The 72,089-nt window shown below is 37.1% G+C and overlaps 2 protein-coding genes across 2 annotated transcripts; one reads left to right on the top strand and one right to left on the bottom strand.

The window, feature by feature from the left end:
* The first annotated feature begins 25,607 nt into the window (after nucleotides 1-25,607).
* On the top strand, nucleotides 25,608-35,502 carry LOC110599954. The gene is made up of 10 exons (XM_021736598.2): nucleotides 25,608-26,053; nucleotides 26,217-26,728; nucleotides 27,091-27,290; nucleotides 28,002-28,172; nucleotides 30,053-30,367; nucleotides 32,764-32,922; nucleotides 33,000-33,149; nucleotides 33,275-33,481; nucleotides 33,604-33,645; nucleotides 33,791-35,502. The coding sequence occupies exons 1-10, from the start codon at nucleotides 25,657-25,659 to the stop codon at nucleotides 35,238-35,240; spliced, it is 3,603 nt and encodes a 1,200-aa protein (XP_021592290.1). The 5' UTR covers nucleotides 25,608-25,656; the 3' UTR covers nucleotides 35,241-35,502.
* A 5,758-nt stretch (nucleotides 35,503-41,260) lies between these two features.
* On the bottom strand, nucleotides 41,261-43,576 carry LOC110600016 (guanine nucleotide-binding protein subunit beta-like protein). The gene is made up of 2 exons (XM_021736685.2): nucleotides 42,567-43,576; nucleotides 41,261-41,548 (listed from the first exon to the last, which is right to left on the bottom strand). Exons 1-2 carry the CDS (start codon nucleotides 43,452-43,454, stop codon nucleotides 41,447-41,449), a joined length of 990 nt encoding a protein of 329 aa, XP_021592377.1. The 5' UTR covers nucleotides 43,455-43,576; the 3' UTR covers nucleotides 41,261-41,446.
* Between the last annotated feature and the right edge of the window lie 28,513 nt (nucleotides 43,577-72,089).

Genomic DNA, 72,089 nt, shown 5'->3' with positions numbered 1-72,089 from the left:
AAGCTTGTTTGTTAAACGAGCCAAACTTAAACTTATTAATACTCGGCTCGAATTCGAAATGAGTAAAGTTCGAGTTTAGTTCGAGCTCAAAAAAATTTTAATGAATAAACTTGAGCTCTTCAAAGCTCGGCTCGACTCGATTCGGTTTGTTTATACATAGAAGTAGATTTTGACTACCATTAGCATCAAGAATCCTTCACTATAGTGTTAGAGTCATCAATATCCTCCATCTATTTACCATCCAATATAATCAAACCAACCATTTCATCATCAAGAAGAGAAGGAATTAAGGCTAGAAAAATTAATTGCATCAATCTATTAGATCACTGCAGACTTCATAGCAGAAATCAGAAACATTATGGTAGAAACTAGAATTAACCTCTAAAATCAACAAGCCGTTATAAAGAATTTAGAGGTACAATTTGAGCTAATGTAGGTGAGTCGACAACAACGATTGTAAGAAAAGAAATATGTGCAATAAACAATATGGAGAAAGATTGTTTATCTGAAGAGGACTGTAAAGGATATCTCTTGTAACAAACCTTGTAACAATCCTTATGAGTAGGACTCCTTTAGAATAGTTCTGTTGTAACAAACCTTGCGAGTAGGACTCCTTTAGGATAGTTCTGTTATAACTATTTTTTATTTATTTTGTAGATAAATATCTAAGATCAGTAGTAGTCTAATATAGAAAAGAGGAGTCTGGCATTCAGCTCTGTTATTCAATTATGCTCTTATTTTACTTTTGCTGGTTTGTTTAAATCCTCAAGATGGTATCAGAGCCAGAATAGAGTTTTTTTTCTTCTGCAAAATTATTAGATACTGATTCGCATTCAGTTTCTCAACATGATGACTCCAGATGATTTAGCGAAGATTCTCGCTGCTATCACTACAAAGAATAATGCGGATGATCCGTATCATGTTAGCAACTCTGATGCACCTGGATTCAGTCTTGTTAACACCCCCTTGAAGGGACACAATTACCTCTCTTGGAGTCAATTTGTTCAGGTCGCTCTTCGGGCTAAGAAAAAATTAGGTTTCATTAACGGGAAAATTAAAGCGCCAGCACCAGATTCAGATGATTATGATAAATGGTGGACGGCAGATAGTATGGTGGTTTCTTGGTTGTTAAACGCCATATCTAAAGACATATCTGATGCTTTTGTATTCTGTAAAAATGCAAAAGTCCTTTGGGATGAATTAGAACAACGTTATGGAGAAAGCAATGGGCCGATGATTTATAAAATTGAACGAGATATTACAGGATACAGGCAAGGCAACAATTCTGTTACCAATTATTACACGAACCTGAAGCGAAAATGGGATGAATTAATCTGCTTAGCTCCGTTACCTGTTTGTTGTGAGGTTGGGACAGCAATTACAGACTACGACAATAATCGGCGGTTAATGCAGTTTTTGATGGGGTTAGGAGATGAATATGATAACGTGAAAAATCAGATACTCCTTCAAGATCCGTTACCTTTGATAAATAAAGCTTATTCGATGGTAATGAGCGTTGAAAAACAGCGAGAAGTGCAAACTGATAGTACTGCCTCTTCTAAAACAGCTGCGGTTATGCTTGCTCAAAGGGGATCCTCAGGTAGCCGAGGCAGTGGGCATGCCAGGAATTCTTTCTCATCACGAAAGGAAGATCGAAAGAAGTAGTTTTGTTCCAAGTGTAAAACTGCCGGACATACTATTGATGATTGCTTTCTTATCCATGGGTATCCAGACTGGTTTATTGAGATGCAACAGAAGAGAGGTGTGGACATCGGCAAATACCATAGAGCTAATAATGTCCTTCGCGTTGCAACAAAGGAATCACCATTGACGTCAGTAACACCACAGCAGAAAGGTGTTGATTCTTTGAGTACAGGGATGGCAGATTACTTGCAACAAGAATTTCAGAAGTTCCTCATGGCCAACAGCAGTACCAATGAAAACGATGAGGGTGATGTCAGAAACGTGAATTTCGCAGGTGATCAAGCATAATTTAGCCATGTTTTTAATATATTATTTACTGTTTATTTACATATTTTTCTAGCTTAAATTGTGTTTTTGTTATGTTTTTATAGAAAAGGAAGAAATTGAAGAGTTGGAGAAAAAGTGCAGAAAATGACAGCAAAAGTGATTTGCCCAAATCACTCGAAGAAAACTGGGCAAATCACCTTGACAGCAGAACTACAGAGACAGAAACTGGACTGAATCCCAGAGAGCGATTTGCCCGGTGATTTGCCCAAATCACTCACAGAAAACTGGGCAAATCACCTTGACAGCAGAACTTGACAGCAGAGGCGGGAAAACAGCTGGAAACCGAATTTCAAGTTTTCAGAAGTCCAAATCCAACTCAATCACTACCAAATCAATTCCAAGAGCCACGAAAGAGTTTCTCACTTAAGGAATTCCAGTTGCAATCAAATTCAACATCAAAAGAGGAATCACAAGCCAAACCAAAAAGGGATTTCAAAACCCTAAAAGGAGAGATTTCTTCAACTATAAAAGGGGCAACCTCCAAACCAGCGGATCATCTTCTGATCAGGAATTGAACTCGCCAGAAACTCTTCAGCTGTTCTTGTCCTTTTCTTTCTTTTCATCTTTTGTGTATTTTAGTCACCATGAGTGGCTAAACTCATTCTTTTCTAGTTGAAGTTGAGAATATTCAGATTTGTGATGAATTGGGAGGTTTAATACTCCATTGTTGAACTCTTGTTTGTTTCAATATTTATGCAATCTGATCTTTTCTATAAATATTACTTTGCTTTTAGAATCAATAAGGGCCCATTGCTTTTAAATTGCTTAGTAATATTGTTTGAATGGTTTAGGTCCGTAATTGCTTTGATTGTTCAAATTCACATTTAATCAGGTTGCATAATCTAAACTTGACCACGCGGTTGGCAAGGATAGAATTGGGTTTCTCTAAGTCTTAATGCAATCAACAGTTGTTCGATGCTACAATGCCCCAAGGACGTTCCTTGGCAACTTGTTGATTAGTGTTTGATTAGCGAACATTTCCTAATCAAACTAGAACTAAGGAGGAATTTGGATTGTGAGAAGCGTCTTCCACAACCAAAACTAATTTATTGAAATCAAATAGGAGTCTTTAATAATCAATGATCAATTCTGAACAAACTGAATTAGACTCACACTTCAGCTAGAATCTCTTTCTCGTTGGAATTCCTTTTCAATTATTGTTCTCCTTTGCTATTTAGTTTTAATCATCAATTCAAAAACCCCCCTCTTTTACTTATTTGTTATTTACTTATCTTGGTTATTATTAGGAAGATCTTTAGTGTCAATTCCCTGTGGTTCGACCCTATTGCCACTATCTACAAGTTTATTGTTGATTGTTTAATAGGTTTATTTTTTACGGATTCGACAACCGCCTATCAAAAATTGGCGCCGTTGCCGGGGAATTGATTTAAACTAACGTATTTTCCTTTTTATGACCAGGGCTGATTTACAAGCATGGCTACGGTAAGTATGTCTTTTCTCTCTTCTCAAATTTCTGAACTAACCTCTATTGTGAGAAATTATAGTCAAGCTCGACAAGTTCAACAACTTCAACAAGCACATGCATTTGAAGGATTCTATGGACAACCAAGACATAATCCCTACCTTGACACATACAATACAGGTTGGGGAGACAATCTGAGCTATGGCTATGCTAGGACAGACCACTACCATGACTACCAAAGAGATCTGCAATATAATCCATGTTGGGGGGACAATCCGAATTATGGCTATGCAAGGGCTTACTACTACCAAAACTATCAAGCCCAAGCAACACCTCAAAACTCCAATATGGAACTTGAAGAGATGGTGAGGAAATTGGAAATTTCTGGGAAAATTCTCCAACAGCAAGTGGATCAAGCGGTCAACTCAGTGGACGCATACATATTAAGAAGAGAGAAAGAGCTTCAAGATATATGGGACGATGACGAAGAGACAGACCGAGCTGTTGAGTCTGCTGCACAAATCACCACTACACTTGAATCTGAACCAGCTACTGCCCAAACAACACTTGTTGAAGCTTCTGCCATCCAAGAGACAGCAACTACTGTAAAAAATTCAGACTTTGCTGCTGTTCAACCTACTGCAAATAGAGACAGCAGTTGCTGTCCACCTGCTAAAAATTCCACAATTACATCAGCAATTGCTGAACCTGCTGTCCAAAAATCAGCAAGTACTGAATCTGCCACCATTACATCCCTTGTTGCTGTCCAAACACCAGCAACCTCAGAAATTGACACCACTGAACCAGAAGTTGTTGCACTCGCTGAACCAGCAACATACACCACTCAAACAGCTCATGAACAGCCAGCAAAGAAGCAACAAGTGGGACAAATGGCTTCATCCTTGAGTAAGCTTGAATCACAAGGAAAGCTACCTTCTCAAACTGAGATAAATCCAAGGCAAAATACTAGTGCCATCACATTGAGGAGTGGAAAAGAGCTGCAAGACAGCAAGGCTAAAAAATTGCAAAAACAGGCCATGGAAGACATTCTGCCAGAAAGTAATCAGGGCAGTGATTTGCCCAACGATTTGCCCAAATCACTGGGCAAATCACCCACAGACCAGGCAGAATCCAGTCAAGGGCAGAAACAGCTACCAGCTGAGAAATTCAAGGTACCTCCTCCCTTTCCCAAAAGATTTGCAAGATCTCAAAAAGAAAAAGAGGAAAAAGAGATACTTGAGACATTTCGCAAGGTGGAAATCAACATTCCCCTACTTGATGCTGTGAAGCAAATTCCAAGGTATGCAAAATTTCTCAAAGAGCTATGCACCAACCGAAGGAAACTTGCTGAACGTGAAAAGGTAAGTGTGGGAGAGTGTGTTTCAGCTGTCATCCAAAGGAAACTACCAGTCAAATGCAAAGATAGAGGAATGTTTGCGGTTTCATGCAAAATAGGCAATGTGGGAATAAAGAAGGCCATGTGTGACCTTGGAGCTTCAATAAATGTCATGCCTCTTTCTATTTTTAACTTGTTAAATGCAGGTACACTCAAGGGCACCAGCATTGTGATCCAACTGGCTGACCGATCCATTGTCCACCCCAAGGGAGTGCTTGAAGATGTGTTGGTGCAAGTGGACCAACTAGTCTTCCCAGCTGATTTTTATGTGATTGACATGGAGGAGGATAAGGGCAACATCACCTCTGATATCTTACTTGGGAGACCATTCTTGAACACAGCAAGAACAAAAATTGATGTGCATGATGGCACATTGACCATGGAGTTTGAAGGGGAAATTATAAAATTTAATGTTTATGATGCCATGAAATTCCCCAATGATGTTTCTCCTGTTTATGGCCTTGATGTTATTGATGATTTAAGTCAAGAAGTTTTTGATTTTGATCAAGAAAACTTACTTTATGAAGGTCTTTGCAGGAGAGAAGAAGAGGACAGCAACACCAAGACAGACCAGATGGAGTACTGTTCACAGCTGGTTACAGGTGATTTGATCAGTGATTTGCCCAGTAAATTGGGCAAATCACCCCAAATCAGTGAGCAGACAGACTTAACAGAAGGTGATTTGCCCAGAAATTTGCCCAAATCACTGGGCAAATCAGACAGCAAGCAGACAGGAAACCAGCAGACAGCAGATACACCAGATCTGAAACCCTTGCCTAGCCACCTCAAATATGCCTACTTGGGAGCTGGAAATACACTTCCAGTAAATATTTCCAACCAGCTCAGCCAAAAAGAAGAAGAAAAGCTCCTTGATGTGTTAAGGAAGCACAAAAAAGAAATTGGGTGGACCTTGGAGGACATAAAAGGCACCTCAAGACCATTCGGTGGAGGCTCAAGACAGGATGCAGCACATGGAAAGCATGTTGCAGCTGCTGGTTCAACATTTTTCTGCCCCAGCACCGTGACAGATAGCGATTTGCCCAGTGATTTGCCCAGTGCTTGCCCAAGTCACTGGTCAAATCACCCCCAGGCCAGGAAATATCTTTCCCTTTTCTCCTTCATTTTTCTATATGTTTATTCACACATTGAGGACAATATGTGGGATAGGTGTGGGGGTACTGGAGAGTATTTATTCACTGATCACACCATCTTTTGATTTCTTTTTTATTTCTTTTTGATTTCTTTTTGTTTCTTTTTGTTTCTTTTTGTTTCTTTTTTCTTTTTGCATTATTCTTACCCCTTTTTGCACACACCATAATTTTTTTCACACGTTTTGCACACACACACAGAATTTTGTCTTGGTTTTTGCTCTACTCAACATAGATAACAAGGTTAAAAGAGTTTCCTTATCTCATGACCCCATTGATCTACCACTCCTTTAAGCCTAAATTGAATCATTCACAGTATGTTACCTTCACTTAGGGAGTTTTTCTCTTGAATTGAATCCTTAAATTTGCTAAGGTCAAGGGAAATTAAAATACAAATACATGCAAACACAAAGTGAGTGTAACTCCCTATGAGCTGATTTGCCCAAATTATCATGAAAAACCAACACAAAGCACAAATCACAAACTTGTTCCAATGGTCTAAGACTATGAATTGAGCCTAATAGCCACTTGGAGAAGTAACTAACTGAGTAACCGGGGGTGTATCACCCATGTACACAATCGCGTAAAAAGGTCAGTAACTTTTTCAAGCGAATAAGTTTCGATGGTCTAGACTATGAACAGAGCTAGTAGCCACTTGAACAAGTGACTAACTGAGTAACCGGGGGTGTATCACCCATGTACACAATCGCGTAAAAAGGTTAGTGACTTTTTCAGGCAAGGATAAGAATAAATGCTGCTGAAAATAAAAATATAAATTAAATAAAAAGGAGAAAGAGAGAAGATGGCAGGTCACTCCTAGGGGTTGCATTAAAACTAACATAAAGGAATAAGCATGATTGATTCAAAAACCTTTCTCTTGACCATGGTAGGTGAAAGGAAATAAGGAAAGGAGAGGATGACCTTAGTGCATGTACTCTATACTGTGATAATTCAGATTAGGAGTCTAGGGGGGGCTGATTAAGTGGTACTTAGGCTCTAAGGAAAAAGGAACTTGATTGGCTAAGTTATTGTTTGCTTGAGGACAAGCAAAAAGCTAGGTGTGGGGGTATTTGATCAAGCATAATTTAGCCATGTTTTTAATATATTATTTACTGTTTATTTACATATTTTTCTAGCTTAAATTGTGTTTTTGTTATGTTTTTATAGAAAAGGAAGAAATTGAAGAGTTGGAGAAAAAGTGCAGAAAATGACAGCAAAAGTGATTTGCCCAGTAATTTGTCCAAATCACTCGAAGAAAACTGGGCAAATCACCTTGACAGCAGAACTACAGAGACAGAAACTGGACTGAATCCCAGAGAGCGATTTGCCCGGTGATTTGCCCAAATCACTCGCAGAAAACTGGGCAAATCACCTTGACAGCAGAACTTGACAGCAAAGGCGGGAAAACAGCTGGAAACCGAATTTCAAGTTTTCAGAAGTCCAAATCCAACTCAATCACTACCAAATCAATTCCAAGAGCCACGAAAGAGTTTCTCACTTAAGGAATTCCAGTTGCAATCAAATTCAACATCAAAAGAGGAATCACAAGCCAAACCAAAAAGGGATTTCAAAACCCTAAAAGGAGAGATTTCTTCAGCTATAAAAGGGGCAACCTCCAAACCAGCGGATCATCTTCTGATCAGGAATTGAACTCGCCAGAAACTCTTCAGCTGTTCTTGTCCTTTTCTTTCTTTTCATCTTTTGTGTATTTTAGTCACCATGAGTGGCTAAACTCATTCTTTTCTAGTTGAAGTTGAGAATATTCAGATTTGTGATGAATTGGGAGGTTTAATACTCCATTGTTGAACTCTTGTTTGTTTCAATATTTATGCAATCTGATCTTTTCTATAAATATTACTTTGCTTTTAGAATCAATAAGGGCCCATTGCTTTTAAATTGCTTAGTAATATTGTTTGAATGGTTTAGGTCCGTAATTGCTTTGATTGTTCAAATTCACATTTAATCAGGTTGCATAATCTAAACTTGACCACGCGGTTGGCAAGGATAGAATTGGGTTTCTCTAAGTCTTAATGCAATCAACAGTTGTTCGATGCTACAATGCCCCAAGGACGTTCCTTGGCAACTTGTTGATTAGTGTTTGATTAGCGAACGTTTCCTAATCAAACTAGAACTAAGGAGGAATTTGGATTGTGAGAAGCGTCTTCCACAACCAAAACTAATTTATTGAAATCAAATAGGAGTCTTTAATAATCAATGATCAATTCTGAACAAACTGAATTAGACTCACACTTCAGCTAGAATCTCTTTCTCGTTGGAATTCCTTTTCAATTATTGTTCTCCTTTGCTATTTAGTTTTAATCATCAATTCAAAAACCCCCCTCTTTTACTTATTTGTTATTTACTTATCTTGGTTATTATTAGGAAGATCTTTAGTGTCAATTCCCTGTGGTTCGACCCTATTGCCACTATCTACAAGTTTATTGTTGATTGTTTAATAGGTTTATTTTTTACGGATTCGACAACCGCCTATCAAAAATTGGCGCCGTTGCCGGGGAATTGATTTAAACTAACGTATTTTCCTTTTTATGACCAGGGCTGATTTACAAGCATGGCTACGGTAAGTATGTCTTTTCTCTCTTCTCAAATTTCTGAACTAACCTCTATTGTGAGAAATTATAGTCAAGCTCGACAAGTTCAACAACTTCAACAAGCACATGCATTTGAAGGATTCTATGGACAACCAAGACATAATCCCTACCTTGACACATACAATACAGGTTGGGGAGACAATCTGAGCTATGGCTATGCTAGGACAGACCACTACCATGACTACCAAAGAGATCTGCAATATAATCCATGTTGGGGGGACAATCCGAATTATGGCTATGCAAGGGCTTACTACTACCAAAACTATCAAGCCCAAGCAACACCTCAAAACTCCAATATGGAACTTGAAGAGATGGTGAGGAAATTGGAAATTTCTGGGAAAATTCTCCAACAGCAAGTGGATCAAGCGGTCAACTCAGTGGACGCATACATATTAAGAAGAGAGAAAGAGCTTCAAGATATATGGGACGATGACGAAGAGACAGACCGAGCTGTTGAGTCTGCTGCACAAATCACCACTACACTTGAATCTGAACCAGCTACTGCCCAAACAACACTTGTTGAAGCTTCTGCCATCCAAGAGACAGCAACTACTGTAAAAAATTCAGACTTTGCTGCTGTTCAACCTACTGCAAATAGAGACAGCAGTTGCTGTCCACCTGCTAAAAATTCCACAATTACATCAGCAATTGCTGAACCTGCTGTCCAAAAATCAGCAAGTACTGAATCTGCCACCATTACATCCCTTGTTGCTGTCCAAACACCAGCAACCTCAGAAATTGACACCACTGAACCAGAAGTTGTTGCACTCGCTGAACCAGCAACATACACCACTCAAACAGCTCATGAACAGCCAGCAAAGAAGCAACAAGTGGGACAAATGGCTTCATCCTTGAGTAAGCTTGAATCACAAGGAAAGCTACCTTCTCAAACTGAGATAAATCCAAGGCAAAATACTAGTGCCATCACATTGAGGAGTGGAAAAGAGCTGCAAGACAGCAAGGCTAAAAAATTGCAAAAACAGGCCATGGAAGACATTCTGCCAGAAAGTAATCAGGGCAGTGATTTGCCCAACGATTTGCCCAAATCACTGGGCAAATCACCCACAGACCAGGCAGAATCCAGTCAAGGGCAGAAACAGCTACCAGCTGAGAAATTCAAGGTACCTCCTCCCTTTCCCAAAAGATTTGCAAGATCTCAAAAAGAAAAAGAGGAAAAAGAGATACTTGAGACATTTCGCAAGGTGGAAATCAACATTCCCCTACTTGATGCTGTGAAGCAAATTCCAAGGTATGCAAAATTTCTCAAAGAGCTATGCACCAACCGAAGGAAACTTGCTGAACGTGAAAAGGTAAGTGTGGGAGAGTGTGTTTCAGCTGTCATCCAAAGGAAACTACCAGTCAAATGCAAAGATAGAGGAATGTTTGCGGTTTCATGCAAAATAGGCAATGTGGGAATAAAGAAGGCCATGTGTGACCTTGGAGCTTCAATAAATGTCATGCCTCTTTCTATTTTTAACTTGTTAAATGCAGGTACACTCAAGGGCACCAGCATTGTGATCCAACTGGCTGACCGATCCATTGTCCACCCCAAGGGAGTGCTTGAAGATGTGTTGGTGCAAGTGGACCAACTAGTCTTCCCAGCTGATTTTTATGTGATTGACATGGAGGAGGATAAGGGCAACATCACCTCTGATATCTTACTTGGGAGACCATTCTTGAACACAGCAAGAACAAAAATTGATGTGCATGATGGCACATTGACCATGGAGTTTGAAGGGGAAATTATAAAATTTAATGTTTATGATGCCATGAAATTCCCCAATGATGTTTCTCCTGTTTATGGCCTTGATGTTATTGATGATTTAAGTCAAGAAGTTTTTGATTTTGATCAAGAAAACTTACTTTATGAAGGTCTTTGCAGGAGAGAAGAAGAGGACAGCAACACCAAGACAGACCAGATGGAGTACTGTTCACAGCTGGTTACAGGTGATTTGATCAGTGATTTGCCCAGTAAATTGGGCAAATCACCCCAAATCAGTGAGCAGACAGACTTAACAGAAGGTGATTTGCCCAGAAATTTGCCCAAATCACTGGGCAAATCAGACAGCAAGCAGACAGGAAACCAGCAGACAGCAGATACACCAGATCTGAAACCCTTGCCTAGCCACCTCAAATATGCCTACTTGGGAGCTGGAAATACACTTCCAGTAAATATTTCCAACCAGCTCAGCCAAAAAGAAGAAGAAAAGCTCCTTGATGTGTTAAGGAAGCACAAAAAAGAAATTGGGTGGACCTTGGAGGACATAAAAGGCACCTCAAGACCATTCGGTGGAGGCTCAAGACAGGATGCAGCACATGGAAAGCATGTTGCAGCTGCTGGTTCAACATTTTTCTGCCCCAGCACCGTGACAGATAGCGATTTGCCCAGTGATTTGCCCAGTGCTTGCCCAAGTCACTGGTCAAATCACCCCCAGGCCAGGAAATATCTTTCCCTTTTCTCCTTCATTTTTCTATATGTTTATTCACACATTGAGGACAATATGTGGGATAGGTGTGGGGGTACTGGAGAGTATTTATTCACTGATCACACCATCTTTTGATTTCTTTTTTATTTCTTTTTGATTTCTTTTTGTTTCTTTTTGTTTCTTTTTGTTTCTTTTTTCTTTTTGCATTATTCTTACCCCTTTTTGCACACACCATAATTTTTTTCACACGTTTTGCACACACACACAGAATTTTGTCTTGGTTTTTGCTCTACTCAACATAGATAACAAGGTTAAAAGAGTTTCCTTATCTCATGACCCCATTGATCTACCACCCCTTTAAGCCTAAATTGAATCATTCACAGTATGTTACCTTCACTTAGGGAGTTTTTCTCTTGAATTGAATCCTTAAATTTGCTAAGGTCAAGGGAAATTAAAATACAAATACATGCAAACACAAAGTGAGTGTAACTCCCTATGAGCTGATTTGCCCAAATTATCATGAAAAACCAACACAAAGCACAAATCACAAACTTGTTCCAATGGTCTAAGACTATGAATTGAGCCTAATAGCCACTTGGAGAAGTAACTAACTGAGTAACCGGGGGTGTATCACCCATGTACACAATCGCGTAAAAAGGTCAGTAACTTTTTCAAGCGAATAAGTTTCGATGGTCTAGACTATGAACAGAGCTAGTAGCCACTTGAACAAGTGACTAACTGAGTAACCGGGGGTGTATCACCCATGTACACAATCGCGTAAAAAGGTTAGTGACTTTTTCAGGCAAGGATAAGAATAAATGCTGCTGAAAATAAAAATATAAATTAAATAAAAAGGAGAAAGAGAGAAGATGGCAGGTCACTCCTAGGGGTTGCATTAAAACTAACATAAAGGAATAAGCATGATTGATTCAAAAACCTTTCTCTTGACCATGGTAGGTGAAAGGAAACAAGGAAAGGAGAGGATGACCTTAGTGCATGTACTCTATACTGTGATAATTCAGATTAGGAGTCTAGGGGGGGCTGATTAAGTGGTACTTAGGCTCTAAGGAAAAAGGAACTTGATTGGCTAAGTTATTATTTGCTTGAGGACAAGCAAAAAGCTAGGTGTGGGGGTATTTGATCAAGCATAATTTAGCCATGTTTTTAATATATTATTTACTGTTTATTTACATATTTTTCTAGCTTAAATTGTGTTTTTGTTATGTTTTTATAGAAAAGGAAGAAATTGAAGAGTTGGAGAAAAAGTGCAGAAAATGACAGCAAAAGTGATTTGCCCAGTAATTTGTCCAAATCACTCGAAGAAAACTGGGCAAATCACCTTGACAGCAGAACTACAGAGACAGAAACTGGACTGAATCCCAGAGAGCGATTTGCCCGGTGATTTGCCCAAATCACTCGCAGAAAACTGGGCAAATCACCTTGACAGCAGAACTTGACAGCAAAGGCGGGAAAACAGCTGGAAACCGAATTTCAAGTTTTCAGAAGTCCAAATCCAACTCAATCACTACCAAATCAATTCCAAGAGCCACGAAAGAGTTTCTCACTTAAGGAATTCCAGTTGCAATCAAATTCAATATCAAAAGAGGAATCACAAGCCAAACCAAAAAGGGATTTCAAAACCCTAAAAGGAGAGATTTCTTCAGCTATAAAAGGGGCAACCTCCAAACCAGCGGATCATCTTCTGATCAGGAATTGAACTCGCCAGAAACTCTTCAGCTGTTCTTGTCCTTTTCTTTCTTTTCATCTTTTGTGTATTTTAGTCACCATGAGTGGCTAAACTCATTCTTTTCTAGTTGAAGTTGAGAATATTCAGATTTGTGATGAATTGGGAGGTTTAATACTCCATTGTTGAACTCTTGTTTGTTTCAATATTTATGCAATCTGATCTTTTCTATAAATATTACTTTGCTTTTAGAATCAATAAGGGCCCATTGCTTTTAAATTGCTTAGTAATATTGTTTGAATGGTTTAGGTCCGTAATTGCTTTGATTGTTCAAATTCACATTTAATCAGGTTGCGTAATCTAAACTTGACCACGCGGTTGGCAATGATAGAATTGGGTTTCTCTAAGTCTTAATGCAATCAACAGTTGTTCGATGCTACAATGCCCCAAGGACGTTCCTTGGCAACTTGTTGATTAGTGTTTGATTAGCGAACGTTTCCTAATCAAACTAGAACTAAGGAGGAATTTGGATTGTGAGAAGCGTCTTCCACAACCAAAACTAATTTATTGAAATCAAATAGGAGTCTTTAATAATCAATGATCAATTCTGAACAAACTGAATTAGACTCACACTTCAGCTAGAATCTCTTTCTCGTTGGAATTCCTTTTCAATTATTGTTCTCCTTTGCTATTTAGTTTTAATCATCAATTCAAAAACCCCCCTCTTTTACTTATTTGTTATTTACTTATCTTGGTTATTATTAGGAAGATCTTTAGTGTCAATTCCCTGTGGTTCGACCCTATTGCCACTATCTACAAGTTTATTGTTGATTGTTTAATAGGTTTATTTTTGACGGCTTCGACAACCGCCTATCAGCAGGTACTTTACTCAATTATGTTTTTACTAGCATTAATTTTAATTGCAAGGATAATTGGATAATAGATACTGGCGCAACGGATCATATAACACCTTATCTTCATTTTTATGATCATGTTATTAAACTAAACCCACCCACAACAATCAGATTGCCTGACAATTCCACCAGATTGGTCACTCACATTGGTAATATCAAATTGAATACTAGAATTGTGCTATACAATGTCCTGTATGTTCCTTCATTCAGCTGTAATTTACTATCCGTCAGTTTGCTCACCAGGACGTGTGGTGTAACGACCCGAAAATCGGACCGCTACCGGCGCTAGGATCCAGGTCGGCTTAAGGCCACCGGGACCCGTAGCAAGCCTGACATGCAACCTGTAAACCTGTTTAATCCCATACATGATCAACAATATACATAAAAATTAAAACTTTTCTTTCATACTTTCTCTCATACACCAAACTCAACCTGTGCATGCACTGAACATAGTCATCATCATAAGCATTAACCCCTCTGTGGGATCTCATCAATGCCCCAATGGGCGATGTAACATACGTTGAGTTGGTTTATATAAGCATCATAAAATATCTAAGATCATGTATTAAAGGGATAACAACATTCTATGGTCAAGCACATCTCTATCATCCATAAGCCTCATTACATTACATGTCTATACTGTACTTTTACATAACATCATAACCATTTATCATGTCCACTCTAGCTATTACAGAGACAATACTTCATTACTCTTGCCGACCTCCTGGTCTACCCTGTACCTGCAAGCCTGGGGGTTAAGGGAGAGGGGTGAGCTACTAGAGCCCAGTGAGCAGAATAATAGAAAAACATTTAAAACATATGATAACATGGAATGCATCACATCACAGCTAATCACATCAATGATGAATTTGTCACCAATAGCCCTTTACATGGTCCAACTGTGCCAGAACGTAGAATGGGTCCTGGTCTTTCCCCTACATAACATAACATAACAGTCCAACTGTGCCAGAACGTAGAATGGGTTCTGATCTTTCTCTTACATAGTGCCAGCGAACGTAGAATGGGTCCCACTGGTCTTACATTCCGTGCCGTACATATCACATCGTCACATCATAGATCGAAGGCTATGGATCATCCAACATTCATCCACAACAACAACAGTAGAGTATGCAATGCAACATATTCGTGAATTCTAATGCAACAACCTAATATATTTCATGGCATTCATGATGCGTGAATCATGCTAAAACTGGTTTATTTATTTTAAAGCAGAAGAGTTATTCCACTCACCTCTGGATAGCTCTGACCAGACACTGGGGCAACTGACTCACTGCTGGGGTCCTCGGTTCTTCGGGTCCGAACCTACACAGGTGGACTCAAATGAGGGACCAACCACACATGAACATAACTCTAAAAACATCCCCCAAAAACCCTCTAAACTCCTCAAAACATCCATGCAAAAACATGCAAAGGAAGGCTGGACAGGGCATTTTCGGCGGCAGGTTCGGCGGCCGAAAGTCCCTCCAGAGCCGAAAGTCAGGCAGGTTCAGCGGCACCTTCGGCGGCCGAAACTCCCAGACAGAGACGAAACTCATGCATGTTCGGCGGTACTTTCGGCGGCCGAAACTGCCCTCCAGAGACGAAAGTCCTCTTTCGGGGGCAGGCTTCGGCAGCCGAAAGGCTTGCCTCCCAGGCAGGTTCGGCGGCCGAAAGTCCTTCGGCTGCCGAACCTGGTTTCTGCCAAATGGCAGAAACTTGGTTCCTCATGCATTTTTGCCTCCCAAAACCATCCAACATGCATTCTTCTAATCTAAAACATACATACTCAAGCATACAAGCTCCTAGGGGCTTCAAACCATCATAAACCCCATCTACAACACATCAAGCATCCACATTGTCCAAAAACATAATATGAACCCATAAACCTAACCATAAGCTAAACATGCATTCTACCCCATAGATCTACTTAAAACTTACTTAAAACATACCATAAGCTCAAGATCGGCCCTTACCTCTTAAAGATCGAGAGGAGAACGACCCTAGCTCGGAAAATGGGAGAGAGAGAGTTCCTTGAACTTCCAAGCTCCAAAACTTGCTCAAAAGCTCAAAATCTTCAAAACAAGGGTAAAACTCATAAAAATCATGAAGAAAGGAAGGAAGAAACTCAAGATCGGGGAGGGACGGCGGAGAGCTCACCTTGGCCGAAAATGGGGAGAAAAGCTCGCCCGTTTTTGGCTAAGGGACCCCTTTATAGATGGCTGGCCAGGCCACGTTCGGGAGCCGAAAGTGCCTCCGCATGCATGCCATGTTCGGCGGCCGAACATAAGGTTCGGCAGCCGAACCTGGACTTCCCTCTCTTATGCTTTCGGGGACCTAAGGCACACCCGAAGCGCATGCATGTTCGGCGGCCGAACTTGAGGTTCGACGGCCGAACCTGAGTTTTCCTCCAAGGTTGTTTTCATGCAAAAACTCATTTTCTTTCATGCTTAAAACATAAAACACATTAAAAAATTTTATGAAAACATAGTTTTACCCTTCTAGAGGTCTCCGACACCCGAGATTTCCACCGGACGGTAGGAATCCCGATACCGGAGTCTAGCCGGGTATTACATGTGGATTATCCGTGCACTCATTTCCTGAATATTGTTTATTCCAGGATTTATAGACTAGTGACGTTTTGGCAAAGGGGAGTGTGGTTGGAGACCTTTATTATTTGACAAAAGAATCTTTCAACAAGCAAAACAGTTGTAATTCTGTTTCTCGTTGTTTTGAACATAATAAACACTTGGCCATGCTTTGGCATGCTAGGCTGGGACACGTTTCTTTTAAACGGTTGAGACATGTGGATGGAGTTGCCAAATGTGATTACATTGAATTAATGTGTCCAGTTTGCCCTGTTGCAAAACAAATAAGATTGTCTTTTCCTACTAGCACCATTACTTCTGAGCACGTGTTTGATTTGATTCATGTTGATTTGTGGGGACCGTATAAGTTGAAGTCCATTACAAATGCCGTTTATATGTTAACTATTGTCGATGACTATAGCCGGTTTTGTTGGACTTATATGTTAAAAACTAAAGATCAAGTGTTGCTTGCTTTGAAATCCTTTTTTAATTATGTACTTACACACTTTGGTAAACGGATTAAGGTTCTTCGTACAGATAACGGAACAAAATTTGTCAATTCTGTATGTAGTTCTTTTTTACAGGAACATGGCACCTTGCATCAACGTACTTGTGTTTATACTCCTCAGCAAAATGGAGTTGTTGAACGGAAGCATCGTACCCTTTTGAATATAGCTCGTACTTTGCTTTTCCAATCTAAACACCCTTCCAATTTTTGGTCTGAATTATTATTGGTTGCTACGCACATTACTAACCGTTTACCATCAGAAAATTTGGGTTGGAAAACTCCATATGAACGGCTGTATGGGAAACAGGTAAATTACACTTATTTTCGCACAATTGGGTGCCTTTGTTATGCTACTAATACTACACCACATAAACAAAAGTTTGACCCAAGAACCTTTCCTTGCGTTTTGTTAGGATATGCTCCAAATCAAAAGGCTTATAAACTTTATTGTTTAACAACTAAGACTCTTATCCATTCACGTGATGTTGTCTTTATGGAAAATATTTTTCCTTTTCATCACACACGGCCAGCTGATGTGACCACATTTGTTTTACCCAATTGTGCTGCTGATACTGATTATATACCTCACCAGATTTCTGAACCAGATTTTCCACCTGAATCGACTTCCCCAGACCTTGTTTTTCCTTCATCCTCTTTTAATTTACCTGTTTCCCCTACTGGTACTGATGCTGGGTTACTTGAGCCAAATGACACAGTGACATCAATTGTTCCCCTTTCTCCGGTTGTTCGTCGTAGTACAAGGGCAAGACGCACTCCTGCTTGGTTTAATGACTATGATATTGATGCTTCTTCCCCTTCACAAACCTATTTTACATCTTCTCATATGTCATTTATTGCACAGTTATCTAAAAATAAAGAACCTTGCAATTATAATGATGCTAAACAAAATATGAATTTGGTGAATGCCATGCATTTAGAGTTGTCTGCTTTAGAACGAAATAATACATGGATGTTGACTGATTTGCCTCCTAATACTAAACCTGTAACAGCCCGGAAACCGGTACCCCTCTTGTAACGGCCCCAAACTGCTCGGCACTAGGATCCAGATCGGCTTAAGGCCGCCGGGACCCGTAGTAAGCCTCTATACCTCCTGAACTTTAGGTATAATCCCGTGCATGATCAAGCTTTTTCATAAAACTTAAGCTTTGGTCTCATAAAAACCTTTAAACTTGTTTTCCTTACCTCAGCTTGACCTATGCATGAAAACATAGAACCTCATACTAGATGGGTCATCAAGCTTGACTTAAAACATATCCGCTTTGGGTCAAGGGATTGAAACCCTTTCTTCCCTCACGGGCCATTCAAAACTCATAACATTTAAAACATTTTCTCAAGATCATGCATAACAAAAAGGGATTTACCAACACTCTAGGCAAAGCACAATTCTATACATCTCATGCTACAACACATGGCATATCTATACTTAACTTGGCTCTATCTCTTTATAACATTACTCTTTCTATTCTTTCATATCCCTTACATACATGAGGACCATACATCAAGTCCATCTAACATGTCCATATATCATCATTATCATCATGTCCACCACTAAGCTAAACAACATACAAAACATACATAGCATTACATAACATATCATCTCTTTAGCAACTTCCTTACATATACATATAACATATCTTATACTTAACAGTACACAACTAAACTATTACAACCAAACATGGCAACCCATGCTTGAACCTCTTCTTTCCCCATAGCTTACTCTGACTGAACTCTGGCTTACTTACTCTGGCCCTGCAAAACTGGGGTTAAGGGAATGGGGTGAGCTACAAGAGCCCAGTGAGTAGAAACAGAGAAAAACATTTGATTTAGTTCCTCCATTTTTAGGTATATTATTATGCCTTTTATTGTTCCACCCTTTTTTATGTATTTTATTATAAAGACATTTTATAAATTCTATTATTCTTCTTATTCATGCATTCATGAAATGCGTCATATCACAATTATAACACAACAAACATCTCACCCCCGCTTGAGTTCACGCTAGCAAATCTCTTCCTCTTGCGGGTGATTTTAGAGGGTTCACGTAACGTCCTTCCCCTCAGGGTTAGACATGACCCCAACATTCCCTCTGTCAAAACTTGGCCCCGAAGGAGCTCTCATGGGGCTTTCCTACATGTACTCGCCCGATTGACAAAGACTCATTGACAGACTTGCGGGCTATTGAGGTCGCCTTGGTCCACCCATCACATCATATACATACATAGCACATTATGCAATGCGTCACCTTCGTGAAACTAGTGCAATCATCCTATAACATACAAACATGGTGCATGGGCATGGTGAACTAGTGCAAACATCCTATTACATAACATGATGTATGAGTATGCTTTAAGCATTAGATTTTCTTAAAGTAAAAGATTAAGTTAGTTCTACTCACCTGAAGCCACTGCTCAACAAACTCAGGGTCAACTAGCACTGAAGCTAGACACCTCTCCTCAGGTCCAATCCTACACAGATGGACTCACATGAGGTACTAAACACATACTGACAACTCATAAACATACCCCCAAAAACCCCTCTAAACATCACTGAAACATGCATAGAAAACAGCCATGAAAAGGCTGGACAGGCACTTTCGGCGGCACCTTCGGCGGCCGAAAGTCTCCTCCAGAGACGAAACTCGGGTAGGTTCGGCGGCACCTTCGGCGGCCGAACTCTCTCTCCAGAGACGAAAGTCAGGCACTTTCGGCGGCCGAACATTACCTTCGGCGGCCGAAAGTCTGCTTTCAAGCCACAACTCAACTTTCGGGGGTAAGGTTAGGCGGCCAAACCTATGCATCCTCAGGCACGTTCGGCGGCCGAAACCACCTTCGGCGGCCGAACCTGAGTTCATCCAGAACTCAGCCTTCGTGCACATCAGCCTCCAAAAACCTTCCAAAACACCCCAAACCTCACGTACTCTCTCCCAAGCATGCATACACACTCCCACAAGCAAAGAGAGCAAAGAAACTAACTTAAAACTCCTCAACACAAACATCACATAACATACATTGGGTATAAAACCCACATAAACCTAAACATGCATATCTACCCATACTCAACCATAAAACCTCCACAAAACTTACTTAAAACTTTATTAAAACTCAAGGAAAACAAGGATCTACACTTACCTCTTCAAGATTGAGGATTGGTGCGACCCAAAGCTTGAGGTGTGGAGAATCCAAGCTCCAAAAGCTCCAAGCTCTCCAAACCTCCGATCTAAGCTTTAAAACTACAAACCAAGGGTAGAACCCATGAAAAACTTGAGGAATTTGAAGGAAAGACATACAAACAACCAAGGGAGGGCATACACTCACCTGAGCTCGGGAATGGGGAGAAAACTCGCCCATTTCCGATCTGAGGGCTCTTTATAGGTGGCCTGGTCAACAACCTTCGGCAGCCTAACGTGCCCCCTAAACTCATGCATGTTCGGCGGCCGAACCTCACTTTCGGCGGCCGAACCTTGGCTCGTTCAAACAAGACTTTCGGAGGCCAAAGGCACTCCCGAAGTCTTTCCACGTTCGGCGGCCGAACTTACCTTCGGCGGCCGAACCTCTGATTGTCCCTCCTTGGTCTTTTCTCTTCAAAAACCCAAAACTTTTTCCATTTAAGACCATAAAACACTTAAAAACATTTTTGAAAACCTTTTAGAAAACCCTTACTATACCCCTCAGAAGGATCCGACACCCGAGATTCCACCGGACGGTAGGAATTCCGATGTCTGAACGAGCGGGGTCTTACAAAACCGGTTGGTTGTAAGTGGGTGTATAGGATAAAATATAATGCAGATGGAAGTATCGATCGCTATAAGGCGCGACTCGTTGCCAAGGGGTACAACCAGTTGCTTGGCTTGGATTATCATCATACTTTTTCCCCGGTTGCAAAATTGGTTACTGTTCGTGTTTTTCTAACTATAGCAGCTGCTTATTCTTGGGATGTTCAACAACTGGACATCAATAACGCTTATTTATATGGTGCTATTGATGAAGATATCTATATGGAGGTTCCTTCAGGTTATGACAAAGCCATAAAAGGACAGGTTTGCAAGTTGCAGAGGTCACTTTATGGGTTAAAGCAAGCCGGCAGACAGTGGAATAAGGAATTGACTGCTACTTTAATGAGCCAGGGGTTTTCTCAGTGTTCTTTTGATCATTGTTTGTTTACTAAAGGCCATGGTGACTCTTTTATTGCACTTTTGGTTTATGTTGATGATTGCTTGATTTCTAGTCCTTCTGCAGATTTGATTTCAGACTTAAAAGGTTTTTTAGACAAGAAGTTTACAATCAAAGATCTTGGCGATGTCAAGTATTTTTTGGGAATCGAAGTGGCACGTACTGCAGCTGGAATTTTCCTTACTCAACATAAATTTATCATGGATATTATTCATGATACTGGTTTATACGATGCCAAGCCCGCAGACAGTCCTTATATTCAAGGCATGAAACTCCGCACCGATATGGGACACCCATTGCAGGATGCAGGAAGTTACAGGCGTCTTATCGGACGTTTACTTTATTTATCCATGACTCGGCCTGACATCAGTTATGCAGTTCAACAACTTAGTCAGTTTATGCAGCATCCTCATCAATCTCATCTCAAGGCTGCTCTTACTATTGTCAAATACTTGAAGGGCACTAGTTATACTGGTTTGTTTTTACCATCCACGAATGACTTGAAAATTCGGGCATTTTCCGACGCCGATTGGGCGTCTTGTGTTGATACTAGACAGTCCATTACTGGTTTTTGTATTTTTTTGGGGACTTCGTTAATTTCATGGAAGACTAAAAAGCAATCGACAGTTAGTCGGTCCTCGGCGGAATCCGAATATCGGGCCATGGCTTCCACCGTGTGTGAACTTCAGTGGTTAGTTTCTCTATTAACTGATTTTCAGCTTCGCATTGCTAAGCCTATTCCTCTTCATTGTGACAATAAGGCAGCCATACATATTGCTGCCAATCCTGTTTTTCACGAGCGCACTAAACACATTGACATAGATTGTCATGTGGTTCGGAATCAATTGCAAGCTGGCCTTATTTGCACTCCATATCTTCCCTCTTCTATGCAGCTTGCTGACATGTTTACTAAATCCTTGCCTTCCTATTCTTATCGACAGTTTGTTTCCAAGCTTGGTCTGGTCGATTTCTCTCCGCCACCAGCTTGAGGGGGGGGGTGTAAAGGATATCTCTTGTAACAAACCTTGTAACAATCCTTGCGAGTAGGACTTCTTTAGAATAGTTCTGTTGTAACAAACCTTGCGAGTAGGACTCCTTTAGGATAGTTCTGTTATAACTATTTTTTATTTATTTTACAGATAAATATCTAAGATCAGTAGTAGTCTAATATAGAAAAGAGGAGTCTAGCATTCAGCTCCGTTATTCAATTATGCTCTTATTTTACTTTTGCTGGTTTGTTTAAATCCTCAAGAAGGACGTAACAGTAGCATATATGAAGAATTAAAAGAACATTTTGACCAACTCCCCAATGTAATGATCAATATGGAAAAATAGTACTTATTTGAAGAGGATGTGACAATACTATTGATGGATAAAGAAATATTGAGACCACCAATTTGAGCTTATTGATGGTAGTACCATATGTACCACATGAAAATCTTTATTTTCTAGTAGCATCATACTCATCTTATAATATTCTCCATAAAACAGAAATTGAAGTTATTTTCCCAAGCTCATTGTTTAAAAGCCAAGTGTTATTGTGCTATATGCAAAATTATTGCAAATCTTGTTAATCTTGAGGACATCATAAATCAAGATCTATATATAGTGTCGTTTGACACTTTTTATGAACAGAGGTTACTATTTGATGAGCATTTGTATATAAAGTCTAGCTAAAGACTATAAATTAAGCTCTCTTTGGGAGGCAATCCGAGTTTTAATTTTGTTTTATTTGTTATGTTGTTCTTATTTCTTTATTTTTTTTATTTTTGTTTAATCTCCTAAGCTTATTTTGGCAATTATTATTATTTTTTATAAGATTCAAGATCAATGGAGATGAATAAAAAGTAACATGCTTCAAATCCCTAACTCTTCTACTTTACCTTCATTACTTACATATTTATTTATTTTATCTTGATGACATTGAGGACAATATCAAAAATAAATTTGGGATATAGTTTTGCATCTTGTTTTCTTATTTTTTCTTTTTTTTTATGATATAATTTTTTTTTCTTAGTATTATAATAAACTTTATGCATTTGATTAAGGTTAATGTTTGTATTAGAAATTTTTTTTTCTAAATCATTATAGTTGTGCATTTTTATTTAGCTTAATTTATTCATTACTTTTAAATATGTATGCATAAGTAAATTATATATCGTTTGTCATGTACTAATTAATATACATATATAAGTTTGAAATATATACGGGTTTTTCAGTCATAAGACAGATTCAATGAATTTAAAATAATCAGTGCCTATATTAGGAAAATAATATAGGCATTCTTTGTGTTTTAACCATTAGACTTTAGCCACCCAAGTAGCGTTATTTTTTACTCACCATCTTGAACCTTTATCAGTTAACCACTCAATTAGCGTTTTTCTTTCACTTTAGGACCTACCGTACCAAAAAAATAATAATAATAAAAAAATCATACTCTTTGAATGGAAGTTGAACATGTAAATAAAATAAATAAATAAAAGATCATGACCTTCTATTCCAATATTTTGAGTGGCTTAGTATAAGGAGTAGGCATGAGCACCATGTGTATTTTTACGTCAAACATAACTTGAAATAAAAATATATAAAGCACCTTGAGTAGTTTGATCTGTTGAATAACCGACTACCAGCATCACAAAAGACATAGGTCAACTCAAGAAAGATATTACAAAATAAAAAATTGTTTGTTTGATTTTCATTCAATGTTTTGTCTATTGCTTTCTTTCTAAGCTTAGTTTATCATATATCTAACTTTTACCTATTGATGTCTTTATTCGTAAATACGATAATAATGAAAGAGTGATAAATTTGCTATACTATGCATACTATGTGATTTAATTATGTATATCTAATTACAAGTAAAGATTTATATTTTGCTAAACATTAATGCATGATTAAAATTATAAGTTTTAATGAGCTGTTATTTGAAATTATATTTTTTTACTGAATTTGACACAAATATTGAGAAAAATTTAATTGCACTCTATTTACCATACTGCTGATAAATTCATACCCCTATTTGTTATTCTCTATTTCTTTTGTTTGAGGAAAAGTAAAACTCTAGGTTTGAGAGTATTTGATAGAGTGAAATTTTACACATTTATATAAATAATTTTGAAACCACATCCAACTATTTTGGATAGATTTTTATTAGCTTTATTAAATTTTATATTTAATTTTAAAATTTTCCGTTTTAGTCTATACTTAATGTTTTCACTTAATTTGTAGTGTTTTTACAGGCCAAAATAAGTTAAAGAAATGCAGACACTTTGAAGAGAAATCTAGAAGCAATTAGAGAGATTTTTAAAGAAACAGACATAGGTAGCCTCGTGTTTTGACCTTCTACAAAAATTTAGAGCTGAATCATACAGTATAAAATATGGGGTAGACTCGTATTTTCATAGTTTTCCTGTGTTTTACTCTTTTCTACATGCATTTCCTCATGTTTTTACTATAAATCCTACCCCTCTAAGTTTTTTCCTATAACCATGGGTTAGGAGTCTATATAAATACATCATAATTGAGAGATAAAAGAACTTAATCCATTTTTTAACATGTGGAAATCACAAGAAAGTCAAGGAGAAATATTTGGAAGATCTAAAAGGAGAAATTCATAAATTTAGAGTTTCTCTTTCTTCTTTTTATAGACTTTTGATTTGTTATTCACAATTATTTTACGATGAATTTGGATAATTTCTCAATAGAGTTTATTTTTGAATATTTTAACATAAATAACTAAATATTTTTGTTAGAAAATTTGATATAACTTGCTTATTAATTATCCTTAATGTATTTGAGTTGATTTTTTTTTTTACTAATATATTATTTGATTATTGAGATTAATGCTTTTGAGTATATACAGAATACTTGAATGATTTTATCTTAAGATTAATAGTGAACGTTGTAAAGATCCAATTATAAATTGAATATCATATGATATTAATTGGATTGTGAATGAAAATTTAACATATGGAGTTTAGACAAAATAATCAGATGAGAAAATAATTAAATTATTATTTTAGATTATAGGTGGTAATTTTTAGTTAATTAATTTAGTTTTATTGGAGAGGAATCAATTATTTTAGGAGATTTAATAATTAAAATTAAACTGTTAACTAAATAAATTAATTAAATTAAGTCTAAATGAAATAAAAATACCCTAATACTTAACATTAATTATTTTATAATTTCTATTTTATTAAAGTCGTTCACTTTAATATTTTATTTTATTTCAATTCTTATGATAATTATTGATAATTTAGATAATAATTAAATTTATAAATATTTTAATATTTAATTTTTAATTTCTATAGATATGATACTCTAGTCACTTTTTATTATTTAATACAATAATTTATTTGTAATTTTTCTAAAACTTTAGACACCTGATTGCAATTCTCATTTTTTAAATTATCGAAATATATTAATACAGAAAGGTAACCGTTCTTCTGCTTCTTTTTTTTTTTTTTTTTTTTTTAGATTAGGGTTATCATAAAATGGGCTCAGGCTTGGTAGCATCCAACCGAAGGCCGATAAGTGAAAACCTTCAAAAGGTCAATCAATGTCCCTGTGGGCCTAGGCCCAAATAATGTCCAATCACAATTCTCCATGGCTGCAGCCCATCGTTTCGCCGCTTTGTATCCTTCTTTTCGTACCGTTTTCTGACAAGTATAAATCAACTACAGCAGAAACATTTGAATTATTCCGCCATAAACCCTAACACCAAGAGAACACTCTTCACAATGCCTTCTCTGCTGCAAAACGATGACGCTTACAAAGATCTTAGCTCTGACGATGACGACGACGATGGTTTCGACGATGATATCGAAGCCCTTAGGCGCGCATGCACTCTCGCTGGCACCAATCTCAGCGACCTCAACATTGAAAACGGCGAGAATAATACTCGCTATCCCTCTGCAGAAGTTGATAGGGAGTCATCTGGTGGCGAGGGCGACGAGGATGAAGATGATTTCAAATTGTTCAGAAACATAAAGAATCGTTTCTTGATGGGGACTGATTTGGGGGAGCCTTTCTATTTAAAGCCTATTTGTGCTATTCCATTTGATTTGGACGATGAGGAGGATGACTTCGAGACTCTTTGCGCTGTTAGGAAGCGTTTTGTCGCTTATGATAACAGTGGTAAGCTTCGTAAATATGGCTAGAAAAAGTTTTGGGTTTTGATTGGAATTTTTCTTTGTTGGTATAAGTAAGGAATAGAATATTACCGTTGTTTTTTGCTTGTAATTGTATCTGTTGACAATTACATTGATTGGGAATTTTTTTTTAAAAATTTTTGCTTTAGATATTTCGGAAAGAAGATTGGAGAACGTGGCTGATAAATCAGAGGGTGTTGATGCATCTAGTGCTGTCTCGGAGTTGGTAACTTCTGATGATTCAATAATTGGTAGGAGGGCCTGTAAAGTGTTTCCGGATACTGAAGAAAGCTTAAATAGCACCTTAATAAGTGATAGTATGGAGATACAGCCATCTGGCTATATTGAGCAGCAGACTCTGTTGGATGCTTGTAAGTTTTCATCTTTGGGGCTAAAAGATTCTTCTAACTTCCCGAAGTCAGCACAAGTATTTGTTGATGCAATTAAGAAGAATAGGTCCTGTCAGAAGTTCCTGCGAAGTAAGTTGGCTCAAATTGAAGCGAGAATAGAGGAGAATAAGAAATTGAAAGAGCGTGTTAAAATTCTAAGAGACTTTCAGGCTTCATGCAAAAAAATTACCGGACGAGCTCTTGCACAACGGAAGGATCCTCGTATCCAGTTAATATCAACACCAAGGATATCAAATTCTAGAGATTCTAAGGTAATATTCTTAATCATTTTCCATATATTTACTTGTTGAATTATTTATATTTTATATTCATTTATTTGTCCATGAACAAGTTAAATTTCTGTCACCATGACCTTTAAAGTTAATAAGTATAAAATGTATCAACGTTTTTCTTTGGGAAAAATATATAATATATCAACTAACGATGATGCCACTAGCCTTGTAGTAGATCTGTGGTCTCTTTTCTTTAATTGACAGATGTTGGCAATTGATGACAAGCTCGTTGGTGGCTTGAGTTCTGCATAGCTGTCTAAATAGAATTATTTGTGTGTGGTTGTTACCATTTTGAAGTTCAATGGCCTGCTTTTCACAAACGATGCATTTTATTGATTCAGGTCAATGATAAAAAGGTCTCTGCTATGCATACTGGTCCACTGGAGAATTCTCATGTTGCTAATTATCGAATGGCTTTGACAAATTTTCCTCTTCATTTAAGTCGAAAAAAATGGACAGAGGCAGAAAGGGAAAATCTTAGGAAGGGGATTAGGCAACAATTTCAAGAAATGGTGCTACAATTTTCAGTGGATGAATTCAGGTACTTTCAGTGCTTCAGTTACATTTGTACTTATTAGTTATAGGGCATAAATAGTGTTAGAAGGTGTTGCATATTTTCGTCTGTGCATCAAGTTGTGACATGGGCTCATCAATGGAATGTCACCATTTTTTTATTTCCACAGAAAATATTTTCTTATTGTGTATTTTAATTGTAGGCAATATTAGCTCTTCTTGCTAGCTCCATCAACTTCCTTGTTAGGGTTCCAGTATTTCCAAGTTGTGTCTGATGTGTTGCAAGAACCATCACCTATATTTTGTTGGCATTAAAGCAGTAACCTAAGTTGGGAACTGTGGAACCCACCTCCCCTCCACCCAAATTTTCTTTTGTTGCTCTCAATGAAAACAGAAAACCACATCAGTTTTCAGGAACACATGCTTCTCCTATGGAGTGTCTCCAAGTCTGCCTAGAAACATTTTTAAGAAGTTGTTTACGTTTCAGTAGTCTGGAAATATGTGTTATTTTAAATCAACACTGTTTATTTTCCATTCTATTGGAGAAAATAAATGTAGAAATTAGATTTGTGAATTCTTTGATGAGAAAGGCACTGGTCTTCATTTTAAGTATGCCTTAGTCACTATAGGAGCCTGTTAGCATAAGGAATGTACAGTTTTTTAGGCACAGCTAAGGAGGCTTTTTCTTTTACTTTTGCTTCTCAATAACATTTTTTTCCTGACTCACTTTATTTTGAAGTGGTTTAGAAGGATCTCCTGGAAATGTGAATGATTTAGATGCAATTCTCGCATCAATTAGAGAGATGGAAATTACCCCAGAAAGGATTAGAGAATTTCTTCCTAAGGTTAATTGGGATCAATTGGCTTCCTTGTACGTTGTTGGTCGCACTGGTGCAGAATGTGAAGCACAGTAAGTTCTCTTTTAACAGCTTACTTCTATTATGCTGTTCAAGCATTTTATGAAACTTCTACTTGTAAGCCTGTATAGAGAGCTTTTTTTTTTTGGCATTCCCATTTGATACTTTCCCATGCATGACTAAGAGGGGAATTCCCCTCCTGATTTGGGTTTGGCTCGTGTACTTATTTGTGAGGGGAAGGGGAATGGGGGTTGCTTTCTCCTCAACTCCCCTTTGTTAAGGTTAAATTCATTAAACCCCTAACTTTTAAGGTAAAGATTAAACTTCTAAATGGAAAAGGGAAATTTGTTTGCATGTTTTAGCCTTACGACAATATCAACTGGAATATGACATGGATAAGTAAAAGGGAAGAATTGTATTTTATGATTGTGTTTTACTTCCCTTTGAATATTGGAAAGGGAACACTTCTCCTCTCCTCTCATCTGTATTTTATGATTGTGTTTTACTTTCCAGGAACACTTCTCCTCTCATCTGCTTTCTAAGTTTTTCAAATCAAATAATTAAGGAAATATTGGAAAAATCTTGGCATTGTTTCAATAAATCACCCATGTAGCACAAACTTCACTTTGAATGCTTTTCTCCCATTGTTTTTCTTCCTACTTGCATTGATATTGTTTGGAACAATGATATATGGATTTATTTATTTATTTATTTTTATGCTTGCTGTATAAATTCCTGGAAATAATCTCTGCATTTATGGTAGAGTCAACCCCTTTCTGTTTTGGTACTTGTTTTCAAGTGTCACCTTGTTGATTTGCCATTTGTAGGAGTTAGCTTGCAGCTGAAGAGCTGTTACTGTTAGGGATGAGGCTTGATGTGGTTTTGTTATATGGTTAATGCAATAGAGCCATTTCTGATGCATTATAAATTAGATCTATAATGTAATTTGGTACTGTCTCAATTTTGTCATTTTGTTGCTTACTGTTGAACCTGTAATATTACTATTACCCGTATAGTGCAAGGGAAGGCCATTGTTTAGAAGACTTAATAATTATTTAAATGATTTAATGACCTACGACTATCATAAATCCGCCAAAATATTCTCAACCCATGATTAGAATTGAATGTTTCTTCTTTACTACTTATTATATGGTCATTTTTTCCTTTATATTATTTGAATAATAGGCAACATTCTTTAGTGCCAACTGTCATATTGTTTCGATATTTGTAAGTAGTATTGATCATAAAGTGCAATGTTGAAAATTATAATCTCCAAGATGCTCAAATATGACTTCTGTAATAATCCTTTTTTTTTTGGCTTGAAGCACTCTGTGCAACCTCTAAAGACTAATTGTTGAGACTCTTTCCTGGATTTTAGATCTGATAATGGAGTGTAGAGAGAGAGAGTACTATAGTGGTACTGTATATAGCTTTCTTGATCCAAGAGGGTAAAAATATTATTTGGTTTGCGATGGTCCCAATTTGTTTCTGGTTTAATTTTTGCTATCTTTGTTTAAATTGCTAGGCTCTTATTTGATTTGCAATGGTCCCAAGTTGTGCTGTTCTTGACAAGTTTTTTTCGTGTTTATTGATTTTCTATGAAGCAAGTGCTCTTCAAATCAAGCTAGCCTCGCAGACGTCTATGACGATCACCATCACGTACATCTTTACTATTGTTGGATTTGAGTAAAAAAGTGCAAGGCTAACACATTTCATACAGGTGGGACCCATAGATAACATTTTCTTTACTCAAAACAGTGGTGTTGATTGCGTCTGGTGATGATTGTCATCAGATGTCTGTGACGTTCTCAATTTCTTTTCATCAAACCATTCCTTGTGCAATTCTGAATTGTTTTCATCAAACCATTCATTGTGCAATCCTGAATTGATTTGCTTTGCAAATTTTATCTGATGTAAGCCATGATTTATACAGGTGGTTGAATAGTGAAGATCCATTAATCAATCACAATAAATGGACTGCTGAAGAGGATAAAAAGCTATTGTTTATTGTCCAGGAAAAAGGGATGACAAATTGGTTTAATATAGCAGTTTCATTGGGGACGAATAGGACTCCATTTCAGTGCTTGGCACGTTTCCAAAGGAGTTTAAATGCTCACATAATAAGGAAGGAGTGGACGGAGGAAGAGGACGCTCAACTTCACAATGCTGTAGGAATCTATGGTGAACACGATTGGCAGTCTGTGGCTTCCACTTTGGAAGGACGGACTGGTACTCAATGCTCGAATAGGTCAGTTTGCACTTCATAGTATTATTTATTTTGATAATTAGTTAACTTGATGCCTTTTAGGTGATGAATTTCTTAATGCTGTTTGGGTTACAATGAACATCTCTGACAAAAGAAAAAGAAGTGTCTATGGCTTGGGACTTGCCTGGATTGACGGGAAATAGAATGTAATTATATTTAGGGTAATTTATAATATAGTTCTTTGTCATTTTTCCAGGGCAATCCTGGCCTACCTGCTCAAGAAATAGAATGTAATTATATTTAGGGTAATTATAATATAGTCCCTAAAGTTCAACAAATCTACAACTTAGTCCTTGCAAAATAGTTAAAGTTCTCTGTTGATCTTTTCAATTTACAGTTGACTAACAATAACAAAAGAACTATTTTGTTAATAAAATAAAAACTCAGGGACTAAATTGTTTACTATTAGAACAATAGGGACTAAGTTGTGGGTTTTGCTAAATTTCAAGAACTATACTATAAATTACCCTTGTATATAAATTTGATTCAAATGGATTTACATAAGCAAAATACTAGGTACAAACATCCAGCAGGCTGGCTGGCGCCAGTCTAGATAATAAAATCTCATCCTGTGTTGGGCCCACTCCAGCCCAGCCCAGCTAGTGATCAGGTCTAAATGAAAATTTGAAAATAACCCCTGACACTGGACTGGACTGTTTGCAAACAATTTTAACTAATTAGGACCAGTTTTGGGTGATTTATGCTAGGGAACATAGGCTTTTTGAGGCTGTTTCGGTCCATATCTGGTAATGTGATGTCGCCTAATGCATGAAATATCATTGGTAACAATTTTTTGTTGATTTCAAAGCTGCGAAAGTAGCCACTTGCATAGGGAACTAGAGCTAGTAATCAGGCCTAAACCTGAGCATGGCTGGGTCTGCTTCTACGCATTGAAAGTATTAGGGCTTAAACAAATTAACAACTATTTCTATTCATTACTCATTATTATGATACTTGACTTCATTAGCTCATGAACTTAATTGGGTTTTCAAATATTTTTTTCATATTATGCATCATATTAAATTAATATTTTAAATATTTTACATGTAAAAATTAACACACCAATTTTAGCTCAATTTCAAGCTCACTTGTATATGTTTTGAGATCTAATTTATTAGCTCAGTGTAATGATGAATTGATGATTGAATTGAATATCAACCTTGAGCGTCTCTACTATCATTCTGGTTCCAGCGTGCGGATCAAAAACTATGATGGAAAAAGCGTATGCAAACTTGATTCATTTTAAACCTCAGAAGCTTTGCTTACCATACCATATAGAGTGAAGGTTTAATTTTTGGTCACATGTTAGTAGTTTCATGAAGGCTCTGTTTCATTATATGTGTAGGATGGAAGGGTATTTATTAGCATCATCCAGTTCAATTAAATAATGGATTTCTCTTCCTAATATTAATGAGGGAATGTTTTCTTTGTGAGGGATTTGGGGTGAATGAACTGAAAAAATGTATGAATTTAGAAATTCAGTTGTTGGTATGACTAAATGAGGATAGAATCCATGAATTTGGCCAAATCCTTTCACTACAATCCCCAAAAAAATAAACAATTTGAAATCCCATCTAGGAGGTCAGGTGTGAAATTTGTCAGTTTAATGAGATGAGGATCTTACCTTTTTTTTGTATTTCAAAGTTGGCTTTAAATCAGTGGTAAATGAGTACAAACCTTTTGAGTTAAAGATTCAATCCATGGATTAGGACATATCTTTGAATTTCAGAAATCCTAATATTTTGGTGATGTCCATGGCTAAATTTTATTTTCACATTTTGTCTCATTTTTTACCCTGTAATTTTCAATGAGTTCTACTCGTACATAACTTTTGAAATCTTCAGGAGTAGGCCTAGTGGCCCAACTTGCATCCAAGACAAGTTACTCATGTCTACATAGTGATTTTATATTTATTTTTCTAAATCATTTTGTTATAATCTAAAAAATTCCATCATGCATTTTATGATTTCAAGACTATTAGACTATTTCCTTTTTTCCTAAAAAAGAAGTGTGGAGGGGGGAAATAAAAGGAAACTATTGATATGATATATGCTATTCCCCCAGTAGTGCTCCTCCTTAAAAAGCCTCTCTAGTTTCATTTATATTGCTTATTGTAAAAGTCTTTTTTCATGGCTCAAGTGGCTTTCGGTAAACCTTTCTTGTTCTTCTATGGCTTCATTGTTCTTACATGAGAAGTGTCTTTGTCATAAACATAGTCCTTGAATTGCTTCATCTCCAAAATTGCTTTGTACTGCTATCTTTTAATCATTTAGCAAGTATGCCTGCTTTGATGAATTTCTTTTGTACCTGATTCTTTTGTAGCTTTTAAGTTCAATCAGTGAAATGACCTGTGTCCACATGATATCTCATATATGTAGATGGAAGAAATCCATACATCCAGACAAGGGCAGGAAAGGGAGATGGACCTTGGATGAAAGAAAGCGCCTGAAAGTAGCTGTCATGCTTTTTGGTCCAAAGAACTGGAACAAAATAGCTCGATTTGTGCCAGAGCGAACTGCTACACAATGTAGGGAAAGGTATTGTAGAACAAGTTCAAAGTTGTTGTAGATTCCTTTACTATGGCCATTTATATTGACTTGTATTCCCGTGGCAGATGGGTTAATAGTGAAGATCCTTCTTTGAATATGGACCAATGGACTGAAGAAGAGGATACAAGGCTAAAAGCAGCAATTGAAGAATATGGATATTGCTGGGCCAAGATTGCTAAATGTCTCCCACCACGTACAGATAGCCAATGTAGGAGGTATTAAGTTTGGATTCTAACAGGCAGATTTAAGGCCCCAAAAATATTATGTTTAAATAATGTGTATCATTTCTGTGCCAATTTTTGTCTGAGCTTCATTTTGACTGGCTTTTCTGTGTGATCAGGAGATGGAAGGTGTTACTTCCTCATGAGGTCCCTTTGCTACAAGCAGCAAGAAAAACACAGAAAGTTGCAATTATAGGTAACTTTGTGGACCGTGAATCAGAACGCCCTGCACTTGGTCCTCATGATTTTGTTCCATCATCAATGATAACCTCAGTATCTGGATCTGAAAAAACAAGTCAATCCAGGAAGCGAAAAAGGAAAACCAGGTATTTGAATCTATTCTCTCCCCCCCTCTATTTTTTTTTCTTTTAAAAAAAGAAAAGTCACCGCACTCTGCTCTCAACTGCATATGCTATTTAATTTGATATTGATGTTCCCCTTCTTGCAGAGAAGGGGGAGTTTCTGGAAAGGAAACAAATGCTGCAGCCAGGTATGCTTTCATTGATGCTAGTTGCTTCTTGTTGTTATGTGGGAATTTCAAGATTTTTTTTTTTGTGTTATGTGCTTTAATGTTGAGGATTAAATATCTACTCCAATTTTTACATTTCCTTTTTTTTTTCCCTTGTGGAATGCAGCAATATGCAGGACCCTGGGGTGACTAATGGCATTGAAGTTGAGAAATGGATAAAATCTTCTTCAGAAAAGAATTGTCTTATGAAACCATCACAAGATGTAATTGGTGACGAAGGTGGTGATATTAGAAAGAAGAGAAAACTTCCTAAATTACATCTGAAAAGAAATATGCTTTTTGAAACCTACGGCAATAGACACCCTGAATGCTTGGAATTAGGGATGACAAATGTAGATGGTTTGAAGACCTCTGGTCGGGAAAGTGGAACACCAAGTGAGGAAATACGAGATCAAGAACAGCATTCTGATTCAAACGTGTGTACTAGCACGGGTGAAGAAGAGAGATCCATTGCTATAACTAATGTCACTGAATTGGATCATGATCATCAGGTTTCAAATGTCTTGGTAATAAACGATGATCATGGTGAAACAGTTGGTCAGCCTGATGTTTCCAGCAAGGATGTCACCAATCTGTCCTTGAAAGGGAAGGCACTGATGGAAATTGAATCGAGGGTAGATAATGGTGAAGGTGTTGGTAAGTCTTCTTTGGATGGCATCTCGTTGATTAAGGCCAGAAAGACTCCGCATTGCATGAGCAAAAGCCGCACTGAACTATCAGGGCAATGCAATTACGTTGAGTCAATTCCTTGTCAGCATGATGGGCATAGAAAGCCAAAACTGAGCAAATCTCGTTCTAAGCATGTTTTAGAAATGAATGATGAGGATGATGGTATGCTTGCTTCCTTTTGTCAAAATACAGCAAAGAAGAGAAGGCTTCAAGTTGTTAAAAATGCAGATAAGAAATCTTGTAATAAGCAGGTTTTAGAGACAAATGATGAGGATGATGTTACACTTGCTTCCTTTTGCCAAAGTATATCAAAGAAGAAAAGGCTTCAGGTTGTTAAAAATCTAGATCAGACTTCCCCTCCTTTGTACATGGGGTCTGATTCGGTGTCCAAAAGAGTAGATCAACATAATGATCACAATAAAAGGTCATCCCTCGTGAAAGATGGTGAAGTTCAGACACACTGCAGTGGTGGATTGGCAGAAAATGTTTTGTCAGATGAACCCAATATGGTAGACATGGCCAATTGTTGGACAGATGCTCCACAGGAGCCAATGAGACAACCGATCGATCATGATGATGATCTTGAGACTAGTGACATTACCCTTGCTAGCTTATTGCACGACAAACAGCAAAAGAGGGGTCAAGTTTTCACTAGAAGTGGTGGACAGCCTAACAATCTTCCCCGTGTGAAAAAGAGATCAAGGTCGCTGGCCAAGGGAGTAAAGCAATGCTGCAACGGTAGATCATCAAAAACTCTATCATGTTGTGAAATACAGTCAAGTGGTACAAGTAGTATGCCAACCAATCCTTGTCACCTGGTTATGGAATCTGTCAGTACAAGTGTTGGAGTTCATGAGGACACTGAGGTCCTCCCACCAGGGCTTTGAGGAACCTATGTATAGAGATATTCATGCAGCTCAAAGAGGGCTGAAGTCTGAATTTTGGGAGGTATGATTTTTTTCAATAGATGCCGAGGCTTGTGAATTTTTTGCAAATAGAGTTAAATAGGCTTCCTTATTGAGAGAGAGAGAGAGAGAGTGTGTTGGGAAATATAGAGGAAAGAAGTCAGATTTATCACCTGAAATGAGGGATTTTGCTGAAATTGTATGTACATTTTTGCCCTTCATAAGATTCTTACTTCTTTCCTCCTTTTTGTTAGCATATGGCTCATAAAGGAGTAACATATTGAATTAAAACATAGCAAACTTTAAGACAAGCATAGCATATGGCTATCTCAGACATGAGATGAGCAGCTATATTAGCTTGCTTTAGAACCCACTACTTTCCGTAAACCTTCCCATCTATCAATATATGATTCAAGTCCTGCTTGAGACTAAACTCAAAGTGAGCAAAAATGTCATCATTTTTTTTTATCTATGATTGTATTAAGCTCCTTATGGATGGTTTTGATTTCCTTTCTCAAATTACCAGTAGGGGTATAAACGAACCGAGTCGAGCCGAGCTTTGAAGAGTTTAAACTTGGTTCGTTAAAATTTTTTCGAGCTCGAGCCGAATTTGAGTTTTACTCATATCGAACTCGAGCCGAGTATTAAGAAGCTCAAGCTTGGCTCGTTTAGCAAACGAGCTTAGACGAGTCGAGCTTTTATCGAGCTGAGTCTCGAATAGTTCACGAGTAATTTAATTTATTTATATGTATAATGAGTTTTAGTTTAAAACTAAAATAATTTTAGTTAAATAAGTATATCTACAAATTAGCATGTAAACTTATAAAGATGAGTTTTTAAATCTTAATGATTCAAATATATGCAAGTTTAAGAGTGTAACTAAACTATATAGAGCTGAATTTTAAAAAATTTAAATTTGGTTCATGAAAGTATATGCAGGGTTTGAGTTTATTTCTCTTATGATAGTAATTTCAGTTTACTTAACGAGACTGTTCACGAGCCTATTCGCGAGCCTGCTCATGAACTCAGAAACAAGCCGAGCTCACAAGCCTTAACGAGCCGAATACTATGGAGCTTAAGCTTATCTCGTTTACCAAACGAGCCTAAAAATTAAGCTCGAACTTGGCTCGTTTAGAAATCGAGTCAAGCTCGGTCGAGCTTTTATCGAATCGAACCTCGAATAGCTCACGAACGGTTTGGTTCATTTACACCCCTAATTACCAGGAAGGGATAACTCTGCAAGTGTTGCATACGAAATTTAAGCCTAAACAGAATATCATCCCCTTGATAATCCTCTCAAACCTCGCTTATCACCTTAAAAACATTAGGATAAGATAATAAAAAATTCTCAAATCTAACCCTTCTAACCTTTTCATACCAGGTGAGGTTGAAGCCATAAGATTGAAGAGCAAAGCTTACAATTACCATAAAGATCCAATCAAGATTAGGTTGTCTGTCCATATGACATTGAGCCTCTACTCCGTTCCTACATAAAGGAATTTCCACCTGAAGAGAGATCTAACAACAATCATCTATAGTTTCTCTGAAATCCCTCAAAACATACTCGAGATGAGAAGCTCCCCTTCTTTATCTTCAATACTAAACATGTCATCAATGCTAAGCATGTCATTAAATCTCCAATGATAACACATGGGAAAAAAGACCTTTTGGATAATTGGATTATAATATTCGAGGATTCCTGCCTTCTGAATCTTTCAAAACTCCCATAAAATCCAAGACAATGCTGGGATCGTGTAGCATAGTAACATCATCCTCCAATTCAAAATTTTTTCAAAGTAGAATCATCACCGCGAACCACAGCAGCTCTAAGCCTGTCACGAAGCCACCTGTTACACATGGAAGAAGTCTGCCTCACATCAACTCATAACCATGGTCCTCAACCTCTTTGAGCCAACCCCAAAGCACCATCAATAACCTTTCATAATACTGCTCTTCATGTCTGCTGAGTATAACCTGAACCTCTTCTTCAACCTCTTTAAGGGCTTTCGGATTCACAGTCTCAACACTTAATCAAAGATAAGATTGTCATCCTCTAGTGGCAGCAGCCAAATCATAGGCAATAAACCTCCATACAAAGCTTCCAAGCAACATAGTTGATGCTTCATTACAATAATCCACAAGAAGATTAATGATGGAGAACCAACCAAGCATTATTGAAAGTCCACAAGCATCCATTCATATACGCTTAAAATCGACCTCATGGGAGAATTGGATGAGGTAATGATGTTGACCAACCTCCCGCATGAAGACGCCTCTTCTAAAGCTAAGTTCAGGTTTTGATAACATATAAAAAAATAGGGCTCATTAGATCGTGATACGTATATACAAGATATGAAAAGGTTCTATAAACGGCCCATTCAAGTCTGACCGGACAGTAGAAAAATCCGACTAATAGAATACGAATATCAGACTTCCGGCTCTCCAGACTTTACCAATGCCCTGAACGACCTGTCCGACCACTTCAAAACTCATGCCACCAACAAGACAATTGAATACAGGAATAATCAATTTCAATAACCGAAAGGAATCTACCTTTATATAGGTCAGATGAATTGGGCTTAACTTGATAAAACCAAAGTAAGACGCCAACCTCCAATGTGATGGTCAATCCTCTAGCTCTCTCCGAAATAATAAATGCACGTGCGGAAAGACTGTTCAGCCGCCTGACACACCTGCCAAAGAGTATAAACTAAACAGCTCTACATTAATTAGTCGATTACCAGCCGCCTGACATACATGCCATAACACTAGGGTGAGCAGTATTCGGTTCAAACCGAAAAAACCAACCGAACCGAATCAAATTGAATCAGATCGGTTCGATTTGATTCAGTTTCTGATCAAAATCGGTTCGGTTCAGTTTTCATAAACACTAAAATTTCGGTTTTCTATTTTCGATTTATTCGGTTCGATTTTGAACCGAACCGACCGAATGCTCACCCCTACATAACACGCTACCATATAATCTGATGGGACGTAAGGCAAGAAATTGAAAGTATAAATATTCTGAACCAATCTCTCTCAGAGGGTTCTCTCTCAAGGACTAGCTCTCCGAAAGTTAATCTCTCTCTCGTATATTCACATCCTTAAAATACAGTCCTTCTGTAAATTCCTTTTGAATGCTTTATTATTTATTTTATCTTTATATGAACGAATCTCGTATAATTCTTTATTTAACTTGAGCGTCGGAGGGTTTTCACCGGAGATATCTCCAGTGGATCGAATCCCTGACGTCTTTTTTTATTTTACAAGTTCTCTTCCACAAAATCAAGCATGAAAGGATCTAACAAAACTAATTATGGATCAATGGTCGTCCCATTAAATCAAATCTCTATCTAGGTGTCCACATTTGGCCTTTCTCTTGAATCTCAATTCATCAAGATTCATTATCTCTTATAGACCTTTCAAAAGTGGAATGCTAGACTTCCAATTGCAAATCCTCGAAAGCCCGTTCACACCACCAAATCTTCAACAACTTGTTGTGAAGAGATGAAGCGTCTACCTTCCTTTTGACTAGGCCAAATCTTCCTTTAAAGATAGTGGAAATATCTTCTCAATACTTGGTGGATTAAAAAGCATTAAAAAGCAATTTTTCCTCTCAACGGTATATTTCTTTGAGAGCTTTAATGGTGGAAGAAAGAGATTTTTCATACTACTATGCTATCGTCCAACTTAAAGAGAAGAAGAAGATTGCTTTTTCTTTTGGTCTCTTCTTCATAAACTAGGGAAAATATATTCATTTAGGGATTAGAAACTCATAAATCTGTATTTGGGACATTTAGAATAAATGAATTGGATTTCTTGGTTATGTAATTAACATGCAACAATTATATATTATTAATCATTGATTAAATCAATTTAATCATCACTAAATTAATTAATCAATTAATTCATTAATTACATTTATGAGACATAAATAAAATATAAAATTATATAATTCATATTGAATTTAGTTTAAATAAAGGACTTTTTTACAATTATATTATAAATTAAATTTATTAATTTAATTAATTAGTCTTTTTAATTTAGTTTGTGAAGGTTGATGTTATATGTGTAATCCATTGGCTTCATAGCTAATCACAATAGAAAAAAAAATTTCTTATTAATTCAAAATAACATTTCAAATATCTCTCAAATTTTTATAAATCATAATTAGGTTGGTTACGGCTATCCAATTAATAAAAATTTTATTTATACCATTTTTAACCTTAATCACAAATTATTATGCACTCAAATTCTTTCTTTATAAAATCTCAATTCAAGCTAGGGATATGGTAATATCAAATCTTAATATATCGAATTATATGATCAACAATTAATTTCAATTTTTGATAAGTTTGACGTATAATAAAAAATTCTCTTTTTTTTATTAAATCACGTCATCCTGATCAGAAACTTTAAGAATCAAGAATAATTAATTCAATCATAAAATTTTGCCTATTTATCCAGAGTGAAAAATCTCATCTTGTTTAATACCTTATAACTACATATGACTAAGTTAAGACAATACTCACTGTATATCCATACATAATATAAATATTTAGGTGGTATTAAACTCAAAATACCTATATATGAAATAAGTGTTATTTCATGTCTAAAAATTATATACATTATTATAATTTAGATAAATAAACAATGACAAAAGTAAACTCTGTATATTCCTCATTTAAATATCACTAGTTTAGATTACTTATCAATATAAATATCTATATGTCTTTCTAGACATTTCATATTATATGGTATGTAACTCGTCATTCTACTAGTTAGCAACTCTATACTAATCAGTAAAGATAAATATAAGTAACAGTATAAACTGGACGAACCATTACTAATGAGACATTCGATGACGGTAAGATAATTTTATTCTAAAGTGTATATCTCTAACCCTCTCATCCTCCATTGCACTCGCTACCCTTCATAGACCTACCCTACAGGGTTGTCTACACTGCCACTACCTTAATCGACTGAGTATGGCTTTGTTGCTGAGGTTGGGAAGATTGTGTATTTGTGAAAAAATATGAAAAAGAGGAAATGGAATGGAAGAGTTGATTTTTAAAACCAAATCGATTTACTTCAATTTGATTCAGTTCAATCATATTAGTATTTCAATTCAGTTTAAAATTTTAAGGTTAAGAATCGCACTTAAAGATTTATTTAGGAAAATTTCTTTATTCCTAAATTATGCTAAATTTAATGTATATGTCATGAGTCTTTAGTTTTTTCAGTCAAATAAGGAAAATATATTATATTTTAAAACTCTAAAAAAATGCTTCCATTCTCTTGGATAATTTTTTTTTAACTTTTAATTTTTAATTTATGTCAAAATTAACATGTCTCTTAATTTTTAAAATCAATTGACTTTCATCTTTGAATAGTTAATTCAAGTTACTAGTGCATTAAAACATTACTGTTTTATTTGAATTGAGAGAAATAGAGAATAAAATAAAAAGCTTTCAGATTTTTTCAAACACAATAAAGTACATTAAATTTATATTCTATTTTTCTTTTCATTTTTCCTTTTTGATTATTCTTCATTTTCCTCTTACAATTAAATATCTAAACAAAGGGCAAGGGAATACACTTAGTATAAAATCAAGATAGACTTGCGTATACTTTTGTGCCATTGCTTTATTCTTTAATGTCATTCAGTACAAAATTCAAAAGAAATTGGTCTTCTAATTCGAAAATGCTTGGTTGAATGTCATCTCCCCTCTTAACAATGTACTCCCGTGAGGAGTGACTCCAAATGGCAAGCCAATGAAAATTAACTTATAAACATATTCAACAGCCAATGAAAGTCGTTTGATGGTTTTTTTTCCACGTTTATAGAATCTACAATCACAAAAATTCATGTATCTTGATTGACTTGCCATAGAATTACCTCCATGAAATCACCATTGTAGTTATAAATTTTTGTGATTACACGTTAAGTCTCAATTATGAATCCAATATATCATCTAATATGAAATCCAGAAGATCTGATATGTGATCCAAAATCAAAACAGAGGCCTCAACTCAAAGCCATACATAGTATCCAACTTAAAGAGACAACCAAAGATCCAACACTTCCAACAAAATTTTAAATAGGTTTTCAACTGCTACAAAGAAAATCATTTGTTTAGCGTTCAAAAAAGAAAAAATGGAATCTGCACTGCTAAAATCAAAGCTTCCTAAAAGCGTCCAATCCCCCACACTCTGATAACTCCATCTGTATAACCACTGAACAAAGTGCTTCCATCTGCACTCCAGCTCAAGCTTGTGCAATAGATGTTCTGGAAAAAAAAATAAAAAACAATATAGTAAACAATTGCTTGATAATTATCATTGTAGAAATCCTTAAAGCTTGAAAGAACTTAAGCTTATGGTTCCCCATAAACAAAATTTACGGTTTGTTAATAATAGGTCTGGTAAATTTTCCACCTTAATTCAAAATAACAAAATAAAAAACTTTACTACAGATGAATCTGACAGCAGCAAGAACACATGGTGGCCCTCCACTAAATCCAGTGACAAACCAATGGAATTGACAGTACATTATGCATAATCACATCCTTCAACAGTTGGTAGGAGTTCATATAATACAAAGGGGTTTTCATAATTATACATGCAATAGATTTAAGCAAAAAATATATAAAAAAATTCATGTAAGGATATTGTTCATACAGCAGCAGGGATTGGTAAAGCTTGAATATGAGAGAAAGTGAACTTGCAAATTAATCCAAGAAATGGGAACTATAAATAAAAAAGCCGAATCTGGATGAACATCCACTACAAATACAATAACATTAACCACAAGTGCACATCATTCTTGATTAGTGAATTCACAAATGCTAAGAATTTTTTTCTCAAGTATCATAGATTGCTGTCTAAACTAAGAAGAAAAATTTTCAAAAACCTCAAAATAGATGAGCTACATCTGAAAAATTCAGAGCCATAATACATGCAGATATTTCAAGTAAGAAGATAAGCAACAAGTACATCATAAATATTACAAAAATAGATCTCATGCAAACATTGTCCGTGCATTTCTCGCTAAGCAAAATACATTATCCCTATGTGATCAATGAAAAAACAGCAAAACATAAAGCGGACAGAGCATGCACCCAAATAACATCACCACCTAACCAAACATATCCAATATACCACATAATAATCAATACATAAACAAAGCATCCAATATATATATATATATATAATTAACCAAAAAGCCATCTTGCATAAAGTAAAGAAAACTGACAAAACCAGCAAATTGAAGTAAAATACATCAATAAATAAGCAAAGGGAATATACCTTCTTTTTGGCGCTGGTAGCAGTAGCGGTACTGCCCTCAGATTTCTCAGCCTCGGCCTTGAGATCGACCTTCAAGTCCTCTACAATGCTCTTGCTCTCCAGATCCCAGATCTTGATACTATGTTCAGTGGCTGCACAGAGCCAATACCTGTTGGGACTGAAACACAAAGCATTAATAACTGCACCTGCATCCAAGCTGTAAAGCCTCTTCCCCTCTGCCAAATCCCACAGCAGAATCACACCATCTTTCCCTCCACTCGCGCACAATGACCCGTCAGGTGACACAGCAACAGTGTTCACATAACCACCATGACCAGCCAAAGTGCACCTTAGCTTGCAGTTGGTCAAATTCCACACCTTCACAGTGCGGTCCCAAGAAGCAGAAACAATAGTGGGCTGAAGAGTATTGGGGCTGAAGCGGACGCAGCTCACCCAATCAGAATGAGCATCACCATCTTGGATTGTGTACTTGCACTCCCCAAGAGTATTCCATAGCTTAATAGTACGGTCACGGGAAGCCGACACAATCTGACGGTTATCAATGGAGAAAGCCACAGAAAGCACATCCTTAGTATGTCCAACAAATCTGCGAGCAGAGACACCAGTAGCGAGATCCCAAAGGCGGAGCTCACCGTCCCATGAGCCGGAAAGGGCAAACTGACCATCGGAAGAGAGGACGACATCCTGGACAAAGTGGGAATGGCCAGTGAGGCGGCGGCGGGGAACCCCGTAAGTCTTCTCCTCCTTGGTGAGTTGCCAGAGGATAATGGATTTGTCGCGGGAGGAGGTGACAATCATGTCGGGGTTGTCAATCGGGGTGGCGATGGCAGTGACCTGGTCAGTATGGGCCCTCATGGTGCCGCGAAGTACCAAACCCTCGACAGCCATTGTTGCTCTGGTTAGGGTACGAGTGAGGTACTTGGAGAGGCAAACGCGAAGGAAGAGGCAGAGAGAGGGTTTAGAGGGTAAACGGAGTCAAAAGTGTAGAATTTATAGCATGGAGAGAGGCAAATTAGGGTTTTATTTTGGTTTTTCCTCCTTTTTTAGGGTTTATAAATTATAAATTTTGGGTATGGACTTCAAATTTTGGGCTCAATTTGGGCCTTCGCTTGGGCTTCGTCTTTCAAGCTTTCTTTTTTTTTTTTCAGAGAATAATAAACTTTATATTGATTTTTTAATTTATCCTCAATAAAAATTATGTGATTTAATTTACTATTATTTTTAATTTTTGCATATTATTTGATAAATTTTCAGTAAAATAGATTTAAATTCTTATAAAAAATTATGATTTACTATATGTTACATTCCTTTCTTTCAAGCATGTGTCTCACATAGTCACTACACCCAAGCTAATGAGTCTATAGTTGGTATGCTTTATTTTTTTTTATTGTAATATATTTATTTTATACTATAGTTTGCAGCCATATAATATAATATTTTTATTATAAGTAAAAAAACTACGAAACTAAAGCGAGTATAAATCAAAATTATGAAAATATCTATAGTACATTTATTACATTATAGTTTATTGATTTTTATTTAAATATAAATTAGTATATTAAGGAATGTAATTTTATTAACAAATAATTCAATTAAAATTATTATTACTAATTTTATGTTATACTGATTACTAATACTCGAATTCATCAATCTCTTTTATCTAGTAAACATTTTTCTGTTAAATTTTTTATTTTATTTTAATAAGTGAAAAAATAATTCAATATTTCAAAGAAAAACATTATATTAATACATATATTTTTTTTATTCCTAAATTTAGAATAATTTCAATTGAATTAATAATTATATATAGTTGTAGAAAGAAAATATTTTTTTCCAAGTTCCAAAATAACAATATTCTTTTTAGAGTCTAACTTGTATTTTTTTTTATAAAGTACTACATTCTTTAGTTTTTATTATTTATTTATTTCATTATTCAAATATCTTTTCTACATTTGTATTAATTAATAATAAGAGAAAAATGTAAAAACGTATTACATAATTTTATTAATTTTTCACTTCAGCATTTGTGATTTATTTTTTATCACAGTGGTATTTTGTGGTTTGTTTTTGTTAGCAAATGATAGTAAAATTCTGATATTTGAAGTGGGAAACATACTTATTATTATTTTTAATTAATAATTTTTTTAAAAAAAAATCAAAAATTATATGTAAATTACTACATCAGCAATATTTAATGATATTAAGAAGTTAATAATTTAATTCTTTTAATTAAAATATTAAGAAAAATAATAATTAAAAGTTATATATAAATTGTTATATTAAATATATTTTGATAGTGTTAAAATACGAGATATCATTTTGATACAAAATAAACTATAAATTCTGAAGTAAGTGAAATCACGTGATATTTTTTTTATATTTTTTTCTAATAATAATGAATAATATACAACAAGTTAATTTAGACTCCTTTGATTACTTAGGTCTATCGGATATTATAGTTAAATTAAAATCCCTTTATAGTTTTGTTGTGTACTTAGTGAGGTAAACTTTTTTAATAAGTACGGTTTAATTTAGAATTCAGAAATATTAAAATTTACTATAGATTTTGAAGTCTTATTTTGGTTCATGTCTTAACGTTAATCCAGTCTCCAACATTATATCGAGATATTTTATATTATATTGATATACTATATAATATAAGTATATTTGATACATAGATAACTTTTTAAAAAAGAAAATTTGCTTATAAATTATAAAAGATAACACTTATAGACTTAATCTAGTGGTAAATATATCTGAGTAAATCTGAGAGATTTCAGGTTCTATTTCTCCATCCCCAAATTCCCATTTCAAAAAAAATTATAAAAGATAAATAATACCTTCATTATAATTTAAAATGCAAAAAAAAAAAGATAAATTGTAAATTGTATTGCACTTAACTAGAAAAATGCTACTCAATAAATCTATTTTATTTAAGTCACATTTATTTTCTAAAAAAAATATTTTATTCTCTCTTTCTCATTATTTTTATCCTTTTTTTTTAATTGTTCCAAAATTATTGTTTATTTTTCTTTTTTAAATTGTAATAATATATAAATTGACTAATATAAATCTATTTAATTTTATCTTATTTTCAAGAAATCTCCCTAAACATCTCTTAATATTTAATAAAATATAATATATTTAAAATGAGTATGTGTAATATCCGGCTAGACTCCGGTATCGGAATTCCTACCGTCCGGTGGAATCTCGGATGTCGGAGACCTCTAGAAGGGTAAAACCATGTTTTCATAAAATGTTTTAATGTATTTTACGGTTTTAAGCAAGATGGAAATGAGTTTTTTTGCATGAAAATAACCTTGGAGGAAAACCCAGGTTCGGCCGCCGAGCATGCAGGCATTTCGGGTGTGCCTTAGGCCCCCGAAGGCATAAGTGAGGGAAGTCCAGGTTCGGCCGCCGAACCTCAAGTTCGGCCGCCGAACATGGCATGCATGCGGAGGCACGTTCGACCCCCGAACGTGGCCTGGCCAGCCACTATAAAAGGGTCCCTTAGCCGAAAACGGGCGAGTTTTTCTCCCCATTGTCGGCCAAGGTGAGCTCTCCGCCGTCCCTCACCAATCTTTGAGTTCTTCCTTCAAATCTTTCACGATTTTCACAAGTTTTCATCTTGTTTTGAAAATTTTCAAGTTTTGAGCAAGTTTTGAGCTTGGAGACCCAAGGAAGTTAAAAATCTCCCATCTCCAAGATTAGGTCGTCTCTCTCTCGATCTTCAAGAGGTAAGAGCCGATCTTAAGCCCATTGCATGTTTTAAGTCAGTTTTATGAAGATCTATGGGGTAGAATGCATGTTTAGCTCATAGTTAGGTTTTTGAGTTATGTTGTGTTTTTGATTAATGTGGCTTACCAATGCATGTTTGATGTGTTGTAGATGGGGTTTAGGATGGTTTGAAGCCCCTAGGAGCTGGTATGATTATGTATGTGTGTTGTAGAATAGGTTTATGCATGTTTGGGTCATTTTGGAGGCGTATATGCATGGGAGAGCTGAGTTTCTGCCACTAAGGGAGAAACCAGGTTCGGCAGCCGAAGGAACTTTCGGCCGCCGAACATGCTTGTGGAAGCAGCCTTCGGCTGCCGAAGCTTGCCCCCGAAAGGAGACTTTCATCTCTGTCTGGGAGTTTCGGCCGCCGAAAGTGCCGCCGAACATGCATGAGTTTCGCCTCTGTCTGGGAGTTTCGGCCGCCGAACCTGCCGCCGAAAGTGCCCTGTCCAGCCCTCTTTTGCATATTTTTCTATGGTTGTTTCATGATGTTCTAGGGGGTTTTTGGGGAATAGTTTAGAGTTATGTTCTTGTATGTTTGGTCCCTCATTTGAGTCCACCTGTGTAGGTTCGGACCCGAGGAACCGAGGACCCCAGCAGTGAGTTCAGCTGCTTCTGAGTCAGTAGAGCTTCAGCCAGAGGTGAGTGGAATAACTCTTATGCTTTTAAATAAATAAACCAGTTTTAGCATGATTCACGCATCATGAATGCCATGAGATATAATAGGGTGCTTGCATTAGAACTCACGAATATGTTGCATTGCATAATATGTTGATGATGCGGATGAATGTTGAATGATCCTTTAGTCCTCATATGTTATGATATGATGATGATACGGTACGGAAGACCAGTGAGGCCCATTCTACGCCCCTGGCACCATGTAAGAGAAAGACCAGTGAGGCCCATTCTACGCCCCTGGCACAGTTGGAATGTTATGCTATGCTATGTTATGATTATGTAAGAGAAAGACCAGTGAGACCCATTCTACGCCCCTGGCACAGTTGGACCATGTAGAGGACTATTGGTGACAAATTCATCCTTGATGTGATTAGCTGTGATGTGATGCATTTCATGTTATCATATGTTTCAAATGTTTTATTATTCTGCTCACTGGGCTCTTGTAGCTCACCCCTCTCCCTTAACCCCCAGGCTTGCAGGTACAGGGTAGACCAGGAGGTCAGCAAGAGTAATGAAGTCTTGTGTATGTAATAGTTAGAATGTGGACATGACAATTTGTATAATGATGTATAGATATGTAATGTAACGATATTGAGGTTTAGAAGTGTGCTTGACCATAGTATATTGTAATCCCTTTTCGATACATGATCTTAATGTTTATTGATGATTATGTTTAGCCAACTCAACCCATGTTATGCCACCTGTAATACCCGGCTAGACTCCGGTATCGGAATTCCTACCGTCCGGTGGAATCTCGGATGTCGGAAGCCTCTAGTAGGGTATAAACATGTTTTCATAAAATGTTTTAAGGTATTTCACGGTTTTAAGTATGAAAATTTAATGAGTTTTTGCATGAAAAGTCTTTGGAGGAAAACCCAGGTTCGGCCGCCGAAAGTCAAGTTCGGCCGCCGAACATGCATGCGTTTTGGAGGCACGTTAGGCCCCCGAAAGCATGAGTGAGGGCAGTCCAGGTTCGGCCGCCGAACCTCAAGTTCGGCCGCCGAACATGGCATGCATGCGGAGGCACATTCGGCCCCCGAACGTGGCCTGGCCAGCCACCTATAAAAGGGTCCCTTAGGTCCGCACGGGCGAGCTTTTTCTTCCCCGTTGTCGGCCAAGGTGAGTCTCCGCCACCCCTCCCTCGATCTTGAGTGTTTTCCTTAGATCTTCCATGTTTTTCACGGGTTTTAACTTCTGTTTTGAAGATCTGTGAGTAAAGAGCAAGTTTTGGGTACTTGGAGGTTCAAAGAGCTCAATCTCTCCATCTCCAAGCTAGGATCGCCTTTCCTCTCGTTTCTTCAAGAGGTAAGCTCGGATCCACCCTTGTTATGAGTTTTAAACAAGCATTAAGTTGTTTTATGGGTAGAGATGCATGTTTAGGCTTGTTGATGAGTTTATGGGTTTTGATGATGATTTGAGCAATGTATGTTGTTTTTGTGTGTTTGAAGTGTTGTAGTTGGGGTATATGATAGTTTGAGACCCCTAGGTGTGATGTATGATATGTATGCATGTTTTAGAACAAGTTTATGCATGATTGGTGAGTTTGGAGGCAAAAATGCATAAGGGAGCCAAGTTTCTGCCCTTTGGCAGAAACCAGGTTCGGCAGCCGAAGGAGCTTTCGGCCGCCGAACATGGCTGGGGAGGCAGGCCTTTCGGCTGCCGAAGTTGCCCCCGAAAAGAGACTTTCGTCTCTGTCTGGGACTTTCGGCCGCCGAAGGTGCCGCCGAACATGGATGAGTTTCGCCTCTGTCTGGGAGTTTCGGCCGCCGAAGGTGCCGCCGAACCTGCCTGACTTTCGGCTCTGGAGGGAATTTCGGCCGCCGAACCTGCCGCCGAAAGTGCCCTGTCCAGCCATTTCTTGCATGTTTTTATGTGATGTTTTCAGGATGTTTTAGGGGGTTTTTGGGGAGTATGTTAGAGTTATGTTTATGTATGTTTGGTCCCTCATTGGAGTCCACCTGTGTAGGTTCGGACCCGAGGAACCGAGGACCTCAGCAGTGAGCCAGCTGCTACAGAGTTTATCAGAGCTAGCCAGAAGTGAGTGGAATAAACCTTAAGTTTTAAAATAAATGAAATATGAATTTTTGAGCATGATCCATGCATCATGAATGCCATGAGATATAGTAGGTTGTTGCATTAGTATTCACGAATATGTTGCATTGCATTTATGATGATGATGTGGATTGGTTATTGGATGATCCTTTAGTCCTCATAGGATATGATGATGTTATGGCATGATATGGTATGGAAGTCCAGGTTGTACCCATTCTACGTCCCTGGCACGATGTAAGAGGAAGTCCAGATTGTACCCATTCTACGTCCCTGGCACAGTTGGACTGTATGATATGTTATGTTAAGAGAAAGACCGGTTGTACCCATTCTACGTCCCGGCACAGTTGGACTATGTAGAGGACTATTGGTGACAATACCATCCGAGATGTGATTAGTTGTGATGTGTTGCATTACATAATGGCATGAAATTTTAATATATGTTTTCACTATTCTACTCACTGGGCTTTGTAGCTCACCCCTCTCCCCTAACCCCAGATGTACAGGTACAGGGTAGACCAGGAGGTTAGCCAGAGTTTTGAAGTATGTCTATGTAATAGTTAGATGTGACATGACAATTGTACTATGATGTAATGTAAGAGATTACAGTATGTATGCAATGAGGTATTTTGAGGTTATAGATGTGCTTGACCCTATGAGTATTGTAATCCCTTGTTGATGCATGATCTTAGATATTTGATGATACAGATGGAAGCCAACTCATCTCATGATGTATTTTGCCCATTGGGGCATTGATGAGATCCCACAGAGGGATCATAATGATGATTATGACTATGTACAGTATATGTTCATGTTGAGTTGGATGTTGGAAAGAAAAGTTTAAATTTTTTTATGTATGATTGTTGATCATGTATGGGATTATACAGGTTTACAGGTTTCATGTCAGGCTTGCTACGGGTCCCGGCGGCCTTAAGTCGACCTGGATCCTAGCGCCGGTAGCGGTCCGATTTTCGGGTCGTTACAGAATGGTATCAGAGCCCTAGGTTCATAGGATCGGACCTAGAGTGTCGGGCTCATAGATGTTCTAGAAGGTCAAGCACAATAGGAAGATCATGTCCACTAGGATAGGATGCGGAGTCCTGTCTCGTATGATGATGTGTAATGCCATGACTTTGTGCATGTGCATTAATGATATGCTATGCTATGTGATGTATATGATGAGGGTTCATGTGTGCCCACATGAACCATATGATGCTAATGTTTGTATGATGTGTACTGTTTTTCAGAAAATAGGATGAGAGGAACCCGTCGATCGGCAAGATTGACCGGAGTGCCACCTGAGGATGAGGGCACGAGCGCCCGTCCTCCCACATTGCCTAGGGCAATGTCTTGTAGAGCCAACAGAGAAAGAGTGTCAAGGGACCCTAGAAGGTCTTTTGATGCTAGCAGAAGGGGGACTGATAGAGGAGGAAGTTCTTCAGATGTGAGGGAGGTTATGGAAGAGGATCAGAGGAGGGATGGGAACCTGGATGTGAGCATGGAGGAAGAAGGGACAGGGGAGTCTCAGGGAGGCGTTCAGGCCTCGGGGTATGGTTTTCCACCTCATTATCCACCCTTCCCACAGGGTTCAGGGTATCCGATGGGAGGCACATCGGATTTTTCCAGCTTTAACCCCTACCCTACCTACATGCCTTATCCACCTTTCTATCCACCTTACACACAGTACCCAGCTTATCCACCCTCACCCTTCTATCCAAACCCGGCAAACCCCACCTCGGGGAATGCTGCACCTCCACCTCCACCACCTACAGAACCAGCAGCCCCAGTTACTCAACCTCCTAGACCTAGCTCAGCTGATGGGAGCAAGGTAAAGATGACAGATTACCTCAAGCTAGATGCTCCCAAATACAAGTCAGGGGATGACCCCTTTGAATATCTGAGAGTGGTGAAGACAATAACTGATGAGCTAGGGGCAAGTGACAGCAGGGCCATTCAGATGGCAGGGTTCACCTTAAAGTGCAAGAAGGCACGGGAATGGTTCAAGTGTTATGTGGACCCGAGACTAGACGGTATGACATGGGAAGAATTTGCGAATGAGTTCGCTGGATGGGCTTTTCCAGACAGTTCCAGAGAACTGAAGATGATTGAGTTTGAGCAACTGAGGCAGTCAGAGCACATGGGTGTAGAGGAGTTCACGGATAAATTCTTGGAGCTATTGCCTTTTTCAGGGCAAGCTCTAGATACAGATACGAAGAAAGCCAAGAAATATGTTATGAAGCTGCATTTCAGGTACTCCTCGTTGGTTCAGTCAGCTGAGAGAGAAAGTTTCCACACTGTGGTGGATATGGCTCGAAGAATGGAAGCGAGTGCTATAGTTGAGGGGTCAGTGAAGCAGTCAGTGACCCAGTCTTCAGGGGTTAAGACCCCAGGCAGAGGAGGACCAGGTTTCTCTTCTCAGAGCTCAGGTAAGAAGAGGTGGGATAACACCACCAGGAAGCCGAAGAAGAATAAGTTTTGGAACAAGTTGAAATCCGGTCTGGGATTTGGCGGTGGCTCGAGCTCAGGCTCAGATGGTACAGAATGCCAGAGATGTGGAAGACCGCACAGGGGAGTGTGTCGAGCTGGGACTAATACATGTTTCAGATGTGGACAGGAGGGACACATAGCTCGGGAGTGTCCTAGAGCGCCTTTTATGGGCCAGCCCCAGCAGACAGCTTCTGGTAGTGTGGCACAGCCAGCAGTTCCAGCCACAACTCAGGGCAGTGGCAGAGGTAGAGGGAGAGGAGCAGCCTCTTCTTCTGGTTCCCGAGGTGAAGGTCCATCAGCTCCAGCCAGGATCTTCACCATGACTCAGCAGGAGGCTAACACATCCAACACCGTGGTGTCAGGTAATCTCGTCATTGGGTGTTCTGATGTGTATGCATTAATGGACCCGGGTGCATCTCATTCTTTTATTGCTCCGAGAGCCGTTGAGAGGTTGGGTCTGATAGTCTCTGGGTTAGAGTGTCCCCTATGGGTCAATGGACCCAAGTGTGACCCGTCAGTGGCAGTGTCAGTCTGCCAGTACAGTCCAGTTTTTATTGAGGGAAGATGCCTCTCCGCCGACCTTGTGGTTCTAGATTTGACAGACTTTGACGTCATTCTAGGGATGGATTGGCTATCTACTCATGGTGCTACCTTGGACTGCAGGGACAAGGTAGTCAGGTTCAGAGATCAGAACGGGTCAGAGGTCGTCTTCAGAGGAGACAAGAGGGGCACACCTAGAGGTCTGATATCAGCTCTTCAGGCTCGTAGGTTGCTTAGGAAGGGATGTCAGGGGTACTTAGCTCACGTGAGAGAGCTAGACAGTCAGGTCAGGGAGCCGGCCTCGGTGCCAGTTGTCAGAGAGTTTCAGGATGTTTTTCCGGATGAGCTTCCAGGTTTACCACCTGCTAGGGAGATAGAGTTCGAGATAGAGCTGATGCCTGGAGCTAGACCGATCTCTATCCCTCCCTACAGGATGGCTCCAGCCGAGTTGAAAGAATTGAAGGAACAGTTGCAAGAGTTGGTAGAAAAGGGCTTCATTCGACCGAGTACCTCACCTTGGGGTGCTCCAGTGCTTTTTGTGAAGAAGAAGGATGGATCCCTCAGGGTTTGTATCGACTACAGGCAGTTGAACAAAGTCACTACCAAGAATAGGTACCCTTTGCCAAGGATCGATGATCTATTTGACCAGTTAGCAGGAGCAGGTTGTTTCTCCAAAATAGATCTGAGATCTGGGTACCATCAGCTGAGGATCAGAGATGAGGATGTGCCAAAGACGGCTTTCAGGACCAGATATGGGCATTTTGAGTTCCTTGTAATGCCGTTCGGGTTAACCAACGCCCCTGCAGCATTCATGGATCTCATGAACAGAGTGTTTAGCCAGTACCTGGATCACTTCGTTATTGTCTTCATAGATGATATCTTAGTGTATTCCAGGAATACAGAGGAGCATGCCCATCATCTGCGGTTGGTCTTGCAGACCTTGAGGGAACATGGCTTGTATGCCAAGTTCTCTAAATGTGAGTTCTGGCTGAGGAGCATTTCGTTCTTGGGGCATGTAGTGTCAGAGAATGGTATAGAGGTAGACCCCAAGAAGACAGAAACTGTGGCTAACTGGCCTAGACCCACTTCAGTGACAGAGATTAGAAGTTTCTTGGGTTTGGCAGGTTACTACAGGAGGTTCGTTCAGGACTTCTCTAAGATAGCAGCTCCTCTGACCAGGTTAAGCAGGAAGAATCAGAAGTTTCTATGGACCGACCAGTGCGAAGAGAGTTTTGAAGAGCTTAAGAAGAGGTTGACTTCAGCACCAGTTTTAGCTCTGCCATCTGGTGATGAAGACTTTACAGTCTTTTGTGATGCGTCCCGTGTGGGACTGGGTTGTGTGCTGATGCAGAATGAGAGGGTGATCGCTTATGCTTCTAGGCAGCTGAAGAAGCACGAGTTGAATTACCCCACACATGACCTGGAGATGGCAGCAGTAATCTTTGCACTCAAGATGTGGAGGCACTACCTCTATGGGGTTAAATGTGAGATCTTTACAGATCATAAGAGCCTGCAGTACATCCTGAGTCAAAGAGATTTGAATTTGAGACAGAGGAGATGGGTAGAGCTGCTGAGTGACTATGATTGCAAGATTCAGTATCACCCGGGTAAGGCGAATGTCGTGGCAGACGCCCTAAGCCGGAAGTCACTAGGCAGTTTATCCCACATATCGGCAGAGAGGAGGCCAGTGGTGAAGGAGTTTTACAAGCTCATTGAGGAAGGTCTACAGATGGAGTTGTCTGGTACAGGTGCCTTGGTGGCCCAGATGAGAGTAGCACCCGTGTTTCTAGAGCAGGTGGCTCAGAAACAGCATGAGGACCCGGAGTTAGTGAAGATTGCCAGGACTGTTCAGTCAGGCAATGTTAGTGAGTTCAGATTCGACAGCAAGGGGATCCTCCGCTATGGGAGTCGATTATGTGTACCAGATGATATAGGGCTAAAAGGAGACATTATGAGAGAGGCTCATAATGCAAGATACAGCGTTCACCCCGGGTCCACCAAGATGTATCAAGATCTAAAGAAGGTTTATTGGTGGCCAGCTATGAAGAAAGAAGTGGCACAGTTCGTGTCAGCGTGCGAAGTGTGTCAGAGGGTGAAGCTGGAACATCAGAAGCCGGCTGGAATGCTTAACCCGCTACCGATTCCAGAATGGAAATGGGAAAATATAGCTATGGACTTCGTAGTGGGGTTACCGGCGGCGTCCAACAGAGTGGACTCCATATGGGTGATTGTGGACAGACTCACCAAATCTGCTCACTTCATCCCTGTCAGGAGTGGCTACTCTGTGGACAAGTTGGCGCAGGTGTATGTGGATGAGATCGTCAGGCTGCATGGGGTTCCTATTTCGATAGTGTCAGATAGAGGGCCCCAGTTCACCTCCAGGTTTTGGCGGAGTCTGCAGAATGCCATGGGTACCAGGTTGGATTTCAGTACTGCCTTCCACCCCCAGACTGACGGACAGTCAGAAAGGACCATCCAGACTATCGAGGATATGCTTAGAATGTGTGTGCTGGACTTTGGCGGTTCTTGGAGGCAACATCTACCTTTGGTGGAGTTTGCCTACAACAACAGCCATCATGCTAGCATCGGGATGGCTCCATATGAAGCTTTGTACGGAAGGAAGTGCAGATCACCTGTTTGCTGGGAGGAAGTTGGAGAAAAGGCCCTGGCAGGGCCTGAGCTAGTAGAGATCACCAGCAGGGTGGTACCCATAATCAGAGAGAGAATCAAGACTGCTGCCAGCAGACAGAAGAGCTATGCAGACGTCCGCAGGAGACAGTTAGAGTTTCAGGAGGGGGATCTGGTATTGCTCAAGGTGTCTCCAATGAAGGGAGTGGTTCGCTTCGGGAAGAAAGGTAAACTAGCCCCACGATACATCGGACCCTTTGAAATCTTGCAAAAGATTGGGAATGTGTCGTACAAGCTGGATTTACCTGCTTCAATGGAAAGAATCCATCCGGTTTTCCATGTTTCCATGTTGAGGAAGTTTGTGTCAGATCCGAGCAAGGTTCTTAGTGAGCCTGATGTGGAGGTCCAAGAGGATCTCACCTATGTTGAACAGCCAGTACGGATCGTAGACACCCAGATCAGAAAGTTAAGAAACAAGGAAATCCCAATGGTGAAAGTCTTGTGGAACCACCACAACTTGGAAGAATGCACTTGGGAGACACGGGAGTCTATGCTCCAGCAGTACCCTCATCTCTTTTAAGGTTGGATCTCTTTGTGTTTATGTGCTATGTATGTATGTTATGTTTTATGCCATGCTATGTGTGCTAGTTGAGATACATTCGGGGACGAATGTTCTTAAGGGGGGGAGAATGTAATACCCGGCTAGACTCCGGTATCGGAATTCCTACCGTCCGGTGGAATCTCGGATGTCGGAAGCCTCTAGTAGGGTATAAACATGTTTTCATAAAATGTTTTAAGGTATTTCACGGTTTTAAGTATGAAAATTTAATGAGTTTTTGCATGAAAAGTCTTTGGAGGAAAACCCAGGTTCGGCCGCCGAAAGTCAAGTTCGGCCGCCGAACATGCATGCGTTTTGGAGGCACGTTAGGCCCCCGAAAGCATGAGTGAGGGCAGTCCAGGTTCGGCCGCCGAACCTCAAGTTCGGCCGCCGAACATGGCATGCATGCGGAGGCACATTCGGCCCCCGAACGTGGCCTGGCCAGCCACCTATAAAAGGGTCCCTTAGGTCCGCACGGGCGAGCTTTTTCTTCCCCGTTGTCGGCCAAGGTGAGTCTCCGCCACCCCTCCCTCAATCTTGAGTGTTTTCCTTAGATCTTCCATGTTTTTCACGGGTTTTAACTTCTGTTTTGAAGATCTGTGAGTAAAGAGCAAGTTTTGGGTACTTGGAGGTTCAAAGAGCTCAATCTCTCCATCTCCAAGCTAGGATCGCCTTTCCTCTCGTTTCTTCAAGAGGTAAGCTCGGATCCACCCTTGTTATGAGTTTTAAACAAGCATTAAGTTGTTTTATGGGTAGAGATGCATGTTTAGGCTTGTTGATGAGTTTATGGGTTTTGATGATGATTTGAGCAATGTATGTTGTTTTTGTGTGTTTGAAGTGTTGTAGTTGGGGTATATGATAGTTTGAGACCCCTAGGTGTGATGTATGATATGTATGCATGTTTTAGAACAAGTTTATGCATGATTGGTGAGTTTGGAGGCAAAAATGCATAAGGGAGCCAAGTTTCTGCCCTTTGGCAGAAACCAGGTTCGGCAGCCGAAGGAGCTTTCGGCCGCCGAACATGGCTGGGGAGGCAGGCCTTTCGGCTGCCGAAGTTGCCCCCGAAAAGAGACTTTCGTCTCTGTCTGGGACTTTCGGCCGCCGAAGGTGCCGCCGAACATGGATGAGTTTCGCCTCTGTCTGGGAGTTTCGGCCGCCGAAGGTGCCGCCGAACCTGCCTGACTTTCGGCTCTGGAGGGAATTTCGGCCGCCGAACCTGCCGCCGAAAGTGCCCTGTCCAGCCATTTCTTGCATGTTTTTATGTGATGTTTTCAGGATGTTTTAGGGGGTTTTTGGGGAGTATGTTAGAGTTATGTTTATGTATGTTTGGTCCCTCATTGGAGTCCACCTGTGTAGGTTCGGACCCGAGGAATCGAGGACCTCAGCAGTGAGCCAGCTGCTACAGAGTTTATCAGAGCTAGCCAGAGGTGAGTGGAATAAACCTTAAGTTTTAAAATAAATGAAATATGAATTTTTGAGCATGATCCATGCATCATGAATGCCATGAGATATAGTAGGTTGTTGCATTAGTATTCACGAATATGTTGCATTGCATTTATGATGATGATGTGGATTGGTTATTGGATGATCCTTTAGTCCTCATAGGATATGATGATGTTATGGCATGATATGGTATGGAAGTCCAGGTTGTACCCATTCTACGTCCCTGGCACGATGTAAGAGGAAGTCCAGGTTGTACCCATTCTACGTCCCTGGCACAGTTGGACTGTATGATATGTTATGTTAAGAGAAAGACCGGTTGTACCCATTCTACGTCCCGGCACAGTTGGACTATGTAGAGGACTATTGGTGACAATACCATCCGAGATGTGATTAGTTGTGATGTGTTGCATTACATAATGGCATGAAATTTTAATATATGTTTTCATTATTCTACTCACTGGGCTTTGTAGCTCACCCCTCTCCCCTAACCCCAGATGTGCAGGTACAGGGTAGACCAGGAGGTTAGCCAGAGTTTTGAAGTATGTCTATGTAATAGTTAGATGTGGACATGACAATTGTACTATGATGTAATGTAAGAGATTACAGTATGTATGCAATGAGGTATTTTGAGGTTATAGATGTGCTTGACCCTATGAGTATTGTAATCCCTTGTTGATGCATGATCTTAGATATTTGATGATACAGATGGAAGCCAACTCATCTCATGATGTATTTTGCCCATTGGGGCATTGATGAGATCCCACAGAGGGATCATAATGATGATTATGACTATGTACAGTATATGTTCAGGTTGAGTTGGATGTTGGAAAGAAAAGTTTAAATTTTTTATGTATGATTGTTGATCATGTATGGGATTATACAGGTTTACAGGTTTCATGTCAGGCTTGCTACGGGTCCCGGCGGCCTTAAGTCGACCCGGATCCTAGCGCCGGTAGCGGTCCGATTTTCGGGTCGTTACACCACCCATTGGGGGCATTGATGAGGTCCCACAGAGGGGCCAATGTTTATGATTATGTTTATGTTCAGTGCATGCACAGGTTGAGTTTGGTGCATGAGAGAATGAATGAAAGAAAAGTTTTAATTTTTATGTATGTTGTTGATCATGTATGGGATTAATCAGGTTCACAGGATGCATGTTAGGCTTGCTACGGGTCCCGGAGGCCTTAAGTCGACCCGGATCCTAGCGCCGGTAGCGGTCCGATTTTCGGGTCGTTATAGTATGATTGGAAAGTTAGTAAAAGGAATTATATTTCTTAATATGTATGAAAAAGTAAAGTGAATAAAAATTAAGATTATTATTATTATTATAATAGACAATAATTCTTTTTTTCCATTATGCAAGGTTTCTAAAATAAAGATATTTTAGGGATAAAATTTATTTATGTTGCATTTATCCTTCATTTTATTTTTTATTATAAAATATTTATTTTTTAGTATGTGAAATATGTTATAATTAACGAACATCTCTTTTGATTTTTAAAAGAATGCTTAATCTCTAAGTTTTGTATTTATTTAAACTATAGGCTATTCTATAAAAAAATACAATTAATAAAGCATGGTCTTATTACTCTTGCCTTTACTCTCACCGTTACCATGGGCTCTCCCCTGGAATAGGCTCAAATCTATAATAATTATCACAAATCTTTATATAATTTCAGAAAAATTCACAACTAGTTCAATCCATATATATAGAAAAGGAATTTGTAAAAATTTATAATATTTAATTAAAAAACTAGGTTAACTATTTGGAGTCAAGTGAGAAAAAAATTATTTAGATTAGTTTTAATTAAATTGTTACGATTAGTATTCTTAAATAATTATAAAAAATTAGTTTAAGTCTCGTATTAATATTTTAAATATATAAATAAGTTCAATTAAGCCCGAATATAATATAATATTAATTTTTAATAATAAAATATTATTTTATATTTAAAAAATAAAAACTTTAGCATCTTTATTAATATAAAATTTTAAAAAAATATATATAAATATAATAAATCATTTTTAGAATTACAAAAATGAAGTTTTATCATATAAAAATTATTATTAAAAAATTAATATTTTATTATTAAAAAAATATTATATTAGATGAAGACTTATTTGACCATTGAATAATAGTACGGTTCAAAAAAATAATAGTACGGGAGTTTAATTAATCTAAAATTTTGAATTGGACTTATTTGATCCTTGAATAAAAGTAGAGAGATTTACAATTTAGTCCCTGGGTATTGCCATTATTAACAAGTCAGTCCCTGTATTTTTAGAAACCTATTAAAACGTCCTTATGTTTTCTTTCCGTCAACGAAATAGTCATTCCGTCCTCTTTTTCGTTAAAATTAGATAAAGGAGGAGAGATAAAATTTTTAAAATCCAATTTTACCCTCAAATAAAATCCTTTATTTAGTCCTTGGATATTGTTATTATTAACAAGTTAGTCCTTACATTTTCAAAAATCTATTAAAACGTTTTTATTTTTTTTCATATCTATTAAAATGTCCTTATCGTTTCTTTCCGTCAATAAAATAGTCCCTATCTTTTCTCATATATATTAAAACGTCCTTATCGTTTCTTTCCGTCAACGAAATCGTCCCTCCCTATATTTTTAGAAATCTATTAAAACGTCCTTATTGTTTCTTTTTGTCAACAAAATAATCCCTATCTTTTCTCACATCTATTAAAACATCCTTATCGTTTCTTTTTGTCAACGAAATAGTAGTAGAAGAAGAAGAAGAAGAAGAAGAAGAAGAAGAAGAAGAAGAAGAAGAAGAAGAAGAAGAAGAAGAAGAAGAAGAAGAAGAAGAAGAAGAAGAACTATATTTTTAATGGCAAAAATAGACAGAATGACTATTTTGTTGACGGAGAGAAAAGATAAGGACGTTTTAAATAATATAAGAACTGACTTGTTAATAATTACAATACTCAGGGACTAAATTATAAATATCCCATAAAAGTATATAGGCTTAATTGGACTTATATCCTTTTAAATATCAAGAGAACTTGACAAAGAAGAGAAATCTTTGAGTATATTATGTTAATATCTGCATAAAAAAATTATTTTATAAAGAGAATAAAAGCACAAATATAATTAATGCAATTATAGATTATTGGATAAAATGTAAAGATGAAAATGTGGAAAAGATTTAGAATCTGCAATGTATAACTAAAAATAAAAGAGATCCTTCAAGAACTCCCCCTATAGAAGCAATGATTGGAATAAAGCTCCATCAATCAAAGTAATAGTGAAGATTAATTTGAAGGAAAAATTATAAAAAAGTGGTTTCATCAATTTTTCACTTCAAGATATGCGGTTCAATTTATATCAAAATAATATCTCGTTATATCGTGCAATTAGTAAAAATTTAAAATATTTTGACATAAACTAATATTACGAGGTACTAACTTTGACATTAAATAAACCACAAATTCTGAAGTAAATCACATATTCTAAAATAAAAAATCGATAAAATCACATGGTATTGTTTTATACTTTTCCCTAATTTGAAAGTAAAAGATAAAGAGTAATAAGCCTAAGCATACAACTCCAATATGGTATATCTTATTTTTCCTTCCCTTTTCAAATGCTACCATTTCATTCCAAATCCATCAACCAAGCTTGCTAAACAAAACAAGAAGTAAAACAAATCCAAAATCTTATGAACCACAAACTTATTGACATATGCAATTTAAAATCAAAATACATAACCAAGAAACCTATAAAAAAGTTATGCCACATGTGTTCAGTATTTATACCACAATATCCTTGCATTTAACATGTTATGCGTATATCACAATATCTCTATTTACATTCTCAAGTAGTAGTTTCAGTTTTCTATGGGTCTCCTTATAAATTAAACCATTGAATCATTTCACACTATCTCTATAAGCTAAATGGTAAATTTTTGACTTCATGATGTCTTGAATGTTATTGCAAAGAAAATTGCGATGACATTAGACTCCATTCTTTCACAACCCTTTGCCTCCTTTTTCATACCTAGTAATTTTTATTTAGAAGCTTGATTTGTCATAAAAAAAAAATGAGAATTGAAGCATAGCAAAAAGAATTAATCGATAGCTTGATTTAGTTAAACAATATTTATCTTGTTAATCAAAAAGGAGGAGAAAAATTACTATTTTGACCATGTAATATAAGAAAACTCATTAGTTAGTCTCTTAATTTTGAAAAATACATTAAAATATCTTTCAAAACTTTAAAAAGTTTACTAATTAATTTCTCCATTAATTTTAGTCATTAAGTATTATAGAAAATTCTAAAATGCTCTCGATATAAATGGACTAATTAGTTAATATTTTTATAAAACTAAGGTCATAGGGGCTAAATAGTAAACACATAATAACTAAAACTAATGGAGAGACTAATTTGTAGATTTTTTAAAATCTCATGGATGTTTTGATATATTTTTCAAGATTGAGTGATCAACTAATGAGTTTTTTATATTATAGATTAAATAGTAAATTTTTCAAAAGATTAATACCATGAGAAGTGATATTGATAAAATGAGAAGGATGGGAGAGGTGAATGGGAATGAGATAGGAAAGAGAAGCTAGGATTTTGATAGTATTTTTGAGATTACATTTTGTTATTTTTTTCTTTAGATAAATTACACGTTAGTCCTCCAATTTTGATGTAATTAATGAATGTTTCTCTTTATTTTCAAAATCAAATACTTTCAATCCTAAGTTTTGATTCCATTAAATTTGAAAGTCCTTCTATCTATATAATGGATTATTTATAGTAGTTAAAAAGTTACAACTTTTTTTTTTCTAATGTTTGGTTGCCTAGAACATTAAGGTGGAAGAAGAAACCTAAGAAAATAGAGTTGAAAATTAAGGGTTTCTTTTAAATTCGTTCGAATTTTCACTACTCTCTTGACCATCCATCCCAAGTGAATTTGTGTTTATTATTCTTTTAACATAGAACCTTAAGGTTTAAGTTATCAAATAAGCATGCTTCTTTGGATGGTGAGATTTGTATAATGAAATTGTAATAGTGGGATGTGATATATATTATTATTATGTAGCTCAAGTGAGTGGGAAAATATGATTGAAGTTTTAAGAATTTAATACATAATGAGAGGAAGATTTGATGGGAGCCAGAAGAAGCGACTCATTGCTTTTATCTATGTAATGGTTTATTAGAATCATATACTTTTATTATGGATCTATTTTTTGTACTCAAAATCATGGTGCAGCAGAGCTATAATATGGCAGCAAGTCACTTGGATCATCTTATTTGGGTGGAGAGATTGAATCTGATGGAAAATAAGATGATTCTACCAAATTTGGGTCCTTGAGAAAACAAGATGACTCTTCATTGCTCTCTTGTCTATCCATCCAGGTCACATTTCTCCATTTCCATAATTTTTCATCATCTTCCTTTATAATTTGAACCGCTTTGTCTCTCTTCCAATCTCCTCTAACAACTCAACAAACTTATCCTTGATTTTAATTGAAAAACTAATAGTATTTCAAGTTCAATTAAGTGCAGGTTTTAATTTTATTAGGGCATTAATGATGCTTTAAATTTATATAATTTTCTTGCACTTGCATTTTTGTCAACCTAGAAAATTGATTTTTTCTTCTTATGGTTACTATGTATTCTACCTATACTTTAACTCCTCTTACTTTATTAGAATTTTAGGAAATGAGCTTTGTAGGTAATCAATCGTGAGATTGCTAGTTGAAGCTATGTTGCGTGGGTATGAAGAGAATAAAGATGATGGACATGTGTTTTTATATGGGTTGGAAGTAATGCATGTATATTGTTTGCTAAAATGTTCAAGAGCGTTGAGGATCACAGGTATGTGATGGATTTTTTTTATTATTTCTCAAGCTAGTCAAATGGTAATATAGTAATTATGTAGCACTACCAGAAATTTTGACAAGGCTTTATTTTGATAGAATTAAAATACATGAATATAAATATTCGATTTTAAAATAGAAAGACATCCATTAATTATGTTAAAACTTAGTGACTAAAGTGTAATTTAATTTACTAAATTCCAAGAGTTGACTAATAGATTATTTTGATAGATGGATTTCTAATTTAAAACGTATATAAAATTTAGGGACAAAAAAAAGGATATAACTATTACGAATAATTACTACCATGCCCCTGTAATTTTACCTAATTAATTAAATTGTCCCTATGTTTATATATTATACTAAAATGTCTCAGTAAATTGATTTTGTTAATAGTAAATTACATCCATCTAAAAATTACCCTTTTACCATTATGTGAGCAGAAAAAGTAAAAAATGCCCTTAATTGAATCAGGTCCTACCCAACTTTCTCTCTAATTGATATTATTGGCAAGGTTGAAGAGTGTCAAGAGGAAGAGTAGGAACCACTTACAGATTGAGATTCAGGAAGACGAAGCACATTATAAAAGTAACTTTATTTTTTTCATAATAGAATATTTTTCAGTAGAAAAATCTTATGCTTTTATTAATAGATTAGGAAGCATATTGTCTGGGTTTGCATTGAATCCATTCAGATATGTTTTTTTATTAATATTTTGTAATATTTTGTTAATACAAAATTATTATGCTTATTTGATAGAATTGAGATGAAATATGCTGAAAGATACAAACTAATATTTGAATATTATAGGATGGAAGTTGAAATTAGGAATGTTCTTGCATAGAGGTATTTCTATATACACCAGCCAATGTTCATAGGTTGTTTAATTTAAAGTAGCTTATCAGTATTGTCATCGATACTGGAATGAAAATTGAAGCTATAGATTTAATGTTAGTTTTTTATATACGTAAGGATAAGGCTAAATACATAATTTGGCCCCTCATATTTTCATGAAAAGTCATTTTGCCCGCTCAACTTTAATTTTGTTCTATTTACTCCTTCAACTTTCAAATGGTACTTAATTCCTACAACTGATATGTGATATTCACACGCTACCATATTGATAGAGCATATTTTAGTCCATTTTATCATTATGTTCTTGATGTTTATTTACATCTTTTCTGCTTAATTTTGTGGTTTTAATTATGTTTTGCAGATATTAGTTGTAAAGAGACAATCTGGAGAAAATGCTCTTAAAACTGCCAAAGAGTGCCAAATATGGAAAGTGCCAAAAAAAAGGAAAGTTTCCAAATAAGGGAAGTTTCCAGAAAAGGAAAGTTTCTAAATGAGGAAAGTGCAGAAGCAAAAGCAAACAAGGAAAGCTCAGTCAGAAGATTATTTGAAATTCAAATCGCAGATCTTTCTTTCCTTGTTCAAAGATGGGCACACACTGCAGCAGTCATATCTTCCTATTTAGGCAGCAAGATCTCAAAGAGATGCTCTTCCTCTTCTGCATTCAATATTCAAATTTCAAAAGAGACTCCACCTAAAAAGGAATGTATGGACAAGCATATCTTCCCCTTTGAAGATTAAAATTCGTGCATCCTTCCTATTCAGAAACAATCTGCGCGCTTTCCTCTTCTGAGAGCCATCTGCGCGCCACCTTCCTTTTCTGTAACAACTTGGGCAACAAGTTGAGCATGGGCAGTATCTTGGGCAGCCTCTACACTAATTAGGAAGCAAGGTCAGCATCTAAACTTATTTAGGAAGCATAATCTGCGCCTCCTTCCCTTTCTGAGACCAAACCGCGCGCACCAACTTCCTTCCGCAGTGCATTTTCGCGCAGCCTTCCTTCTGAAGCCGAAAAGCGCGATTCTTTTCTTTTCAGACACATCTTGGGCAGAAAATACCTCTTGGGCAGTAAGTATGACCTAGGGCAACACTTTTCAACTATAAAAAGCCACATAGGAAGCCTCAACAGGACCCTTAAGCCCCCCTTGGGAGACACCTATGAATTCACATCTCTTCTTCTACCTTTCTTCTTTTCTTTTATTTTTAATTTTGTTTCAGCCATGAGAGGCTGAAATCTTTTATTCTAGTTGAAGATTAGGTGATACTTTGGTTGTTTTATGGATTGGGAGACTTGATCAAACATTGTTTAACTTTTGGTTTTTCAATATTTATGCAATTTCATGCTTGATTTCAATATTGCTTTGCTGTTTAGATCTACGTTGATTCTTGATTGCAAAGTAATAATATGTTAGTTTGGATGATTTAAGTCTGTAATTGCTTAGATTATTCTTACATGAGAACACTTGGGATAAAACCCAAGGAAATTGTATGATCTAGCGTTATCTCCATACGTTTGGGTAGCTAGGATTGGATCTCTCTATTTCTTAATGCAATTGACAATTGTTTTGATGCCTAAGGCCCAAGGACGTTCCTTGGCAATTTGTTAATTAGTAATTAATTAGAGGACGTTCCCTAATTGGTTTAATCATAAGGAGAGATAATGGTGGTGAGAAGCGTCTTCCATCTCCATAACTAATCTATTGAATCAATCCAAAGGAAACTAAGTGTCAATGATCAATCCCAACAACTAAAGTGGATCCAATTCTTCAACTAGATCTTTCTTATTATTGATTTCTCTTTATTTTTATTATTTGTTTTATTTTTATTGCTTTCAGTTTTAGATTAATTAAATCAATCTCAAAATCCCCCCATTTTACTTTCAGTTTTATCTTGTTTTCAGTTTTATTCTTTTTCAGTTTATTTTTGTTTCAGTTTATTTTATTGGTCTTGATAAGGAAAATAGGTAAGTTCTCAATTCCCTGTGGATTCGATCCTTTCACCACTATCTGCAGTTGTAAATTGTTGATAACCAAAAAGGTTATTTTTGACCGGCTTCGACAACCGCGAGTCACATATCATAGGGGATTAAGTTATTCAATAATTAAAAGTTAAAGGGGTGATATATACATTCTCTTACTTTGTATATATTAAATTATTTAAAATTTAAAAGTTGAAGGAGTAAATAAAATAAAAATATAGTTGAGGGGTAAAATGACTTTTTTATGAAAAGGTGAGAGGGTAAATTGTGCATTTGGCCTAAGGATAATTTAACTATTATATTAAAATTAAAAAACCAAATGAAAATGAGTTGCTTGGGAGTATGCATGAGGAAGATGGTTGTAACTTGAATCCTTTAAGTAGTGATGTTGGTAGTGGCAGAGATAGGGGGAGGAATGTGTCTTTAAAGGGCGATTATACCTTTAGGCTAATTAGTACTGAAAGTGAAAGGAGATTGGTGTAGAAGAATTAGGACCTTCAACTCTAGCCCCATGTACTCCTTCTCCATATAACAGTGAACGTTTTAGCAATGTCATTAATATTCAATTCACTCAAGTCCCTTTAACTTGAGACCCTTTAACCCATGAAGACCATTTAACCCAATACTATGTAAATGAAGACCCTCTTACCCATGAAGATATTGTACCACAAAACACACAAATTCATAATGAGAGGGCATTGGTTGATATCAGTACTAGAATAGGCAATAGGAGAAGTGTTTTGGGGGTAGAATGAGGTCTGGTGCTAGAGATAGGAGAGGTGATAAGGCTCTAGGCAATAGAGGTGGTTTTACCGTATGCAGTTGGGGTGATGCATGGAAATAGTTCAACAATGCATGGGGAAAGAATTAATGAAGGAGATGAAGAAAATGAATTTGTGGTTTATAATGATTTTGAGATGTCATTTTCTGAAAACAAGAATGAGGAGTTTGTTGCACAATGTGGGGTTGAATATGAAAGTGAATCAATTGGTTACATAGATAGTGATAAAGAAAATGAGATAGAAGGTTTTAATGTAGATGAAGTATAAAGCAAGAGGAAGAAGACAAATAATGATTCATTTAGAGGAATGAGTTGTGAGACATTCCATTATAATTATGGAGAACAAATAGTTTTCAAAGTTGGGCAAAGTTTTAAAAATGTGTGTCGTAACAGATGCATTGAGGGATTATGCTATTCAAGAGGGATATGAGTTAGTTAGGAACGTGGGGCCAAGGGAGTCCATAATTTTTAAATTTTTTAGGGAATATTAGTGTAACAGCCCGAAAACCGATACCCCTCTGTAACGGTCCGAACCGCCACCGGCGCTAGGATCCAGATCGGCTTAAGGCCGCCGGGACCCGTAGCAAGCCAAACATACCTCCTATCACCTGGTCAAATCCCATACATAATCAAAACTTTAACATAACAACTTAAACATCTGATGTAAACACCGAGCTTGACCTGTATGCAACATAACTGGAAAACATAAGGAACCCCCTTACTAGAGCCCTCAAACAACTCTAGCTGGGTCAACATAACATACATCAAGCTGGGATCACATCCAAAGAGCTAGAACCTAACCTGTGCATGCATCAAACCACAAGCATAAGACCTTCACTAGGGTCCTCATCAAATACTAGCGTGGTAAACCACACATGCCACCAGATTAGCTCAAACATAACTCAACTTCCTAAAACATTACATACATCATGTATTAAACAGGGACTAACCAAGTCTCAGGGCCAAGCACAGTTCTAATCCATAAACATAACTCCAATTAACTTTACATTACATTCTCTTACAAACCATTATATTAATTTACAATACATGTCCACACTAACAGTACTAAGCTATTACTATTACAAGACTTTTACCCTTGACGTCTTCCTGGCCTACCTCTGACCTGCAAAACTGGGGTTAGGGGAGAGGGGTGAGCTAAAAAGCCCAGTGAGTAGAAACAAAGAAAAACAGTTCATTAATTACATGCTTTCATGGAATGCGTCACAGCACAAACAAATCATATTACGGATTGGACCTAACCCCAAAACATCCCTTCCAGTCTCAGTATGCCCGGCCCGGCCGGGTCTCACAACCTTCGTATGCCTGGCCCGGCCAGGTCTTACAACAACTGTATATGTATGCCTGGCCCGGCCAGGTCTCACAACATCTCTAGGGCTAGTGGGGTCGTCCTTGGTCCAATCTCCATCAACAGTAAATAATGCAATGCTTCATATTCGTGTAACTAGTGCAATCAACCTATTACATATAAACATGATGCATGAGCATGCTTTAGGCATTTGATTTCATATAATAAAAGATTAAGTTTAGTTCTACTCACCTCTGGTAGACGCTGGACTAACTCTGCAACAGCTAACTCTGATGGCCTCCTCGGTCCCTCGGGTCCGATCCTACACAGGTGGACTCGAATGAGGTGCCAAACACACTCTAAATAACTCATAAACAACTACCCAAAAACCCCCTAAAACATCACTTCAACATGCATAGAAAATTACTAAGAAATGGCTGGACAGGGCACTTTTGGCGGCACCTTCGGCGGCCGAACCCTCTCTCCAGAGACGAAACTCGGGCACCTTCGGCGGCCGAAAGTCCCTCTCCAGAGACGAAAGTCAGGCACTTTCGGCGGCCGAACATCACCTTCGGCGGCCGAAAGTCTGCTTTCAAGCCAAAACTCAACTTTTGGGGGCAAGGTTAGGCGGCCAATCCATGCATCCACAGGCAGGTTCGGCGGCCGAAGCCACTTTCGGCGGCCGAACCTGAGTTCTTCCCAGAAGGGCAGAACTCAGTTTCTCATGCATTCAAGCCTCCCAAACCTTCCAAACACCCCAAAACAAGCACCCAACTTTACCAAAACATGCATAAACCCTTAACCATGCACAAAGGAGCTTAACAACTAGATTAAACTCCAAAAACAACATCCAGAGCATGCATAAACAGCTTATGACCCATATAAGCCAAAACCAACAAAACTAGCTTAAACCTCACTTGCTCTTCCCCAATCATGCATACACTCCCCCACATGCATAAACTAGCTTAAAACTTCATCATAACATCACATAAACATACATTGGGCATAAAACCCACAAAAATCCTAACATGCATATCTACCCATACTCAACCATTAAAACCTCTTAAAACTCACTTAAAACTTCATGAAACATAAAGGAAAGCATAGATCCACACTTACCTCTTGAAGATCGAGGGTTGGCGCGATCCAAAGCTTGAGGTGTGGAGAACCCAAACTCTTAAAGTCTCCAAGCTCTCCAAACCTTGATCCAAGCTCGAAAACTCTTCAAAAACAGCCATAAAACTCATGAAAACATGAAGGAGACGAAGAAAAAACATGAAAATGACCAAGGGAGGACAAAAACTTACCTGAGCTCGAGAATGGGGAGAAAACTCGCCCATTTTCGATCTGAGGGCTCTTTATAGGTGGCCTGGTCGAAGACCTTCGGCAGCCTAACGTGCCCCCTAAACTCACGTATGTTCAGCGGCCGAATCTTGGCTCGTTCGAACAAGACTTTCGGAGGCCAAAGGCGCTCCCGAAGCCTTCCCATGTTCGGCGGCCGAACCTGACAAACGCCTCCTTGGTCTTTTCTTTTCAAAACTCAATTCATTTTCATTTAAAACCATGAAATCAGTAAAAACATTTTAGAAAACACATTTTACCCCTCTAGAAGCCTCTGGCATCTTCAGAAATTCCAGATTCCAACGGAGGTTTCGCCGGAAGGTAGGGATTCCGATGCCGGATTCTAGCCGGGTATTACAATTAGTGTAATTTCATACTAATACCCCAAAATCTAAATCCTTCCCCCCTTCTTTATTTTTTTTTCACATCTATGACAACCCCCCAATTCCCTAAACCAGCAGCCGGCCTCCTCCCTGTTTTCTCTCTATATTTTCTTTCATCTCTCAATTTCTATCCATAAAATTTCATTTTAATTCATAAATTTTATTATTTCATTTTAATTCATAAATTTTATATTTTCAAATCCACTACCCATTACCCATATTTTTCTCTTTTTCAGACGGAGTTATTTTCTCATTTTATTTTTTTAACATTATTTTTTATTGTTAAAAATTAATATATATTTTTTTATTTATTTTATTATGTTGTTAATTTATTATTATTTATTTCACTTAATTATTAATACTATTGTTATGGGTAGTAGTTTAGTCTAATTAAAATAAAAAAAATTATGTAAATTTTAAATATTATTTTTATGGATAATAATTTAATCTAATAAAAATTAGTAAAATAGTATAAATAATATTTTTATGGATAATAATTTAGTTTAATTAAAATTAAAAAATTATAAATATTAAATATTATTTTTATGGATAATAGTTTAGTGTAATAAAAATTTAAAAATTTATGTAAATATTAAATATAGTTTTTATGGATAATAGTTTATATCTAATTAAAATTAGAAAAATTATGTAAATATTAAATTTTTTTTTTCTAGACAATAGTTTATGTCTAATTAAAATTGGAAAAATTAAATAAATTTTAAATATTTTTTAATAGGTAATAGATTAAATTTTAAATGTTGGTCAAATATAACTTTACAGGTGAATTAATAAAATATTATTTTTTTAAAATAAATTTTAAAAATAGACGTTGAATTAAATTATTAATGTATTTAAATTGTATGTATTATTATAGAGATGGGACGATTTTTTAAAAGAATGTTAATAAATGCATCGTTATCATTATTGATGAATTAACCTGTTCAATCAACTTTACCTAAACAATTAATCGTCGAGGATTGTGAAGTTGATATTAAAACATTCTCTTTGATCCGGGACTTCGGCTTAATATAAGGAGGTATTCGCTTAATGATAGAAATCAGATACACAAAGTTTACTTACTAAAAGGTCTGTGTCAATCATGCAGTCATAAATTTTCTCAAAGATTAGAGGAAATCGAAATAGAAGATTTTTATGTATTTTGGATTGATGAATTTGAGAGTTGATTATAATATAGAGTAGATAAAGATGATGCATATTATTTATATTGTTTTCTTTTTTCCTATGGGCATAGTGAAAGGGGTCGTCATGCTTTTATTACTGAAAGTTTTACTAATTGGAGAAAAAAATGAAAGATTAAAAAAACATGTAAAAGATCATAATAGGGATCATAATAGATGCCGTTTAACTTGTCAAGACTTAATGAACCAAGATCAACATGTTGAAAAGTCTATTTTAAAATAATCAGAAAAGTCAAAAATTGAGTAATCGTTGTAGGTAAAATGCATTGATTGTTTGTCTCTATTATTTCTTGATGCCAGGTTTGGCTTTTCGAGATAATGATGAGGCTAAAGAGTCAATAAATCAATAAAATTTTATTGAATTGCTGAATGTATTAACTTGATGTAATAAGAAAATTAATAATGTGGTGTTAAAAAATACTCTTGAGAATTTGAAGCTCATAGCTCCTTCTATTCAAAAAGATACCATTAATGCATGTGCAATTGAAATAACAAATGCTATAATTTGCTTGAAATAGTGCAATTTTGTGGTAGACAAGGTATAATTGTGTTAGAGATTGATGATTTATACACAATTAGAGGGAGATCAAGAAGAAAACTGAAAAGATGACAAATCTTCATTTTCTACCATGCTGAGCTATTTTACTCTGTCATTGATATGCAACTTCAAGAACTTAATAATTATTTTGATGAAGTGAATACAAATTTACTTTTATGTATGATATGTCTTGATCTTAAAAACTCACTCTCTGCATTTGATATGAGCAAATTAATTGAACTTGCAAAATTTTATTTGTGTGAATTTTCTTCTATTGCTCTATTTGAACTTGAATCTCAATTTGAGAACTTTGTCTTTGATATGCATATGTATAAGAAACTTTCTAATGTAAAAAGAATTGGAGCTCTGAGTGAAAATATGGTAGCTACAAGAAAGCATATTATATTTCGCTTGTATACGTTGGTTAAATTGTCATTGCTCTTACCAGTTGCTACGGCCACACTTGAAAGAGTTTTTTCTGTAATGCACATCATCAAAAGTCGACTCCGCAATAAAATGAGGGATGATTTATTGAATGATTGTTTGATAACTTTTATTAAAAGAAATTTATTTATAAATGTTGATATGAAAATATTATGAATAGATTTCAAGCAATGGAAAATAGACGAGAAATATTGTAATTTTATTGTAACTGCTTATTAACTTTTTATAATATTTTTTTTGAATGTGTATTATTTTTTTAATTATTTATTTAATTTGATCTCTTTCACCAAAATTTCTCACTACTAAAGAGACAACCCGATAGACCTAGGAAGGCAAAAAGAAGGGTGAGATGGTGAACCACCTACCAAGAAAATAAGATTATTCACTATATTACCTGTACATAATGTAAACAAATGAGAATATAATAAGATAATTTGTTAGTATGCTCCAACTGAGATAAGTATGAACAATTTGATAATTTATTTCATTTGCTTTTTATTATGAATATTAATATAGATTTATGTTCTTATCATTTTAGAGAATAAACCATCAACATCTACTATAAGTGATCAACCTGTCAATGCATTTGGAAGTCCAGGAATACTCTCTGCATCTGGAAGTCATCAACATGCTAGACCTTCTGCATAGTTACTTAAATGT

This window comes from Manihot esculenta, chromosome 14, assembly GCF_001659605.2.
Source record: "Manihot esculenta cultivar AM560-2 chromosome 14, M.esculenta_v8, whole genome shotgun sequence".
In the NCBI taxonomy this organism is placed as follows: Eukaryota; Viridiplantae; Streptophyta; class Magnoliopsida; order Malpighiales; family Euphorbiaceae; genus Manihot; species Manihot esculenta.
The sequence above is the reverse complement of the archived record's forward strand: the minus strand, read 5'-3'. Positions and strand labels throughout refer to the sequence as shown.

Excerpts from the sequence above, each read along its gene's own strand:
- LOC110600016 (XM_021736685.2), bottom strand. The coding sequence starts at position 43,454 with ATGGCTGTCGAGGGTTTGGTACTTCGCGGCACCATGAGGGCCCATACT. Across the intron at positions 41,549-42,566 it reads CTACCAGCGCCAAAAAGAAG|AACATCTATTGCACAAGCTT; the intron begins GTATATTCCCTT and ends TTTTTTTTCCAG.
- LOC110599954 (XM_021736598.2), top strand. The coding sequence starts at position 25,657 with ATGCCTTCTCTGCTGCAAAACGATGACGCTTACAAAGATCTTAGCTCT. Across the intron at positions 26,054-26,216 it reads TGTCGCTTATGATAACAGTG|ATATTTCGGAAAGAAGATTG; the intron begins GTAAGCTTCGTA and ends TTTTTGCTTTAG. Across the intron at positions 33,646-33,790 it reads GAAACAAATGCTGCAGCCAG|CAATATGCAGGACCCTGGGG; the intron begins GTATGCTTTCAT and ends TGTGGAATGCAG.